At 57.3% G+C, this 68,332-nt stretch overlaps 3 protein-coding genes across 6 annotated transcripts in view; 1 reads left to right on the forward strand and 2 right to left on the reverse strand.

Annotated features, from left to right (window-relative positions):
* Positions 1–1,517: 1,517 nt before the first annotated feature.
* On the reverse strand, positions 1,518–18,341 carry SLC6A7 (solute carrier family 6 member 7). Of its 2 annotated transcripts, XM_045815345.2 has the most exons (14): positions 18,188–18,341; positions 13,306–13,489; positions 11,560–11,691; positions 11,146–11,380; positions 10,561–10,699; positions 9,690–9,824; positions 8,536–8,639; positions 8,282–8,406; positions 7,510–7,622; positions 7,176–7,307; positions 6,617–6,716; positions 6,322–6,422; positions 5,614–5,781; positions 1,518–2,275 (listed from the first exon to the last, which is right to left on the reverse strand). In XM_045815345.2, exons 1-14 carry the CDS (start codon positions 18,218–18,220, stop codon positions 2,066–2,068), a joined length of 1,911 nt encoding a protein of 636 aa, XP_045671301.1. In that variant the 5' UTR covers positions 18,221–18,341; the 3' UTR covers positions 1,518–2,065. The 2 variants fall into 2 exon arrangements, with proteins under 2 accessions (XP_045671301.1, XP_087723985.1); XM_087867859.1 differs by lacking the exon at positions 7,510–7,622 and having other exon boundaries at positions 18,188–18,287.
* Positions 18,342–24,688: 6,347 nt separating this feature from the next.
* Positions 24,689–40,392, reverse strand: CDX1 (caudal type homeobox 1). The gene is made up of 3 exons (XM_045815262.2): positions 39,948–40,392; positions 25,429–25,574; positions 24,689–24,895 (listed from the first exon to the last, which is right to left on the reverse strand). Exons 1-3 carry the CDS (start codon positions 40,390–40,392, stop codon positions 24,689–24,691), a joined length of 798 nt encoding a protein of 265 aa, XP_045671218.1.
* A 9,858-nt stretch (positions 40,393–50,250) lies between these two features.
* PDGFRB (platelet derived growth factor receptor beta) overlaps positions 50,251–68,332 on the forward strand; it is a 39,471-nt gene continuing 21,389 nt past the window's right edge. Inside the window, exons 1-5 of one of the 3 annotated variants that reach the window (XM_087867861.1) lie at positions 50,251–50,704; positions 54,250–54,336; positions 65,908–65,953; positions 67,121–67,444; positions 67,970–68,236. In XM_087867861.1, coding sequence (XP_087723987.1) covers positions 65,914–65,953; positions 67,121–67,444; positions 67,970–68,236 — 631 coding nt within the window. In that variant the 5' untranslated portion in view covers positions 50,251–50,704; positions 54,250–54,336; positions 65,908–65,913. The remainder of the gene's footprint in view (positions 50,705–54,249; positions 54,337–65,907; positions 65,954–67,120; positions 67,445–67,969; positions 68,237–68,332) is intronic. The other 2 variants (XM_045815267.2, XM_087867860.1) reach the window with 2 other exon arrangements.

Raw genomic sequence — 68,332 nt, forward strand, 5'->3', positions numbered from 1 at the left:
TGTTAGGGGAAATTAATAAATATCCGAAATATGCAGCAGCCCCTCCTCTCCACCCCCAATCAAAGCCTTCACAAACACCTGGGCCTCGCATTTGAAAGGCCCTGGGGCTCTTTTATATGGCCAGGTCCTGCCAGGAGGGGGTGGGTAGCACCAGGAAATTCTTCCAGCCTGGGAAACTCAGGGCTCCTCCCAATCCTGGTCTTCCAGCCCCAGCTACACCTGCTGGTGAGGTCGGGGAGCAGCTGGAGCTGGGAAGGGGAATGCCAGCCACCCAGGTGTGTCTCCCGCTCTGCCTGCCTCAGCTGGGTAACCCTGAGCAAGTCTTGCCCTTTGAAGCGCCTCAGTTTGTCCGTACGTATAACAGGGGCTAAGTGGCTTCCTCATCTTCGGGGCCCTTCCTCAACCCCATCCCCCCAGCACTGCCACAGAAAAATGGGACAGCAAGTGTCAGAAGCCAGGAGAGCCAGGAAAGCGAACAACTGAGCCTCAGTTCCCTCATCTGTCCAACAGAAGCTGGAAAGCTCTGTGCTGCCCACCCTTGTTCTCAGCAGTAAGGAGAAGGGGAAAGAAAGATGACCTCAGTGGTGTTTATTAACAATAAACCAACAGAACATGGATGGGTTGGGGAGACGGCAGGAGAGAAAGAGGGCACACAGGCCGGCCCAGTTGCATGAGGGTGCCCTGCCCCCTGGGGCATGTTTTCATGATCCACCCTCCTCTCTCAGGGAAAGAGGGACCCCAGGGCAGCCCCTCCTGTGCCTGGGACTGAAGATGCTGAGGCCTCTGGCCACAGGCCTGAGGTGCTGGCTGCCCTTGGCTCCCTGCCTCCAACCTCATGCCTGGGCCCAGAGTGGGCAGCATCAGGACAGACAGCCATGTGTGCGGACCACCTCCGAGTCTCTCAGTTGCCTTGGTTGTCCACAGCCAGGGCCAACGTCCCAGCAGGGCCAGGAGCTGGAGGAGACATTGAGGGCCACCAGAACAGCGAGAAGAGAACGGAGGGGCTTTGGGTCCTGACTCTGAGCCTCACTCCCACCTCTTCACTGTGTCCTCTGTCCTTATCATGCCCACGGCTGCCACACCGGAGGGCACGGGCTCCAGGGAGGGAAGCCGCGGGCCCTTCTCAGAAATGTGGGGTCAAAAGAAAATACATTAGTTTCTCTGGGGGGGGGAAGAAAAGTGTGGGGACCTCATCCTTTTCCCACCCCACCCCCTCACTTAGGCCAGCAGTCCCTCGCCTGCCCTCCACAGGCCTCCCACCTCCACCCTGGCCCCTCTAATTCACCCTGCACACTGACCCTGAAAGATAGTCTATCTAAAGCACAACCAGATCATGCAAACCCCTGCCCCCCCCTTGTCCCCTGCTCCCCCTCCCCCCAAGTCGTCCTTCCCACCTGGACCCTGCTGTAAGCTGGTAACACCTAGGTCTCTGCCCTGTTCTCTGGGGGGGGCACTGGAGCTACACTGGGGCCTCCACGCCCAGCCCCCTCTTCCTCTCTCCCTCCCACCCTGCCCATCCTCCAGGGCCCTCAGACCCCACCTCCTTCAGGAAACCTGGCCCCGGGCAAAAGAGCCCACAGGGCTTTTCTCCCACTTCACTTGCTAACCCTCAAGGCCTGGGACCTTGTGGGCCTCACTGCACCCGGAGTGTCCCTGCCCAGCTCAAGATTCTGCCTGTTCAAAGTGTGTGGGGGCAGGCTCCCCTAGAAAAGAGAGGAGTCTGGCTCTGAACAGAGGAGAGAATGATGCCGGCTGCCACAGAAGACAGGGAACTGGTTGGCCAGGAGGCCTGGGGTCCGGTGCCCTCCGCCATGTGAGCTTGGGCAAGTCCCTCCTCCCTGGCCTCAGTTCACCCACCTGCACGATGAGGACTGAGCTTGGAGTGGGTGTGTGTGCGTGTGGGGAGAAGGTAGACAGAGGAGAGGCAGAGGCCACGAGACAGGACTTGCCCTGGGGACAAGCATCGCCATGGCGACCGCCCATGGCCTCGGGCCTCTCGGAACCCCGCGGGGCAGGTCTACCCTTCCAGCCTGGCCGGGCCTCCCCTGGCCACCTGGCTCCCGGCTCACATCATAGACTCCTCCTCCTCGGCGATCTCGCGGTCCACCTGGACGGCGGCATTCTCAAAGCTGGTGACGCCCCCGTACTTGCGCATGTGCACCACCAGGGGCTTGGGCGACTGGCTCCCTGCCAGCGTGGCCACGTACATGCCGGTCCTGTTCTCCTCCAGCGACGGGCCCCAGTCCATGGCCGGTCGGCTGGCCTGCTGGAGCCGCTGTGGCAGAGCAAGGACGGCAGTGACAACGGCGGGCGGCCGGGCACCCGCAAAGCCCTCACCAGGTCACCTGTGTCAGCCCTTGCACCAGTCCCAGGGGGTGGGGTGCTGAGGGCAGTGCGCTTCCCCAGGGGAATGAGTCACATGCCCAGACAAGAGTCCTGCTCGGCTACTCACACGCTGGGTGGCCTTTGGGCATGGGATTTAAGCTTTCCACGCTCGGTTTTCCCCTCTGTCACCTGGGGACCGTGACGCCTTCGTAGGGTCATCAGCAGGCGCTGAGCTAGAGCACCGGCAGGGTTGCTGGGAACAGGCTACGATTACCTGCCGGCCAGTCCAGGGCCACTCTGGGTCCCTTCCCCTAAATGCTGAGTCCTAAGCAGCTGGGAGCTTTGGCGAAGAGCCAGGAGCCGGGAGCACTGAGGCAGGATTGTCACTGACCCTCCAAGTGTCTCCTAGTTGGCCTCGTTCTGACGCTGATGTCTGACCTTTCCCTCTCGAGCCCCAGTTTCCATGGAAGGAGGGAGGTGACTAAGATCATGACTAAGTCTGGACGTTCTAGGGTTCCTCCCTTCCCAAACCACATTCCCCAAGCCCTCTGTGCGCCCTGTGGGGAGAAGAGCCCCAGAGCCTTGGAGGAGGAGAGACAACCAACATTAAGTGGAGCCTCCTGGGTACAGATTCAGGGAGGACAACGTGTGCAGGGACCTTAGCCCGGGGCCCAGCACGGCCCCACACGCAGAGCACGGTGACCCTTACTGGACTGTTGTAGAGCGGGTGACCCCCTGCTCAGAAACCTGCCCGCGGCTGGTCATTTCACTTGAAAGAAGAGCCGAAGTGCCCACCACGGCCTCCATGGCCTGGCCCCTGTCTACCTCCCCGACCTCAGCTCCTGACACTCTCCCTCCACCCACACCTGCTCTGATCCAGTCTTGCCGACCTCCTTGAGGCCTTCAGACATGGCAGCCCCTCCTGCCTCGGGGCCTTTGTGCTGATTGTCCTTCTGCCCGGAATGCTCTTCCCTTAGATATCTACCTAGATCACCTTGTCGGTTGGGTCAGCTGTCACCCCCTCACAGAGGTCTCCCCAGCCACCCTGGCCAAAATACTTTCCCATCATTCTCTATTCCTAAACTTTGCTTTTGTTTCATTTTTTTATTATTTTTTAAAATATAGCACTTACTACTACCTTTATGTGTGTGTTTATTGTCTGTCTCCCACATTAAAACCCAAGCCCCCCTAGAGCAAGGACTTAGAGTTCCCAACTGAACAGGGGAGCCTAGACCAATGCTTCTCGACCCGAGTACTCTGGACATTTTGGCTGGAGAGTCCCTGTGTAAGAGCTCCCTGCACACCGACGGGTGCTTACCAGCATCCCTGCTCTCTTCCCCCTGGAAGCCAGTAGCATCCCCTGTGCACACTACCCTCTTATGACAAGCAGAATGCCTCCAGACGCTACCAAATGGCCTCTGAGAGCAAAATCACCCCCACGAGAATCCCTGATGTGGAACAAAACATTCACCGCGTCCCAGCTCTATGCTAAGTTGGGCTTCTTCAACCCTTACAGTATCCCTGTGAGAGGGACATTAGGACTTTCACCCTCCACCCCCACAGATATTATCTGGAAGTAAAGTTCGGCAAGGTTTGTCAACTTGGCCAAGGTCACGCGGGTGACAAGTGGTGATGCTGGGATTTGAACCCACGCAGTCTGACTCCATCCTAAACTTAAAAGACTCTGTTTTTCTGCCCTTCACAGTTCTCACAACATGGATGAGCTTCTTTTCTTCTCACAGCAACCCTTAGGGGAGGGATCACTGTCCTCACTTTCAGGACAGAGAAAAGCAGCATTCAGAGAGGTGCATTAACTCGCTTAGGGTCACACAGCTGGCAAAAGGCAGACCCCGGATTCCACCTAGTGTGTCAGTGCCGGAAGCCCTGGTCTCTGAAGGTGGTACTCGGGAGCTGGACAAGGACTCATCTGCAGTGCCCCCCACCCAACAACACGGCCCTTTGCCTGGCTGTTGGCGGCTGCAGCAGCAGGGCAAGAGGGAAGCGTAGCAAGGCTTGGGAACCACGAACTTCCAGGGGGCTGGAGCCTTCTACCCTGAGCAACACCCCTCTCCTCCTTTCCTTTGCGGACACCTTGGCTCTCAAGCAAGGAGACAAGTTTCCTCAAGCCGTACAGGTGGGGCTCCCGAGGTTGAGAGAAGGCCAGGGCTTTGCCGCAGTCACACAGCGGCTGGAACCAGAGCAGTGGCTGGACTCCAGGACGGCCCTGTGGTCTGGGTGCTGCGGCCACAACCCCTGTCTGCTCTGAGCCTCTCTCCAGGTGCAGGTATGAAGGGGGGTGAGGGACACCTGAGGGCACAGGGGAGCTGTGTGGGGAATGGGAGCAGTAAGGTGCTGGCAAACAGATTGAGGGGTGCAGGAGGCTTGATTTGTAGCCAGTTCCAGTGGTATAAACGTTCCCATCAAGGTCGATTTCAAGTTATCAATGATTTAAGAACCAGCTCACAGCATCCCTGAATATTTAATGATTAGCTCTCATGAGCGAGTAGCAGCTGGCTCCGGCATTATCCCTGATGGGATATATGGGCTATGTGTCGGGGTCCCTAGGTTCTCTCCAGGGTACCTAGCAGTCTCACTCAGCTCTGCTCACTGTGACAGCCTCTTCCCACCAGAGGGACTCCACACCCATGGCCTCAGAAGTACAGAGAGTGCAGTGAGACTCAGAGAGGGGCCGAACATTGCAGTGGTCACACAGCCTCACCACACACCCACTGGCCCACTCCCCTCTTTTGAGACTGCGGCTCCCACGCTCAAACAGCTTGCAGTCTCTGCTTTCTGGATCTCTTCACAAAGCCTGGCGTGGGCAGGGCTCCCACCATCAGCCCATTCCCGGGTCACACATGGGCTGCAGCCCACCCTCTGGGGTCCCTCAATCTTGCCTTCTGACCCTGAGTTCCCACAGGGAAACTTCGGGCTGGTGACCAGAGTTAAGTCCTGACCCCTGCCCGACTCACAGTAGGACCCGGGACCATTCCCTTGTCCTCTCCCCAAGACATGTGGGCACTGGCCGATACCAGGGGTCTTTGGGTTGTGCGCACCCCTCAGAGGCCTCCCATGGTGCTAGGGGCCACAGGGCAGGACCCGAAGCCCCCTGAGCCTGCCTTACCGCAAGCAGGTCTGAGAGGAGTCATAGTCCAGGCTACTGGTTGGAAAAGGCTGTGAGGCCCTGGGTAAGGTGCTGGGGCAGATGTTTTCTGTTCTAGTAAGTGGGCCCAGGGCAGGGCCCGGGGTCAGGAAGGCCGGGGGCAGATGAGGGCGGGCCAGACTTACCTCCCAGAGCGAGCCCTCCTCCCGAAGCACAGCCACCAGCATGCCGGCGGGGATCATGAGGCAGGACAGCAGGCCCATCAGGATGCCCAGCAGCTCGGCCCAGGCCGGGAACCGGTAGCTGCCATACTCTGAGGGCTGGTACTTGACGATGCTGTACACCAGCAGGGCCTGCAGGTGGCGGCCCCAGCATCACAGCGGGCTTTGGGCAGGCCCCAGGGCTTAGGCCGGCCCAGGTCTGAGCTCCCTGGAGGCCTGAGAGAGCTCAGCCCAGAGCCGCCCAGGGTCAGAGATAACCCAGTCCTAAGCCATGTAGAACCGGAGACGGCTCATCCCCGGAGCCTTTGTGAGGCCTGGGACAGCCCAGCTCGGAAGCACCCAGTTCCTGAGACAGCCTGTGCCTGAACTCCAATTCCAAGGCTGAGAAAACACAGCCATGCACCAACATACCAGCCTAAAGCCCCAGCCCTAAGGCCCTGAGGCCTGGAAAAGCCCCACTCATTTTGCTAACCACACTTGGGGCTAGGCCCAGCACAGCTACAGAAGCTGGGGGCATCGGGGCGCAGGGGAGTAGGCCCAGATCCTGGTGCCCGCCCCGCCCTCAGCTCTGACACTGGCCCACTCTGGGCCGGGGCAGCCCTGCCGGCCTGCATGCTCAGAGGGCGACGCTATTCTCAGCCCTGGGTCCCATCCCTCCTTCCCACCGGTTACCAGGAGAGTGGCCGGGGACAGGAACAGCCAGCAGGCCCTGAAGTAGAGGCCCGGCTTGAAGCCCAGCATCATGTGGACGTCCCGGCAGAACCGCTGGATGCCTGCACAGGGGAGGGGAGGAGAGTGGCCCCGCCAGCACCTCCCACAAGCACCAGCAGCACCCCCTCCACCCCCACTGCCCCCACTGGAGACCCTGGCCCTTGGGACCAGGGACCCAGGGCAGGGGGACTCGAGTGTAGACACCCATCCTCCCCCTGTGGGGAACGTCAGCTCCCTCTCCCACGGCCCCTCTCACCATACACCCTGGTGACGGCGAGGCACGTGGTGACCACCACCACCATGAGCCCGAAGCTGGCGCTGTAGTCGTCCAGAAGCACCAGCCAGTACATGCCTCCCTGGAACACAAGTCACAGCGCTGGGATTCCCTCACCACAGTCTTGTTCCCCAGTGCCACCCCTGTCTCCAGGCAGGAGGCGGGCAGGAAGCAGCCAGGATGGTGGTGACAGCAGGATGATGACCATGTGACCGCTGCCTACCTGCCGAGCCCTTTACGCACATCATCCTATTGGAGCCTCACATTTTATTGGTGGGAAAACAGGCTGGGGAAGGCGAAGCCACTTGTCCTGAGGTCAACCCGTAAGTGCAGGAGCCAGGCTTGAAGCCAGGTCTTCTCTACTTTGAAGCCAGGATTCTGGGTCATAGGCCAAGCTGCCCTTGGGTAGAGGGCCTGGGGTGGGCTGGCTTCCTCCCAATGAGGAAGCAGCAGGTAGCCCAGGGAATAGTCAGATATTGGGGCAGGCGCCTGGCCTGGCCTCCGCCCCCTGGCGGCCCTCCGTCCCTGCAGCGGCACTCACGTCGGTGGTGAGGACCAGCCCCATCAGGTACATGGCCACGCAGATGAGCCCCGAGAACACAGCCTTCTTGGGCCGCAGGTAGTATGGGAACTCGTCTGTCACAGCTGTCACAATGGTCTCCAGGAAGGCAAACTGGGGGGAGCGGGGGGGGGGGGTCAGAATTCACAGACACATGTGCACAGACACGCAAACTCACACAGAGATACACCACACACAGACACACAGCTACGCCATACACACAGATGCACGCACAGACACACAGACACACGTCATACATGGACACACACACGCGCACACGCCCCGCAAGGGGCCCACTGGCTCAGACAAAGCTCACCTGGCTATCCAAGCCAAGAGTCAGGAGCATAAAGAAGAAAAGGAAGGACCAGAAAGGCGACAGAGGCAGCATGGTCATGGCCTGTGGGTAGACGACAAAGGCCAGGCCGGGGCCTGGGCCGAGGGCACAAAGGGTCAGCAGCCTGGGGCACGAGGTCGGCCCCCACAGGTACACTCAAACACACACAGCCGCTTCCACCCACGTGGGCACACTAGTTCAGACAAACGCAGAGATGTACCCTGACTGCACACTTCCCACACTTAACTCCTAGGACCCAGGCCGGTACGCTGTCGGTGCTCAAGGAACACAGGGTGACAGAATCGGTGAGTTGATCGCGAGCACAGGAAGAAACATAAGACACTCTAAAACTTCATTTGCATCCACTTACGTATACCATCACTTACACAAACAATCCCACTAACACACGTACTTGGACACGTCCACTGGCACAAGCCCCTGATTCACATCACCATCTGAACCCTCGGTTCACTTGCACAAGACATCCTGACATGGGAAATGACTCACATGGACAAGCAAGGCAAGTCACTAAGATGCGACAGAACAGAAGACAATGTCGTGCATTCACGTGCCTGCAGACACAGGCTAACGCACACTCCTTTGCCCTCCCACCCCCTTTGCCCTTGGACACCCAGAGACCACGCGCACTGGATGAAGCCACCCATGACCTGGCCGGTGCACACTTGCTCCCTCAACCGGCCCCGGCTGTGCCCAACACACACCCTCACGCCCCAGGACTGGCCAGCCTGCCCACCTGCTTTGGCTACTTGGTCCACAGGCACACCCAGCTCCTGAGACATGTAGCCCAGCACAGAGAAGATGGCGAAGCCAGCCAGGATGCTGGTGATGGCATTGCCCAGAGTGACGATAAAGGTGTCCCTGCCGGGGAAGTCCAGGCACACAGGTCCAGGCCAGAGCAAGCTGGCCCCGCCCTCACCCCACAGGGCCTTCCCTGGCTGGCCACTCTCATCCCTGCTCCGGCCCCCGGGTCTGGGAGGCTGCACTGACCTGTAGATGTTCTGGTGAAACGTGTTGTAGGAGGCAAAGGTGAGGAGACCCCCGAAGCCCACACCCAGGGAGTAGAAGATCTGAAGAGCGGCTTCGACCCACACCTGTGGCAGGGAAGGACGCAGGTGGAGAGCAAAGACAAGGGGCTGGCACACCACGGCCCTGTCCAGAGGGCCAAGGAAAGAGGAGGGAGGAGGTGGGGTGGGAGCTAGTCCACAGGTCCAGGGACAGCGTGGTGGAGAGCCTGGCTCAAAGTGACATGGGCTGGGAGCAAACCCTGTTCGAGCACTTACACGGCGGGACTCGGGTAAGTCCCTTTCCCTCTCAGTTTCCCTATCCAGGATCTAGATGATGGCTAAGCTTATCGGATTCTGAAGGAAGTAGTGTCTTATGTAAATTTCCAGTAGATCCTTATTGACAACAAGCCCGTGGAACCCCTTTACTTCCTCCCTGGAGTTGGAGGGACCTGGATTTGATTCCAGCTCCCCCACTTTGTGGCTGTATGGCCTAGGCAAGCCACATCACCTCTCTGATCCTCGGGTCCCTCCTCTGTCATGCAGGGATAGGAACAGTAGCTCCCTCACAGGGTGGTGGTAAGGACTAATGACTACCTACGTGCCAAGTGCTAGGGTTACGCAGTCAGCAGCTTATAAGCTGCTAATAAGAAATTTAGCTGTCGGCACCACTGTTTCTGTCATACTAATGCCCTCCTTGGGGTCTGGAGTCAGACAGATCTGGGTTGGAATTCCAGCTCTGCCGCCCCCTAGCCATGTGATCTTAAGCTTATCACTCTTTCGGGCCTCAGTTTCTTCATCTGTAAAACGGGAGAATAATGTCTACCTTTTTTTAATGTTTATTTTTCTTAGTAAGCTCTACACGCAATGTGGGGCTCAAACTCATGGCCTCGAGATCAGAAGTCGCACACTCCTCTGACTGAGCCAGCCAGGCACCTCAGAATAATGTCTACTTTGTAGGACGGTGAAGAATAAGAAATGAAAAAGACTTAGAGTGTTGAGCACAGGATCTGGTACGGGAGGCCCGCCACAGGGAGGATTCCTACCCATTGCCCTTCTTTTCCCCAGGGAGCCCTCCTCCTTCTATTCCCTGGCTCAGGCCTGACCCCTCCCTCTGCACCTCAGCCCTGAGGGCCTCACCTTGGAAGACAACAGGTGGTGGAACTGGGGGGTGAGATAGAACTGGATGCCCTTCCAGGCCCCCGGGAGGGTGACTCCTCGGACCAGCAGCATGAGCAGGATGAGGTAGGGGAACGTGGCCGTGAAATACACCACCTGTGACGTGGTAAGTGGGGATGGAAGGCAGGGGTGACCTTCCTTCCACCCGGCTCCTCTTCCAGAAGTCCCCATCTTACCTAACTCGCCTCCCCAACCTTTGGGGAGGCCAAGCTGAGAACACCCATCATCCATGATACTTCTCTTGCCCTCCCCGCCTCCCTTCCTCCGCACGTGGATCCCTCATTTAAGTCCCGTCACTGCTTCCCAAGGCGTCCCCAGCCCATCCACCCCCTCCAGCTCCGCTGCGCCCCGCTCCGGGCCACCCTCGGCCCCTGCTTGGAGGCCCTGCCTAGGGTCGATGAGAGTCTCCCCCTCCCTGGGTCCACTCCCCTCGCCCCCAGCCCATGTAACCCACCCTGCGTGGTCACCTGCCACTGAGCATTCCCAGAGCCCCCTCCATCCTGACTCACAGACCCACCTTCCAAGCATTCAACAAACACTCATGGAGCCTCCTCAAAGCGCCAAGCACTGGGCCAGGGTACAAACTTGAGTAACAGAGAGGTCCTGTCCTTGGCCAGTTTCCGGTCTGGTGAACCAGCCTGGCCACCGTCCATCCTTACCTCCACCTCTTTCTCCGGGCGGTGCCTCCGGCCCCCACCCCCACTCCTACCCCCAACCTCCTCCCCACTGACATCTTTTCATCCTCTCAGGCTCAGGCCCTGCCCTGCCGCCTCCTCCAGGAAGCCCTCACCCCTCCCAGCCCCTCAGGCCTCTAGGACCTCGCAGGCCTCACCTTGCCCGAGGACTTCACGCCCTTGAGGATACAGAGGAACACGATGACCCAGGCCAGCAGCAGACAGAGGCACAGGTTCCAGCGGATCCCCCCAGGGCTGCCAATGCCCCGGCTGCCTTGGATGTGGAGGACGTAGCGGCTGTGGGCGATGAAGAGTTGAGTGTCCTCCGGTCCCCCTGCCACACTCCGCGGGCAGGGCGTAAAGCTGTGGCCAGCCAGGTTACGATTACTGGCGGCGTCAGCGTCACGATTACCGGCTGGCATTCACTGAGTTTGATTCTGCAATAGGCTGGTGGCACAATTGACACCTTCCTTCCCTTAATCCCCGCAATGACCCTCCGAATGCTATTACCGTGCCCACTTCGAAGAGAAAGCACCAGAAGCCCAGTGCATTGTGTAAGGTCACACAGCGGGTCAGTGAAGAGCTGGGATTAGAACCCAGGGTCCACCTGACACCAGCCCCTGGACTCAGCCTTCCGGGTGCACGCTGAGCCCCCCCGGGGACGCCGGCCCATTCCTGCCTCCTCCTGTCCCCAGCAGCTCGGGGGCCCTCCCAGACGGCCACTGGGCCGCTGGTGGCCTGACCTCCAGTACTCCTCGCTGGGGCTGACGGTGCTGGTGAGGTTGAGGGGCAGGGCCCCGTTGCCGTCCTTGGAGCCTCTGTGCTCAAGGCAGAGGTCCGTGTTCCACCAGTTGCCACAGTGCTCCCAGGGCAGGCTGCTGGTGAGGGAGGCGAAGAGGTAGAAGAGGACGTAGGCGATGATCGCGTTGTAGTAGATGGCCACCAGGCCCACGATGAGCAGCGTGGCCGCGCCGGCCCCTGGGCGTGGGGAGAGGCGGCGCCCTCAGCTCGAGCCTCCCTGTGGGCCAGGCTGCGCCGCCTCCGGAAGCCAGCCCCTCTCCGGGCTTCACTTCCCCCTCTGCCCAGAGGCTGGGGCATGCGGGCAACCTCCCTGCCTCCCCCGGGCCCAGGCCCCTGCCGGGACTAGGAGGCCTCACCTTTGAAGAGGGGGCTGATTTTCCAGACGGCCAGGGGTCCCAGGCTGGAGAACTGGCCCAGAGAGAGCTCGAGGAAGAAGAGGGGGATGCCACAGATGGCCAGCATGAGGAAGTAGGGCACGAGGAAGGCGCCTGCGCGGAGGAGGAGGGCGGTTGGTGGGGGAAGGTCGCAGGTGGGTCGGCTCCCCTAAAGCCCAGCTCCAGCCCCGCCCCTCTCCTGATGGCAGACACCTGCGACCCCATGGAGCACTTCACCTGTGGATTGGGACGGCCTTTTACACCAGACCACGGAGGGCTACGGGGGCTGGTGGGCTTTACCCTCCTGTGCAGCCCCAGTCCCCAAGCAGGGCTGGGCTCAGAGCAAACGCTGAGTGAATGAAGGAATAGATGAGTGAATTCCCTGCCGGAGAAAGTGTAAACTTCTGGAATGCCCTCGGGATCTGGCCCCAATCTACCTCCCTGTGTGTGGTCTCTGCTACCTTACTCGCTTCTGGCTGCCACCAGCGGTCCCATGTGCCCAATATCCCTCCCCATTTGCTTCCCCTATTGACAGCCAGCTCCTTTAGAAGACTGCCCACCCCTGCAGGGCTCTGGAAGGGCTGTCAGTCACACCAGCCGCCCTACCCCCTTGGGGCACAGCTCCCAAGGCCGGCCAGTTAGAGGCCCTCCCTGCGGTCCTCTACAGCCGCACCCAGAGGGAACAGCTCTGAGGCTCAAGTCACCATAGAGCTGTCTGTGGCCATCCCCCACCCACTGCAAGGAGGGAGCCGGTCACAGGAGAAAATGAGGACAGCACCCTGAGAGAAACACAACTGGGAGCCAGGGAAAGGGAGAGCCGACGAACCGTGGCCATTATGGAGTTCCTAGAGCATCAAAGGCCAGCTCCAGTCCCACGCTTCCCGGCCACGGCAATTCATGTTATCCTCGCCTCATCCCCTCCTGTTTGGATTTCTGCCGCTCTGCCAATAGGTGCCTCTTGCACGAGCTTGGCAGAGACGGGAGGAGGCTTCGAGGGTGGGCGGGGGCCACACCAGCTCTAGAGAAGGTAGTCCTGGAGGTGGAATGTTGGGTCGGCCACCGGGAAACCTTGGACAAGGAACCTGGCCTCTCCGAGCCCTGGCTGTCACGTCAGGACAACCGTGCCCACCCAGGAGGGCTGTCATCAGGGTTAAAGGCCTGGGGCTGGCCGATGGCCAGTGCTCAACCCCAGCTATTGTCAATGAGACTCAGAACAGTCACTTGATGGCGAAGCAGGGACAACAGAGGATTTGTTGAAGATGGGACAGGCTTCGTGTTTGTAGTTTGAATGGAAGGAACCAGGAGAGGAGGACAGATCAAAGATTCACAAGTGGGAAGGACTGGTGGGGCGAGGTCCTGGAGGGGGCGGGGAGGAGGGGGGATGGGAGAACTTGGAGAGCATGGTGGTCACTGCCAGGCAGGTACAGCCTGCTGTCATGAAGCAGAGACAGCTTCTCTGCCCATCACTCAGGGCCCGGGAAGTGCCTAGGCTTCAGCGGACAGGTGAGGAGGTATCCACGCTGGGCACGAGAGAGGAAGGAAGGGTTTGGGTGAGGAAAAAAGACAAGGCAGAGAGAGCTCACTTCTCCTGGCCCCATGTCACTGCTTTCAGTGAATCCTGCTCAAGGCCACATAGGAGATGGTGTCCAAGGCCACTGAAAACCTCAGTCCTCTCCAAGCCTTGGCCTGCTAGCCTACACACCCCTCCAACAGGCCCCCGGCCCCTACCTCCGCCGTTGGTGTAGGCCCGGTAGGGGAAACGCCAGACGTTGCCCAGGCCCACGCAGTAGCCGATGCAGGACAGCAAGAAGTCCAGCTTGCCCGTCCAGTTCCCCCGGTCTGCGGCAAAATCCACGTCCAGGTCGACATCGCCCTGGTCACTGGGGGTCATCAGCAGGTCTGGGGTAATGGGCTGCCAGTAAAAGAGACTAAGAGGTGAGGCCAGGTTGGAACTGTGATACAGCCCACCCCACCCCCAAAATAAGAAGATGAAATCCAACAGGGCTGAATGCAAAGATACTCTATGGGTTGAGAAAAATCAACTGCCCTTACCTGGGCTGACATGTCATATGCAGGAGCTCCTTGGGGTGGCTGGTCACTCCAAACTTAGGAGGCCAGCAGGGTGGCTCAGGCGCTAAGAAAGCCACCTTGATCTCAGTTTGGTTAACACAGAGGTCAAATCAAGGGGTGGTCCTAGGTTGATGACGACGATGACGACGACCTTAATAATAGTTACCATGTCTTGAGCTCTTATTATGTGCTCAGTGCACTAAACGTTTTACCTGATTTCATTCTCAAAACAACCCTATGAGCTAAGTACTTGTCTAAGCGCCGTTTCAATCACGAGGACCACTGAGGCTCAGAGAGGAGCCAAGGTTTTATAAAGTTAGCTGGTGGAGAGCTAGGTCTCACACCCAGAGCTTCCCAGCATGGAAGCCCGAGTCTTCAGCCTCCAGTGCTGGCCTTTTGCTACTCTGTTCCGGGCACCGTATTTTAAGAAAGACACAGATAGCTTGGAGCATGTCTACAGGGCAGATGGCCAGACAGGAGGGTGTCTGGGAGAAGCAGTCACAGGACAGGGGAAGAAGTAGGGGCCCCCAGCACAGAAAGAAGAGGGCTTGGAGGGAACATGGCCTCCCCCGAGGGAGGAATTCGATTTATGCTCTGGTGGCTCAAGGAGGTCTATGGAGGGCTGCGAATGTTTGTTCACGAGCAGGAAGAGGCTACTGAGTTCGGATCTCTCTCACAGAAGTCATAATCTTCTTGTCACTGCAGGAGAGATGCAGGCAGAGAGGGGAACGGAAGCCGGCTGTCCCCAAGATCCCTGCCTGCGATTCAAGGAGGGTGGGGAAGTCCACTGGGTCTTCTCCCTCCAGACCGGGGCTGGGAAATGGAGGCCCAAAGTCTCCAGCTGCTTGAAATGCTGGCTAGGGGATAAGTTAGCACGTCTATGAGCTGCCCAAGCTGAGGGCCTGCAAGGAAGCCCAAAGATACCAGGGTAACCTTCTAAAATTCAGAGAGCAGTTCCCCCAGTGTGTCTCCTGGAATGGGTCAGTAGAAAGGGACAGCCATGCCCTTCCCGTTTGCCTCTGAAATTCACACCAATGGCAGAGAAAGATGGAGCTGCAAAGAGGGCCAACTGTCCGATAACATCAGAGTTCTGAGAGAGGAGAAAGGACCCCCTGCTGAGGAATGGTTGTGAGGTAACAGTGATATCTCTGGACTGGGAGTCAGGAGTCTACAGTTCTAGTCCCAGGTCTGTGCCACTTCACGGTGTGACTTGAAAGAATTTTCTGAGCCTCAGTTTCCCCATCTCGACACTGAGGGGATTGAATAAATCAGTGTTTCCAAAAATACATTCTTTGGGATGTTCATACATGCTCAGTGTAAGAAAAGGATTCTTGAGTAAAAGAAGTTTGGGGAACACTGGGTTAACACAAAGCAAAATAATTTGCTGCAGGACTTGTCAGATCATTTAATGCACCAATACCCACTGCGACTGACTAGAATAGACAGTATTCTGCAATTCTATTTAAGAAAAGGGTTTAAAAAACTAGCATGCTGAGATTTACTCGGAGAAATGTAGGTCTATCTGTTAGTCTTCTGGCTCTGCTGGTCTGTGAGGCAAGCTTCACCAGAGACTCTGTTGGAGACACTTGTGGTGGTTGAAGACCAGATCGGATTCTAGCACGGGGACTCGGTAATCGACTACTGATCAGATATTTTTCCCCCTAAAATTGTCCTTCCTGGCACTAGCCAAGTAGGTGTCTACACACAAATTGGGTGGTGACAGAGGAGGCTTTGCAGGGATTTTGTCCTACGAGCATTGCCGGGATAAAGACGGTGAAAGGAGAAGAGTGCAGGTGTCATAGGATGGAGGTGTCCAGGCGCAGTGACAGGGTCGGGGCAATGGGTTTTGGGGGGGTGGAGTGGGGGTGACAGTCTTGGGTTGGCTCTCAGGGACAGTGGCGACCACGGTAACGATCCTGCCTGAGGCTGGCTATTGGCCAGAGGGGCAGTGGTAACAAGGACAGCCTGGCATAATTATGGGTGACGGCGATGCTGGCGATAATGTGAACAAGCCGCTTTTCCGGTAATTGGGCTCGCGGTGATCTCAGACATGCTGGGCTGAGGGTAGCAGCAGCCCCCAGACCTACCTGAAACCCGCCCCCGCCCTCTGATGCCCCTTTCCACAAGGTTCCTCCCCAGCTGGGTGAGCATCGGCCCTCTGGAATCACTCCCTGCCAGGTGAGCTCCAGGTGAGCTCCAGCTGACACTGGCCCCTGATACGGGGTAATGTGGCAGGCTGGTCACCCTGTGAGCCCCCCAGCCCTGTTCAGGCCAGCCGGCAGGAGGGCCCAGTAATGAGGTTCCTCTGATCCCTCCTGAGAAGCTGCTGCCCTTTCTCTGCTCACAGAGCAGTCCCGGCTCTCTGTTTCCATGGTGACAAGAGTTCCAAGAGCAGGATGCTGCCAGCTCTCCTGTCCCCCACCTCCCCCAATCAGAGGGAAGCCTGCTTCTGCTCCAGGGACAGAGGATTGGGTCCTCCAAAGATGAGCCAATCCCAAGACCACCTGGAGCCCCCAACCCCACCATGGGGTGAATCCCAGGAGGCTGGCACAGAGAGGATGTGACTGGCGGGGAGACAAGTAACCAAATCAATGGGGCAGGGTTGGAAGCTTAATGAGTCGCTTCACACTTCCGCCTGGGTGTGAAGATCCCACCCCCGATTCCCCCACTGCCTATCCCGAGTCACGCAGGAACATAATCCTGAGTTTGTCAGACCTGCACCCCCTCTTTTAGGGACCAAGAGATGTAGGTCACCAGCAGCGGCAGGTGCTGGAAGAGGTTAGCCTGCCCCAGGCCAAGGCTCTCATACCTTCTTCAGGATGCGAGAGACAATAGAAATCTGGAGTCCAACTTCATCATTGTGCTGATGAGGAAACTGAATTTCAGGGAGGGGAAGGGATGAGTCCAAGGTCAAATAGCAAGTTAAGGGCAGAGCAAGACCAGAATCCACACCCCTGACTTTCAGCCCAGTGCTCATCTCCGAACAATGCTGCTCCTTTGCTGATACCTGGCATTTCCTCCCTCCCTGCCCCTTCACCTTGAGACCAAGGGAGAGGACACTGAGGCCAGGTGGCCCCACCCCTGCCCTGGTGGTCCTAGGTCCCTCAGCCTATCTTTAGGAAAGCAGCAAGCTGCATCCCCCATGTCTGTTTTCTTTCTCCTTGTCTATACAGCGGGGGTAACAAGACCTAGCCCCTAGAATTTGTGGAGGATTACATGAGATAAGGGTTTATAGAACACGGCCATTTACACACTTGTGTGGCCCTGTGGCAGCGAGGGGCAGGAGCTCTTGTGGGGAGGGAGAGGAAAGAGGAGAGAGGAGGAGAGTGGAAAAGAACGGCAGGCAGGACCCAAGAGACCCACAAATGGCCTCAAGAAGTCATTCATGTCAGTGGATAAAAAAGACCCACTTATCATCGCGGTTCCACGCCCAGCTGCACGGGGGGCAGAAGGCTTGAATGGGGGGCAGGCGGAGGGGTCAGTAACACCAGCCCCTGGGAGTTCTCGCTCCCATCTGCATCTACCAGCCTCTGTGGGGTCACCACATCCTCCCACCCCACTCAGGGACAGTGGGGCCTGCTTTGGTGCCTTGATACTGGAGCTGGATCGGCAAATGATAGTCCCGGTTAGAGAATGGACTTGCCCAAAGTCACAGGGGAAGTGACATCTGCAGAGATAGTGCCCAGGAGTTCTGACTCCTTGGCTAGGACTCGTACTTTTAAGCCAAAGCAAGAAAACTTGACCCAATACCCTCCCTCCCTGCCCCCCCCCCACAGGGTACTTGGCTGGGAGATCTAACAGGAGAAATGGGGAGGGGCTGCAGTCTCAGCCCAGGGCTCCAGAAGCACAGATATGGCCCCCTCTCTCACGCCAGCTTCCACCCCACCCCCATATCCCTCGGGTCTCCCATTTCCTTCCTCCCTGCCTTTGCCTCCTGTCAGCCCTGCCGGTGGGCAGCCTGGGGTCTTAGCAGGAAAGCTAAAGCTGGTGGGAGGAAGCAGGTGGTGGCCTCCCGCAGGGCAAAAGCCGGGCAGGAAAGACAGCGTCCCCCTGCTGGTTCTCAGAGGCTGCTTCAGTGCAGAGCGCGAGGATGAGGACCAGGGCGGCACCCCACCCCCACCCCCGAAATTAGTCCAGCTCAAGGCTGGCGCTCAGCTATTCTAACACCCCCAGCCCCAATCAGTCCCTGGGGGAAATGGGTGGGGGACTGGGAGGGGGCGGGCGCCTGGCCCCTGCCACCCCTACCCCATGCCTCTTGGGGCTGCAGACACCTGTTCGAAGGACCTGGCCCAATGAACCCCAGCCCCATCACACAACACCCCGACCCCCAGATTTGAAAGGCCTTGTCGCCACCCTCCACCCCCTGAGGGCCGTGACCCCGCCCCTCCTTGCAACCTAGCTCAGCCCGGCCTCCCCCAGAGCTCCGAGCCGGTCCAGGTGCCCTCTCCGACCCTCCCGGGGCTTGGAGGGGGGCGGACCTCTGCACCCCTCCCTCAGGTGTGCCCCCGCCCCCGTGTGCGCCCCCGTCCTCCTGTCCTACCTTGCGCTGGTGAGCTCCCTGGAGCTTCTTCATCTTGGAGGGCGGGTTGCCGGGGCTTGCGGGCTTGGCTTCCCCTGAGAGCAGAGAGCGAGCGAGAGAGCCAGAGATCGCGCCGCCGGCCGGCCGCCGCGACTTTGCCCCGGCGGCTCCCGCGCACCGGCTGGTGGGGGCGCGGGCGCAGGCGCTGCCGTCTGTCGGCTGCGGGCGTGGGGCGTGGGGCGTGGGGCGCGGGCTGGGCGCTGCGAACGCCCTGCTTCTCCCTGCGCAGCCCCCGAGGCTGGGGAGGGGTGCACGGCTGCGCCCGCGGAGACACCCAGACAGACGGGCTGACGGACGGACAGCCGGGGGATGCGCGCGCCCCCGCACGCAGAGCTGCGATTGGAGGGGCCCCGAGCGCGGGAGGAGGGGGGTCCGCGACGGAAACCCTCGGAGGTCTGGAGGCCTCGGCCACCGTCTCCTGAGTGACCTTGGGCAGGTAACCTGCCCTCTCTGGGCCTCCCTTTCCCCAGCTGGGCGATGAGAGAGGCAGGCCACGTGCGTGGACACTAAGGGCCGGGTCCTGGGTTTCAGCGATCCAGGGCCTCCTCTTCTTTGCTGTGTGACCTTGCCCACGTTACTTAAGCTCGCCGCGCTTTTCCAGATGAAAGAGGCCCTTTCATCTGGAAAATGGGGATAAGAATCTTACTCCCCTTACAGTAATGTGAGGAATCTGGGGAGATCGTGCACGGAAAACATGTAGTACAGGGCCTGGCACATAGTAGGGGCTCAGCTGACACTTAGGGACTATGAGTTGCCCACTCCTACCACAAAAGGAGCAGGGGCCATGAATCAGATATGTATTCAGTCGTCCAATCTACCAGTATTTATCATTCCAGATACCGGGCTAGGTCTTATTGTTTCAACACAGTGACCTGGAGAGACAGACGGCATCATCCCTATTTCATGGATGAGAAAACTGAAGCAGAGAGGTTAAGTTCCTCACTCAAGGTCACAGAGCTGGTGGGCGAGACCAGAGACAGAGCCAGTCCTCATGGACCTTCTTGGTGGTCTGGAACATTTCTCCTTTCGCTGGGATGGAAGAGACTCAGGGAGGTTTGGGCAAGAGTAGACGGGGCAAGCGGGACCATGCTGTTGTGACGGCTTGTGACTTAGATCATGAGCACAGGTCCCTCTCCACCAGCAGTGTGACCTCAGGAATGTTATCATTTCATGTCTCTAAAATGAGCCATCAGAGACGCCGTGCCTGTCCCACCTCTCAGGGCGTTGTGAGGGTCCGTGTGAACCTGTGACTAGGATGGGAAATTATTAGCTCGAGTGTTCATACCCATTGGTCTGGTATAGGCTAGTGGACACAGCATATGCTTTGTAACTCGTGCCCCTTTCACTCAAAAGTGAACCAGTTCAGACACTAAGTCATAGGGTTGCCCTACCATCAGCCAACACGGGAAGTCTTTGGGGAGAGTGAGGATAAGGGCCTGCTGTCTCTCATACCCCTGGAGCCTGGAAGGAGGCAAGAAGGGTTTAAATCGAAGCCCAGGCCTGGTAAAGGGCCTGGTTGAGTCCTGGGCCCACCTCTCCTCACCAGGTCCCCCCGGCTGCTCCTTCCTTTAAGCCCGGCCTCAAAGGGCAGGCAAGGGGCTCTCCAGATGCAGGAGAAAGGAGCCCTTTGGGCGTGAATATGAAGGGAAGGAGCATTCATGAAACCCTACTGTGGGGGCGCCTGGGTGGCACAGTCGTTAAGCATCTGCCTTCGGCTCAGGGTGTGATCCCAGGCTCCTCTGCTGGGAGCCTGCTTCTTCCTCTCCCACTCCCCTTGCTGTGTTCCCTCTCTCGCTGGCTGTCTCTGTCAAATAAATAAATAAAATCTTAAAAAAAAAAAAATGAAACGCTACTGTGTTCATTGGATGAAGGCTTATATCCAATATCGAATTCGTAATTCTTTCCAACAGCCTAGGAAGACAGGTTTGTGCATCCCCATTTTGTGCCTGAGGGAACCGTCTCAGAGGAATGAAATACCCAAGGCCATCCAGAGCGGAATCTCTGGGCTTTGGAGAAGGCAAAAGCCCGTGGCTCCTGAATCCAAGAAGGCCCAGGCAGGACCCCCCTGCCCCTCCCCCAGGTCCTGTCACCACTTCTCTCACAGGACAGGCTACAGCTTTGCTGAACAACCCCGTCATTAGACATACGGGTTTCATTAGACCCTATGGAAGGTCCAGAGAACCACAGGAAGAGGGAATAGAGGTGAGGCATTGGCTCAAGAGCCCTGGAAGACTGGCCTCTTTATGGCCCCTTCCCAGTTGTGCCTGCTTCCCCCAGATTCAGCCCTGGGGGGAGCCAGCCTTGGGGTAGTGGGAGGGAATAGGACTGGATGGGGTGACCATGGAACATCAGTGGCAGTCACTGGGGCTGTGAGTGCAAATGGGTCCAGACTCACACTTTTCAGATATGGAAACTGAGGCCCAGAAAAGGCAGGACAAAAAGGAAAGGAAAGGAAAGGAAAGGAAAGGAAAGGAAAGGAAAGGAAAGGAAAGGAAAGGAAAGGAAAGGAAAGGAAAGGAAGGGAAAGGAAAAAGTGAAAGAAAAGGCAGGACTTGCGCGATCACTACATGCGACAGAGGCGGGGTTAGTCCTGGCATCTACGAGTCTGACTGCAGCCCTTGCAGGAAAAGTCTGGTCTTCCTCAAACAAATAAAACCCCAACATCTTCTAGAAGATATTGTCCACATAAGCCCACCTGCCCACTGAAGCCCCAGTCTTATGATCATACAACTGGCCACGAGTTCAGCCACCAAGCACATTTGACATCATTCCTTCTCCCTTATCCCAGAGCAAGTTTGGGTCCTACTGGGCAGAATAACTACTTAGGAATCCTAACCAGTAAATAACCTATCTCCCTTACCCCCTTCCCACCTCTCTCTCTCTCTATTTCTCCTGGTCTCACATCAAACCAGAATGGAGATGTGTGCTGATTTAAGGAAAGTGTTAGATGAAAATGTACTTCCTTTTATTATATAGGGAGATATTTTTAAAAGCATATAAATAAACATTTTTTATTTGCTAAAATGTTCAGACTTTATCGCTGCAGAGCATGTGTTTTGTTACACCAGCGAGTGGCGACTGTGAAAAAGGAGGAATCCGACTGCTAGTCCATCTGGTATGATTCAGAGAAAGTGGCTCCGGAGCAGCCGCACTGGGACGGGCTTGCCCTCCAAAGACGCCCTGTCCTAGGCCTGCTCTGCTCCCTGGCCCTGCCTCCCATCAGCTGGGCACCCCATCCCCCCGGAGCCAGGCTGGTTTCCTCGGAGCTCCGCAGTCCTCCTGCCCCCATCCTAACCCGTTACACACGCATGCACACACACGTACCCTGGGCGGTAGGAGACCTCCCCTATTCCTCACGCTGGGCTGAATCCTCCCCTCGCGCCGAGCCGTGGCCCTCTCTGCTCTGCCCGCACCGATCCCTTGGCAGTCGATAGGATTGGCTCCCCTACGGACTGAGGCTTTCGGCATGACATTAGGGGTCTACGGGGGAAGTTGCATGCAGAACATAGGGCTCATGTGCATGTTTCTGATTTGCTAGAGGCCCTGACCAAGCCATGGGCCTCTGAGGACCAGGCCAAGCCATATCGGACGTTTGTCTGGACCCCTGGTCTCCAGCCCCAGCTCAGGCCCACCACCTGGGGGAGGGCGGCGTAAAATCGCCATACGTAAAACAGAAGCAGCAGCAGCTTTCCTGACAGGGAGGCTGGACTACCTCTTAGCACTGGGTGGGCTGCAGGGTCTGACAGGACATGAGGGGTCCCTTTCCTGAGCCTAACCCCCGGGGCTCCAGGGGAACTCTCTGAGTGATAGGGAACTCACTATTCACAAGGCAGCCCATGATGCAGCTTGCAAGTCGTTTGAGACCAAAGTTTCCTTTTTCCTGGAGCTCGGACACCAATTGACAGGTGAGCACCCGCCCAACTTGTGGGTGCCACCCAGCCCCCTGAGCGCCCATGTGGGCAGCAGCCGCAGCCGACCCAGCCTGCCAGGCCCGGCTGCTGACCTCCCGCCAGACAGAGGTTTTCCTGTGGCTGGGGACAGACTTCCCAGGCCGCCATCTGCCCTCAGTACTGGCCGGGGTGGGGGGGAGTTAGAACAGGAGGCAGACCTGCCAGCGTCTCACTCTTGGGCGGCAACCGCCCCGCGAGCAGGTGGCTGAAACCCAGCACCTACCTGTGCTAAACACAATTCTGTGATGGGTTCAAGGATTTTATTTCCATTTGACAAATGACGAGGCCAAGGCTCAGAGAAGCCAAGTGACTTGCCTGAAGTGTCAGAGCTGGGAGGCCGTCAACTGGAGGCCAGGCCATCTGACCCTGGAGCCTGCTGCCGAATGTTGAGTCCCCCCCGCCCCGCGGCATCCCCACACTCCGGAGCACGTGGTGTTCGCTGGGGCGTTGGCAGGTGCTCATAGGGGGCTCCCGGGTAGCAAAGCATGGAGAATGCTGGATTAAAGAACATTCAAGGGGCTTCTTTGCTGCGGGACTTGTCAGAGCCTTTGATGTGTTAATGTAGCCCTGGGACTCTCAGAGAAGGGTTGAGTCTGCAGGACTTCCCAAACTTACTGGACCTGAGTCACATTTCTTTTCGGTAAACAAACTCCTCAGTTTTACAGATGGGGAAATAGGGCCCAGAGAAGGGAAGCAGTTAACCCGGGGTCATACAGCAAATATTTTTGAAGCTCAGAACGCTGTATGCACTCACTGCCAGCCCGCCTCCCGCCAACGCTCTTCCTCTGCTCTTGGAACCATAGTCCTTTCCCTGGCGCCACCTTGCTCCCCCCCCCCCTCGGCCGTAGATGCCCACCATTGTCAGGGAAGCTACGGGGTCTCCCTGGCCACCAGCAGGAGGAGAGAGAGAAGAGCCGGCTGCTCTTCAGGGGCTCGTGTGGGGACCGGATCCACCTTGTGTGTAGTTGTCATGAGTCCCAGGAGCAAAGGGCAGGCAGGCAGGCTACGCACACTTTTTTATGGCTGGGCCACATCCCAGAACAGTAAACAGAGGGGCAGGCAGCTGGCACCAGAGCCTTCTCGGGAGCAAAGGCCCCAGGTGGCAGACTCGTGCCCACCTCTGGAAGGGACTTGCGAACAGTAGCTTTCCTCAGGAGTTTTAAAACATCACATTTTAGGTTCTATTGTTCATATTCTTTTTTACCATTCCTCCTTTGTTGGCCTGACAGCACCTACCTTCAAACATCACCTCCTCCAGGAAGCCTTCCAGACCTACTGCCATAACCTGGGAGCCCACTCTGGGCTCCCCGGATGCTCTGTTCCTTTGCTGCCCAGAGCAGAGCTCCAACTGGGAACTTCTGTGGGGCAAGGACTATGCATTCCCTGGGTTCGGCCATGCCTGGCACATGGGGGTGCCCAATGAATCTCAGCTGTTGAGTAAAAAATGTGAGCTGAAAGTGCTTGAAAATTTTTTAAAAAATGATATATCGGGTCGATGATTCTGCTTACAAAATGGCTTCACAATTTTACATCGTCTCATAGACCTATTCTAACGATGTCCTGGTTTGATCTTTCAAACGCCTTTTAAAGGTGATCTTGTTAGAGACCTACAGAGGCTGGAGGGGAACGTGCAACTAGGGAACGTGGGGGTGGTTTATACTGCTTTAGCAGCTTCCTTTCATGCTGGGTATGAATGATTTTTATACTTGTTTTTTAAAAGAGAAAAAAAAATTTATTCTTGAGGCTGCATCCAAGAGATTCCGCTCTCTGTACACACTCGCCCAGCTGTGAGCTCCGCTTGGTCCAGAGCAAGTCCCCCGGGGACTCCCTGGGGCCTGGGCCCTATGGGACACCTTAGTGGGGTACAGAAACTAGGCAGGTGGACCCCTCCCTCTGGCCCTCCTGCCTGTCCCCGTTTGGAGGCCCCACTGAGAATGCTAGTGGGGGCATATGGCTCTGCAGACCGGAGGGGACGGTCATTAGAACTTCTTGCTCTGGTCCAGTCTTGTGGGCTTTGTGCTTTGCATCGGGCCTGGAGAGGGGTCAGGGTAATTTGTGATGGGGACAGCTGGAGGTGAGGCTGCAGGAAGAGGCAGGGGGGAGCTGAACTCATCCCTTCCCCTCGGGTCATTGGCTGCAAGCATTCTGTCTTCTCTCAGCTCTAGCTCCTTTCTCCTGAGTCAGTCCAGTCCCTCCAGCGGCCTCCCACCCTTGAACCCATGGAGGAGGAGGTGAGGCCTGGGGACTTATCATGGCCCCTAACCTAGCCCTCTAGGGCTCGAGACCTCCCCCCCTGAGACCTAGAACACAGGAGCTAGAAAGGTCCTTACCCCACAGGCTCAAGGTGTAGATGGGCCAAGGGGAGGCAGAGACTGAGCGGGCAAATTGTCCAAGGCTACCCAGAAGGTCAGTGGCAAGGCTGGGACTCAGACCAGGCCTCCTAGGCCTCCACAGGAGCCACATGCCCGGCACCTGAGTCCCCGTACCCCAGCCCACAAGCCTGGCCAGGGGGCTATGGCAGAAACTCCTCCTTAACAAGCACTGGGGAGGGGGCTCCCAGGAGGCTGGCAGAGCTGGGGCACAGGCCCCCCAGGGGCGGCCCGGCTGCGGTGGGGGTGACTTCGTGAGCTGGTGGTGGGGGTAGCGGGGGCTGCTGCTGCTGCTTCTTCTTGTTCACTTTGCGCTCCTTGGCCCGCCGGTTCTGGAACCAGATCTTCACCTGTGGTTTGGGAGAGCAGAGATGGGCTGGGTGGTGGGGAGACCAAATGGCAGAGCAGGAGGAAGAGAGGAAGGACAGCTGGGCTCTTATTTCCCCGGGTGAGGTTTATGGCCTCCCTCCTGCGCCACCATGTCTGCTGAACACATCCTCCCCCTCTAGAGCCTGCTCCCCGACCCTAAAGACAACTTTTTCTGTAACCTTCTCTGTCTCCATTTTAGAAGACCCCTCCTCCAGGAAGGCTTCCCTGTGCTCCCCGTAACTGCTCCCTCCTTGGGATTTAAACAGCAGTCACCCTGGCTGCTGCAGCCCATAGCTAATCAGATCCCCTCTCCCCCTACTGGGGGTCAGGGGTATTGGCTGTTGCTGCAGGTGGGCAGGATTTGGCAGCAGCTCAGTTTCTGCTGTGCTGTGTGACCATGGTCAGGAAACTCAACCTCTCTGTTCTCCTCCCTGACTGAGTCTATAATCTGCCTGACACCCTGGAGGCCAGACTCCCAGTACCGCTCCTGTGGGGAACGTGGGGGGACACACACCTGCCGTTCAGTGAGCCCCAGATTGGCAGCGAGCTCTGACTTCCGCCGGATGGTGATATAACGGCTGTAGTGGAACTCCTTTTCCAGCTCCAGGCGCTGGTGGTCGGTGTAGACCACACGGTACTTGTCCTTGGTCCGGGTCTTCCCTGAGAAGCAGAGGGACCAGAAGGGGAGGTGAGTGGATGGGGGGGTGGGGGGGGCTGCCAATCGCAAGCAGGGCCCCAGGGAGGAAGCAATCCAGATCCCCAAAAGGAGCACCCTGAGGTGGAGGGGGAGGATGCACACTCAGTCCTGGGGGTAACAATCATCCCCTGGGGTTGGGCTTGGAGACCCCCAAGCTGAGAGGCAAGCCCTGCTCTCACGCCCACTTGGGGAGGCACGAGGCTCGGAGAGGAGAAGCCGTGTGCTCAGGGTTCCACAGCCAGCTGCTGGTGGGGTTGGGGTTTCAGTCCAGCTCCCCTGACCCAGAGCCCTCCCCTGATCCGCCCGCCCCACCAGCCTTCACCGAGCGGTTCCCAGACGCAGTTGTGCAACAGACACTTGGGGCGCTTGTGAAAATCCCAGCTTTCGGGGCATCCCTGAGCCTGTGAGCCAGAAAGCCTGGGCGGTAGAATCGGCATTTTATTTTTATTTTTTAGATTTTATTTATTTATTTATTTATTTATTTATTTGTTTGTTTATTTATTTATTTATTTTTGAAGCAATCTCCACACCCAACGTGGGGCTCGAACTCATGACCCCGAGATCAAGAGTCACACGCTCCATGGACTGAGCCAGCCAGGCGCCCCTAGAATCTGCATTTTTAACAAGCTCCCCAGGCAGTTCTGATTCAGGATCCTGAGACCACGGGTCCTCACACGAGGGACACAGAGGACCACCTGGCAGCCCAGGGCAGGTCGCGACTAACGACAAGTCAGCGGGTCCTCTCTCGAGCACAGGAAAGTGGGGAAAAGTCACCACAGGCAGAGGCGGAAGCTTGCCGCTCTGTCCTGGGGGTGGGGAGGGGGTGCCCTTCACTTCCCGTCAAATGCCTGGTGCCCACTGGCCCCAAAACCAAACAGAAAAGACAGAGACTTCTCATGGCCCCGAGGACCTGTCAGGCACCTCAGAAGGCCCTAGCCCTGGACACGAAGCCCCAGGCTGGGGTTAAAGCCATTTGCCCAGAGCCGTCCACACCACCGCCTCTTCTGCGGACACAGAACAGTGACTCAGGCTCAGGCAACAAATATTTACTGAGCTCCTGCTGTGGGCCAACCACGGGGGTACACCAGTGAGCAAAACCAAAAAAAGTCCCTACTCTCAGTGAAATTAGGTTCTAGTGGAACCTCATCAAAATAGTCAGAGATCAAAGTAACTTGATATGTTAATGCTAAGTATTTGATATGTTAATTGATAAGTTTTCCTGAGAAGAAGAAGGCAGGAAGAGAGGACTGGGAATTTGGAGAGAAAGTATGCAATTTTAAATAGAGTAGTCCCTGAAGGTCTTATGGAGAAGGGGAATTTAAGCAAAGATCTAAAGGGGGTGAGGGAAAGAGTAGTGCAGGTATCTGGGGAAGAGGGCTCCGGATGCAGGGAACCGCAAGTGCAAAGGCCCTGGGGTGGGAGCACGCCTGACATCTGGTGTGTGAGGAACAGTGAGGAGGCTGGTGGAGCCAGAGTGCACTGAGCATGGACAGAGGGGCTAGTTGTCCAGGGCCCTACTGGTCACGGAAAGGACTCTGGGTTTTACTCTGTCTGGGATGGGAGCCATTGCAGGCTTCTGAGCCCAGGAGACAGGAGATCTGATGTAGGTTGTAATAGGACTCTGGCTGCTGCATGGAGGACAGACTGGCAAGAAGGGAGAAGCACAGATAAGCTTGCAATAACCCAGGACAGAGAAGGCTGTGGCTTGGCTTCTCTACAGGGCTCAGCCTGGGGCCAGGAGCGGGATTGGAGGACTGACCGGGGTTAAAGTCAGGACTCTCTTTGGGGCTGGGATCAGAGGTCTGTCTGGAGAGAATATTAAGAGTCATGCTTGGCCCGGGCTGGTGCGGGGGCCTGACTAAACACCAGTTTCCTTCGTAAGAAGCTGCGTACTCGGCCAAAAATAGGAGGCACACGCAAGCACTTTCAGACCTACCCGTGTCCCACCAGGGCATGGCGGGTCTCAGAATAACCGTGGACCCTGTTCCACCTCCCCCAGGTGCCCCCACACAGCCGGGCCTTTACCTCCCAGCGTCACGGCTCTGGCTTTGCCTGTCCCTCGGCACCCCGGTGCTAACCACCCACGCCTCTTCCAGCTCCCGCCCCACTACCAAGCCCACACAGCTTGGCAGGACAGCCACTGGGCTCCCCAAGAGCCAAATGGCTTTGCAGAAAATGGAAGACAACAGATGTTTCTGGGCTTTTTTCCTTGGGTTTCCTGCCAGAGCAGCAGAACTGCACTGGACGCTTCCACACCCACTGACCTCAGCCCACCACCCGACATAGCACGGGACAGCGTCGGCCCTCTGCCAGGCCTGGCCCAGGAAAGGGACAAGGGAGTGGCTGCTGAGGCCTTGGCTCCAGATAGGCCCTTCCTTGGCCTAGAAAATTCAACGCCGACTCAAAAACAGTTCTGCCTAATTCGCCACCCCCAGAGCCCAGCAGAGCTCTGAATCTTCACGGGCTAACGCCGGAAGGGCTCAGTTTAGTCTCTTCCCATTTTATAGATGAAGAGACTGAGGTTCAGGCAGGTAATTCAGCTGCTGGAGGTCCAAGGAAGAGAGGCCTTGTAAATCCTTCCAGTCTGACCTCCCTGCACAGTCAGGGTCACTGAAGCCCTGGACAAGCATGGCCTTGCCCAAGGTCATGTCACCTGGTCTAGAGTTCCCACTCCCTACTCTTGGCACAACTCCTCACCCCATCAGGCTTAGGGTCCATAGAGCCCCAAAGACGCCCCCTAGGCCTTGGCAACAGAAGCTCAAACAGTAGACCACATGTCTACTCGTACTTCTGGGAAGAAAAGGGCCGGGTCAGGGTGAGGGCAGGCCCTGGAGAGCTCTGGCCTGGGGCTAGATGGTCCGCTGGCTGGGTGGGCCCTTGCAAATTCCAGAATACGCACAGCCTATAGTGGGGGGACGAGTCTCCCTTCCCACCCAAACAGCCTGAGAGATCATAAGGAGCGCTTCTGAAGAGACCCCTCTCCTCAGGCACCTAGCACTCCCATCTTTTCTGATGAGCAAGTGGGGACCCATCACACCCGTTTCCATAGATGGGGGAAACAGGGGCTCAGAAAGGGGCCCATCTGTCCTGAGGGCCTTCTTGTTTCATAGTGTTATCAACCCTGGGCTCAGGTGACCCAAACTGTAGCCTGACTCCGCCCAGATTTGAGGCGCAGGGAACTAGACAGGGGGATAGGGAAGACCCAGCCCACAGGCCCTGACACCTCCTCTCTGGGCCCAGGAGATGGGCTGGTGGGCTCAGGAAACACTGGTCAACTTCTACCTGGCCGAGCTCTCAAATCACACCATTTTATTGCTAAGAAAATGGTTCTGCCAAAGAACAAAACATGTGGTATCACGGTGTGGTCCAGGAACCAAGGAAGCCCATATGCTGTCCAGGCGGTAATAACTACAGCAGCCTCCTGGGAACCCAGTGTGGTAACATCTAGCCTCATGTAATATGACACACCCTCTGACCCATGAACCCCACGTCCAGGAATGAATCTCACAGCAAAATGCCAAAGCCACAGCTGTTTCAAAAGGGACAAGACTAAAAGCACTGTACATGTCTACGAGTAGGGTACTTGTTAGGGGCGCCTGGGGGGCTCAGTCGGTTAAGCATCTGCCTGCGGCTCAGGCCATGATCCCGGGGTCCTGGGATGGAGCCCCGCATCCAGCGCTCTGCTCAGGGGGGAGGCTGCTTCTCCCTCTCCCTCTGCCCCTCCCCCCAGTGTGGGCTCTCTCTCACTTGTTCTCTCTCTCTCAAAAAAATAAATAAAATCTTAAAAAAAAAAAAAGAGTAGGGTACTTGTTAAATAAGAGATGGTACATCCATGGACAGCAACATTATACAGTCATTAAAAAGAAATTATAAATTTCCCATGGACTAACATGCAGCAATTTCTAAGATACACTGTGTTAAAAAAAAAGCAAGACATAGAATGTTGTGCATTTTATGTTACTGTTTTTGTATAACGGGGGACACACACACACACTCATACGTGTGTGTGTGTGTGTGTGTGTGTGTGTGTAGAGATCTTTCTGAAAGAATATACGAATCAGTGACAAGCCTCTGGAGAGGGAACTGGAAGCTGTGAGGCCGCAGGTAAGTGAGGGTCTTTGGGGTCACCCAACCTTCCTTCTTTCCTTCCTTCCTTCCTTCCTTCCTTCCTTCCTTCCTTCCTTCCTTCCCTTTTTCTTTCTGTTTCTCTCTCTCTTTTTTCTTTTTTACCGAGGACGATGTGAATTTGTATCTTTTATGATTTTTTTTTTAAGAGAGAGAGTAGGCTCCATGCCCACCACAGAACCTGGAGTGGGGGCTCGATCTCACGACCCTGAAGTCATGACCGGAGCCGAAATCAAGAGTTGGACGCTTAACCGACTGAACCACCCAGGCGCCCCTGAATTTGTATTTTTAATGACAGTCAGGAGCCCTGGGCTCTAGTCTCTGAGCCAGAACTCTCAACTGTCCCAAGCCACCCTCCCTTCCCCCTCCTGTGAGCACCTGTGCCACCCTAGCAGCCTAGGAGGGAGGGGACAGGGAGGTGCGTGAGAGCAGTAGGCAGGGAGAGGGCCCCAGGATGAATGATTTACAGGCCCCTGGGACGCTGGGTCCGAGAGGGAAGTCCGGGCTCCTGCAACAGGTGTCCGATGGGGGCCAGCTGCTCCCAGCCACCTAATGAATAACCCTCTGGGCCAGATGCCAGGGCAAGTGGGTAGGAGGGTGGGAGGGGAGCCCCCTCCAGCCCTTCAGTGGTGAGTGCAGCCGGGAAGACTTGGATAGCTTACCCAAAGGAGAGGCTTTCTCTTTGCTCTGGCTTTGGGATGCCAGTAATGGCCCATCCACATGCATTAGGGCTGCTGTGAAGACAGCACATTTCCCATCTCCTAAAGCACGCACAGTGGAGGTCCCGGGAAGCTTTTCAAAAGCACAGATTCCAGACCAGAAATTCAGATTCAGCGGGGCTAAAATGGGACTCAGAGATTTGCTACTTGAGTAGTTGTCAGGGGACCCTGACATGTGGTTGTTCGAGCAAACAGACCTCTGGGAATGGGCAGGACATTCTAGGCGATCTAGGCTGGGCGATCTAGGACTGGCCCCCTCATCTTTCCGAGCTTCGCTCTCTGTATCTATAAAATGAGGATCACTCTTATTCTACTAATGGCCAACACGTCCACGTGGGGGGTGCTTGTATTCCTCTCTCAACAATCTATGACGATGTGCAACTGTTATCCCATTTGCAGATGAGCAGACTGAGGCTCAGCGAGGTCCGCATATCCAGCAGGTGGGACTTAAACTCAAGTCTGTCCAGCCTCAGAAACAGCAGTAGAACCCATCACATACTGTGAGGTCTCCCGTAATGACTGCCAACCAGCAGGTGCACGGGGGAGCACTTCAGAAAAATGGAGGCAACCGAGCACAGCCCCCGGCACTTAGTAGGTGCACGCGGACGGGTAGGTCTTACTCATCGCCAACAGCGGCGGGGCAGCCGTGTGGCAGAAAGGCTGGGAGATGGATCTGGGCGATGGGTGATGTGCTGGATGAGACTGTTTATTTATAAGGTCCCTTCCAACTTGGAAACGCGAAGCTCCCAATGTTTGTTGATTCTCTGGTTGTGTTTGTTATTTTTGCTGAAAGAATCCGAAGGCTGATTTCCCTGTCTGAGAGCCTAGATACCGGGCCTGCCCAGCTGGAGGATAGGGCGCAGGAGCCACTGCAGTGGCCTGCGGTGGGGCCTCCCCAGCCAGCCTGGGCCAGGCGAGGACAGGGTTCAGCCTCTGCCCCCAGGGCGGGGTGGGTGGCTCCAAGAAGATCACATGGCCTCTGGGTCAGCACTTCCTCTGCCCTCTTCCTGCTGGGTCTGTGGCCCTGCGGGATGACACTGCCAGCTCTGGCCCCCAGGCCTGGAACACGAATCTGGCCTCAACCCTCCGTGCCCCCTCTCTGTGTGGTCCGGCCCCATCCTGACTGCGCATCACGATCCCCGGCAACACACAAACACACACGCAGTAGGCACACACGCACGCGTGCACGCTTGTTAACAAACACTCCAGCCCCGATCCCCCGCATCCTGCCCTCCTGCTTTCCGTCACAGCTTGTAGGGGTTTCTGAACCACTAGCTGAAGTCAGTAGGTCTTGGGCCCAGTTCTGTGCCATCTGTGTGGTCTTGAATAAGCCCCTTCTCCTTTCTGGGCCTCAGTTTCTCCCATGCATCAGAAGAGGGCCAGCTTCAAGAGCCTGTAGATTTTGAAGTTCTGTGCAGCCCTGAGCCCTCCTCTCAGGGCTTCGGCCCAGGTCTGACCAATCCTTAGTTGAAGGAATGACAAGCTACTGAACTTCTTTAGGCTTTGGACGTAAAAGCAGTTTGTAAAGGGCAAAGAGCGAAGGGGATGTCAAGGAGAGCTGAGCTATTTGCAGAAGCGGATGTTGGAGGGGTCCCTTGGGAGAGGGAGGAATGCCGCCTGATAGGGAGCCGCAGGGCAAGGAACACGCTGGCCTGGGAGTGGGGAGATCTGGCCCAGCCACCAGCTGGACAGGCAGTGTTCAGTTTGGGCTGGATTCCCCATCCCACCAGCAGGGGTTGGGACCTCTGCTGCACGGGGCAGCCCAGAACCGGCCAGTTAGATGGTGAACGGATGTCCCTTCCTGGACCATGAGGCTGTCTACCGGGTCCTGACTGGGTCCTTGTTGTGGCCAAGTTGCCAGTCCCAGGCGGCTCCATCACGGTTCCTCATTCAAGCCCTGGAGCAGGAGTGAGGCTGGTGTGGGGGCGGAGGTCCTACAGCCTTAAGCAAGCTTCTCCTTCCCCCTGCCGCCCTCCTTTCCAGTCCCAGCGCTCAGCGGGCACGCGCCCTCTCCTCCCGGGCCACCTGGACATTGTCCCCTGCCCCGTCTTCTCGGCGGAGGCCCACTGTCTGGCCTGGCTGTGGGAGGCAGCCAAGAGGACAGAAACTGCAGGGGCAGGTAGACCTGTCTGTCCCACCCCAGCCTGGCCACACGCCAGCGGTGTGAACCCAGGCAAGTCACGGCCCCTCTTTGGGACGTGGTGTATTCCCCTGTAAACTGAGGACAGGAATTCCTCGTCGTTACATTGTAGTTGTAGAGATGAGGTGTGGGAACCTACCGAACAAGCTAATTATTAATAAAAGCTAGTCAGTGACGAAGATGAAAATGACAGGGGAGGCCAGAGAGGCTCCTGGGTGGAGAATAAGGAGCCCATAGGGAATGGATTACCATTCGAGGAACTCTCCAGAGGGACTGTCCTGCGTCATCCCATATGACAGCTACTGGCCACATGTGGCTACTTAAATTTAAATGAACTGAATAGAATTAAGAATTCAGCTCTTGAGTCACGCGAGCCATCTTTCAAGTGCTTGAGAGACACATGCTACTGGTGGTTAGCAGACTGGACAGAACAGATAAAGAGCATTTCCACCATCACAGAAAGTTCTACTGGACAATCCTGCTAGACCAAACTCCTGTCCTGGGCCCGATGCCCACAGCTGCATAGCACTCTAGCCAGACTGCTCGTACTCTCTGCAAAGCGGCCTGGTCTTGCATCTACCACCCACTTGTGTTTTTCCACAGAGGCACCAAAAACTATATATATATAAAATAATAAATAAGGGGCACAAAAACTATATATATATAAAATAATGAATAAGGGGCACAAAAACTATATATATATAAAATAATAAATAAGGGGCACCCTTGGCCCAGAACAGCCCTTTTATGACTAGCAAATGGCAACTGTGTCCCTTCAAGTCTCCCCCTGGCCTGAACAGCTTGAGGCCCCTCTGAGCTGTTCCCTAGGGTGCGTTCCAGTCTTGCCCTACCCAGCCAGTCATCCTCCTCTCGTCTGGAAGTCAAGTTTCCTCGGCCCTGGTCCCGAGGTCTCGCATTCTGGGTGGGGTGCAGGGAGAGGCTCTGGACTCCAGCCCTCTCCCAGCTCACTGGGCGACCTTTGCGAATCTCCTCCCTTCAGTGCCTGGCTCCCGGTCTGCTCCGTGATGCCACCTTGCTCACCCAGTCCCACAGTGGAGCCTGACACACAGGGAGCACTTGATGGATCCTTGTAGAACACAGAGCACAGGTCTACTGCTTCCTGGTGGGGCCTCATCTTGGTAAATGGCACTTCCGGCACTTCCGGCTCCCAGAGCCAATCCACCAGCTGGTCAGCTCAACCTCCAGAGGACATCCTCCCAGAGCCTTAGTCAAGGCCACTAACCTAATGCAGAGATGTGCAGTGCTGGGGTCAGAAATACCTGCATTTGAGAAAATGCTGAGCACGTGCTGAGTACTCAGAAAATCTAGTTCATCTCCTTATTACTATGGTCGGGGCTCAGGACCTGTTAAATAGTTCATTCCCCTCTTTTGTTGGGGGGAGGGCGCAGATTAAAAACAAACTAACAAAATAATTACAAACTGGCATTAGTATGAAGGAAAGTAAGCCTAGAGCTGAGAGCTGGATTAAGTGGCAGGGGCGGGGGATGGAGGGACCTACTCTAATTAGCTTGGAGGAGATCTCCTGGAAGAGGCAACCTCTAAGTCGAGATCTGAAGGTTGAGGAGGTTTCTGGGTCACCAACGAGAGGGACGTTCCAGAAAGAGAGAATGGCCTGTGCAAAGGCCCTGCGGCAGAGAGTAGCAGAGGAAGGGACAGCAGTGCCAGCTCCCTGAGAGGACCCTGCCTGCCTTGTTCTGGCCAGGATCCCCAGCATGCCCAAATGAATGAATGAGAGAGGCACGTGGTCAGCCTGGAGAGACCAGCAGAACTCTGAGCCCTGGGGTGAGGGGTTGGAATTTGATTTCAAGAGCAATGGGAAGTCACTGGAAGTTGTTGAGCTTGGAGCATCGACGTTGGCTTTCACTAATGTCCGCTCACTCTCCGTGTTGATGCAGAGGGATCTATGCACCCCTACAGGCTTGGGGGTTAGCGTGGCATGGGGAGGGTTCAACATATTAACCCATGTTGACTCCAGACACAAACGTTGTTTCCAAATCCCAGGAGCTCCAGGACTGAAACTAGAGGGCCAGCCGGTTAAGATAACTTCCTACTGACGAGCCAGACCCTGCTGCTAACAAAGCCGTTTTGGACCTTCACAGTGATTCCCTGAACTCTCAGCCGCAGTAACTGCCAAAGCAGGGGGAAAAAAACACCCAACCAAAAAAAACCTTCTGCCACCTTCTAACTGGGTCATTCCCCTTCCCAGCTGCATCTGAGAGACGAGGTGTCAAAAGCAGCTTCTGCCTAGAGAACCAGTTTTAAACAGCCTGGCCCCTGCTGTGCCCACCCTCCCCCAGCAGCTTCTCCCAGCTCTTCCCCAGCCGGCCTCCTTTCCCCACCTGGGCTGGGCCGCACACGGGGAGGGGTCTGGGGCTGCTGCGTGTGTTGCTTTATTTGACAGACGCTCCTTAGGCTGTAGAATCTGGGTTTGAACCCCCTGCTGCTGCATCCTAGCTGTGTGAATTTGGGCAGGCACCTTACCCTCTCTGAGCCTCATTAACTTTATCTGTAAAATGAGGCTAATAATAGATCCTCACACCTCTTAGCGTTGTTCCGAAGCTTGAGGGAGAAAACCCATGTGAAGTTCTTGGCACACCGCCTGGCATGCGGTAAGGACTCAACCAATACCACAGTTACCGGCTTTATCGTGAGCTCCTACTTGGCGCAAGGCCTGATGAGAAGGATGGGGCTGACCACAGCTAGTCCTGGAGGTAGACAGAAGCGATAAACAAGATAGTGGTGAGTGTTGTTAAAACAAGGGCCTGATATAGTGCTTGGAGGGGAGGGAACCAAGGAGGGCTTTCTAGAGGAGGTGGCCTTGGAGACGATACAGCATTTGAACTGGTGAAGCCGTAGGAGGGCCGGAAGCGTAACCGAGGTTGAGGGACCCAAACTGGAGAGGCAGGGAGTGTGAGGTGTGTGTTTCTGTGCACCTGCCGCGGACTGGCAGAGACGGTCACAGGCAGCGCTGCACTTCATACCTACTGTGTACCAAGCACAGGGGCTGGGCTCGATGGCACTGTCACTTCAAGGTACAATCCTATTATTATCCTAATGTTATAGGGGAAGAAACTAAGGCTCAGAGAAATGATCCAAGTTAACTTGCCCGAGGTTGTGCAGCTTCTAACAGAAATGCAGTCCCAGGGCTCCCAAGCTCAGCCCTTAGCCATCTCCAGTAAGCACTTCTGTATCTAGACAAACTAGTGAGAGAGTGGCTTCAAAAGTGGGTTGGAGCCATTCTCTGAATGCCACAGAAATGGGGCTGGATTTGAGGGCAATGAAATGGCATATAACAAAATGGGAATTCCATAGCAGTGGGGAGCCATGGAATGCTCCTGAGCGGGAGATGTGCCTTGAAAAGGTAAATCTGGTAATGGTTGTGAAGATGGCCGGGGCATCAGAGAGAGGCTGAAGGTGAGAGGCCAGGCTGGTGGCTGCAGCAAGGGGCCAAGGGCGAGGGTCTGGAATGTGTGTGGGAGGGTTCATCCCTTCCCTGGGCCTCAGTTTCTCCATCTGAAAGCTGAAGGGGCTGGACCAAGACCTGAACCCTGTTGCAACAGTCTCATCATCTCAGCAACCATCTCCCTCGTTGTGTGGGACCTCAGCCTCCCCCCAGACCACCGACCTGGGAAGTACTGTTTATTCCTGAGGAACGGATGCTGAGCCTTTGACAGGATAATGTCTAACCCCCTTAAAGAAAATGCTGCTATTTGTACACGCAAACAGGGAAGACCACAAAATCGAACCCCTGTAGTCCTTTCCTATCCTGGCCTCAGCCAAGTGAGTCATCACTCAGACTCGTTGCTATTTCGATGACAGAATGAAGCCCAACAGCCTCTCCCTCATCTTTCCGGTTCTCATTGTCCCTGCTTAGGATAAAACCCGGGTCATAGGGGACGCCTAGGTGGCTCAGTCAGATAAGCACCTGCCTTCAGCTCAGGTCATGATCCCGGGGTCCTGGGATCGAGTCCCACATCCCACATCCAGCTCCCTGTTCCTTGAGGAACCTGCTTTTCCCTCTTCCTCTGCCTGCCGCTCCCCCTGCTTGTGCTCACTCTCTCTGTCAAAGAAATACATACATACATAAAATCTTTAAAGATTTTATTTGACAGAGAGAGAGAGTATAAGCAGGGGTAGCATTAGTGGGAGAGGGAGAAGCAGGCTTCCTGCTGAGCAGGGAGCCCGATGTGGGACTTGATCCCTGGACCCTGGGATCATGACCTGAGCCACCCAGGTGCCCCAATAAATAAAATCTTAAGACAGTAACAACAACAAACCCAGGTCGTAGTCCCAGTCCCAGCCTCGGCGACGCCGAGTCCTCAGCTGAGGATGGAGGACCGTCCCAGGAGGGAGACGGGAGCAACCAGGCTTCCGAAACCCCTGGGATGACTTTGCTCAGCTCAGCAGTCGTGGGTCCCATCCCTAGTCTGGGGCTGCAGAAACATGTCAAGGCCAAGATCTCATCTCTTCCCTCTTCTCTCAGTTGTCTTACTGTTCCTCACACTTGTCCTGTTCATTCATTCAACAAAAAGTATTGAGCCCCTACTAAACGTTACGCACTACGATGGTACCTGGAAGGTAGTGACCGGTCACATGGATGTGGCTCTGGCCCTCATGGGTGTCCCTTTGGTGGGTGGGTGGGGAAATAGACAACATATAAACACACAGAGAAGCGAGTAAATTGAAATCAGGGTTAGAGCTCTGAAGGAAACATGGTGAAGATTATCGATGTGTGTGGGGGAGCCTTCCTTGGGAAATCATGGAGTACCTCTCTGAGGAGATGACCATTAAGCTAAGCCCTGAAGGATGAGAAGGAGCTAGGCCCGCAAAGTGTTAGGGCACAAGAGTTTCCAGGGAGAGGGAACAGTGGCTGGTAAGAAGACCTGGTACCACGAGACCAGGTGGCCAGAGACATTTGCTGTGGGGGAGGGGGGCACGGGGTGGGCGTTGGCATGTATCAACCTTCCCTTTGCCATCCTAGACAACAGCATTACACAGGCACCATTCTAGAGACCCTGGATCTTCATTGCCCAGAAGGAGAAACTGAGGCTAAAGTGGGGGTGAGGGGCATGGCCTGGTGAGAGAGATCTCAGGGAAGGTCTGTAACTCCATCCTGATTCTGCCAATTCTGCCCCATCTCGGGAGCACTGGTCAGAGTCAGATGCCCCTGGGCAGACAGGCGGCAGTTTCTAGCTTCTAGAAAGCTGATGATCCTGAGTCCTCAGTGGAATGGGTCTAACCTGGTTTCTGGGGCAGTCACTTTCCTTGGGGGCCTGCAAACTTCCCTTGGCTCTCTCTTTCTACTTTCTGGGAATAAAGGGGGAAAGGTGTTTTTCGCCTTTGGGCAGACTTCCTGCTAGGCCCCATCTGCCTGGGGACAACAGTTTCCAAATGACTTTTGAGACCAGAGGCTGAGCAGAGTTCGCACATAGTTCCTGTGCCCAGAAAGAAAAAGTGATTTGCCAGACATCACACAGCCCGAAAGCTCCCCCACGCCTCCCACCAGTCCTCTGACCCCCACTGGCACACTCTCTCCAAGGTCCTTGCTCCTGAGGCACTCCTCCATCTGGGAAACCGCCCCCCCCAAGGTTGCCTGATCAGCAGGCACAACTGGACTACAGAGGCAGGAAAGGCAGGCTTCCCTCTCCAGGGAACAGACACAAAACTGGGGGGGGGGGGCGGTCAGTGGCCCCAGACACCTTCTCTCATTTAATCTCATGCAGGGTTCTCAACCAGGGTTAATGGAGAAGTCTTTCAGGAGTTTCTAGAACCCCTCAAATTGTCTGCAGAATTAGGCAACACCTTTTATTTAGAGAGATTTGTGTTTTCCACCAGATTTTTCAAAAGCATCCTTTTATAACTTAAACAAAGGTACAAGACCCTTCCCTATCATTCACAGACGGTAAAACTGAGACCCAAAAAAGATGACTAATTTAAGAGAAGCTATTGTTGAGAGAATGAAAACATAGGCTTGGTGGTCAATCTGCCAGGGTTCAAGTCCCAGCCCCCTCCCCCTCCCGGGCCATTTACTGGTCATATGGCCTCCTATAAGGGTTTAACCTCGCTAGGCCATAGATTCTTCATGTTAAAAATGGGTATGATAATAGCACCTACAATAACGTCGTGAGAATTAACAGCAGTGCCTGGTCCATTAGTAAGTGGTCCAGAAACATTAGCTGTTTTTATTTAGCCAAGGTCACACAAATGAGCGGCCTCCGGAGGCTGATAGGAGCTTCGGTGTCCCTGGGACTCCCGAGAAGGTGCCACGATTATAGCCAGACCTCCCCAGCATCTGCCCCAGGAGTGAGGAGTGTGTGGGGGGGACACGGGGGTGAAGAGGGAGAGGAGGTGGGGGAAGTCCCAGGCTCCCTCCCAGCTGGGGGAAGAGGGGGAGGGGACGGACATCAAAGGGTGGGCAGGCCGAATTCCCGCCCCTAAAGCCAGGTGGCCTTTGTCAGGACAGGCCGGACACACTCGGGACAATGGGGTATCGTGTTCACTTTCCGGCCAACAGGAGTCACTACCGAGCTAAGTCGCAGTCTGTTACATGACAAAGGGGGGACCTATAAAGGAGGCCAGGCCGCCCCTCATTAAAGCTGGCCCTTTGTCCTGCCCCCTCCTCTGCCTTTGAAGAGGGCGGATCAGAGAGGCCTGCCTGGGGGCAGGGGGTTCACAGTCTCAGGAGCCAAACAGCAGCCACCTTCCCAACTGCTCCTGCTTTCCCCTCCCCCAGGGTCAAGAGTTCAGGGAGGGCCCTGAGATGGTAAGGTACGGACCCCCCACACCAATGTAACCACAGAGGGCTCTTTTTGAGTCCAAAGGATAGGAGCCACCAGTCTCCTCACTGTACCGATGGGATGGGGGTGCGGAGACCTGGAAAGGAAAGTGGCCCGCCTGTGTGCCCGCAATCAGTGCATCTCCCCTTCTGGGGACAGTTTGCAGCTTCCCCTTGGGGCTGGAATAGGGGTGGGAGAAACGGAGGAAGACCCAGGTCAGTGTTGCTACAGAGCCCTGGGATAGGTCTGCGGAGCTGCGTTCTAGTTCCGGCCTGGCCAGGAGACCAGGGGCGCGTTTCTTCACGTCTCGGGGTCTCCATTCCCCTATCTATACGGAAGGACAGGCTGTGCTTACCAAGGCTCGGCAGTCTGGGATTCAGAAGGGAGAGGCTGGGAGAACAGCACCCCAGGACCAGAGTGGTCAGGGAGGCCCAAGCGGGGAACCCTCGCGGAGCGGGGTCAGGGGTCAGACAGGGGGCGACTGGGCCTCGCCCTAGCACCTGCCGGTGCCGAGGGGAACCGTCCGGAGGCGCAGGGCGAGGGAGGGGTCCTTACCGCTGCCTCCGCCGCCTCCAGCCGCCACGCTGCGCCGCATCCACTCGTAGGGCGTCCGCCTTTGCGCTCCGGGCGAGGACGGTGCGCCCGGGCCGCCGAGGGGCTGCGCCAGCAGGCCTGGGCCAGGCCCAGGGGGCGCGGGCACCGGGCTAAAGTCCGGAGGGGGCCCAAATGCCAGCGGGGCTGGGCTGGCGGCGGGGGCCGCGGGGCCTGGGCCATAGGCGGCGGCCCAGTCGTCCTTGGGCGCAGAGAAGGGCGCGCTCCAGGCCGCAGAGGGTGCGGGGGCAGGCTCCACGTGAGAGTAGCCGGTGAAGTCGGGGTACTGCGGGGGCCCTGGGGGCGCGGGCGGGGGGCCGTAGGCTTGCGGGCCCAGGCCGAGACTCGCGGGCCTGGCGGGGCCGGGGTAGACGGGAGAATCCTTGTCCAGCACATAGCCCACGTACATGGTGGCCGCGGGGGCCCGCGCGCATGCTGGGCCCCGGAGCCGCCGCCGCCGGCCGCCCCGACGAGCACACTGCTCACCTGAACTCGCGGGCCGGGCCGCCGCGCGCGCCCCACCCAGGCCTTTTATAGCTCCGGGCGCCCGCGGCCCCAGCCCGGGCGGGTTTGCATTTCAAAGCGGGGGGAGCCTCAGGGCCGCGAATCAAAGGGGGAAACCCGTCGGGGGCGGGGGGTTCAAAAGGAGACAAATTGCCGCCCCAAGCGGGAGGCGGACGGGCCGGGGCCTGGAGGGGGTGGGGGCGCCGAGGGCTCGTCCCGGGCGAGCGTCCGAGGCCTCGCTAGGTGTGGGAGTCTCCTGCGGGGCCGACGGCCTAGCGGCACGAACACTCCGTTCTGCCCGGGCCGGCCGCGTGGACCTCCCGCGACCCCATTTTACAGGTGGAGGAAAGGGATCCGAGGGGCGGCGGGCGGACCCCAGGCCAGCGTCACACAGCCACACCGGCCCCCTGTTGTACTCCGCAGTGATCCGCTTGAGGTGAGGGGGTCACCTGACTTCAAACAGGGTTCCCTCTGCAAGGTAGCGGGTCCTTAATCTTTGGGGGGGGGCGGGGTCACGACCCCTCTGAGCCTCCAAGGAAAGCTGTGGATGTTTTTCCTGGGAAAACGCACAGAGGCACATACAAGGGTCTGCCTATACAAGGGTCTGCCTACACCTGGGGCGTTTCCCTGAGTCACCTCTCCAGAGAAAGCTCTTAAAGAGGTAGGCTAGGGGCATCTCGGCAGGACAGTCTAAGGAATTTTTCACAATTCTTCTGACGAACCCTTTTAGCTCCCCCCACCCGCCCTTTACTTTAATGAGCAGTTTCAAACACACACAAAAGCCGAGGCTTGTAGCGAACAGCTAGATCCCCGTCACCCAGCTCCAACCACTAGCAAGATTTTGTAAGGCATTTCATCCACTCCCGTCCCTTCTTTTGCTAAAGTAAAAAACAAATCGCCAACATCATGTCATTTTACCCCCACGTACTTCAGCCCGCATCTCTAAAACACACGGACGCCTTCTTACACAAGATGCCGTTAACACATCTACCAAAATTAACACAGATTCTTGAGTATTATCTAACACTCAGTTCGAAGGCAAAATACTCCAGTCGATTCAAACGTGTCCTTTTAGCAGTTGGTTTGTGTGAATCGGGATCTAAAAGCCCTGATTCGGAGCGCCTGGGTGGCTCAGGGGCGCCTGGGTGGCTCAGTCGTTAAGCATCTGCCTTTGGCTGAGGGTGTGATCCCAGCGTTATGGGATCGAGCCCCACATCAGGCTCCTCCGCTGGGAGCCTGCTTCTTCCTCTCCCACTCCCCCTGCTTGTGTTCCCTCCCTCCCTGGCTGTCTCTCTCTCTGTCGAATAAATAAATAAAATCTTTAAAAAAAATAAAAGCCCTGATTCACTGGGACCCACTGGTATTTTAAATGTATCCTGCATCCCCTTCCCCTGTTAAAGACTGGTAAACGTTTTGAAACTACCCAAGGGGGAGTGCCTAAAACAGGGGAGGAGCTGGGAGTGGGTAGCAAGGTTGAGAGATCTGAGGAAGGATTCATGAAGGATAAGGATTGGGGCAATAGGATTCCTCTCCTCGGTGGGGGTTCAGTGCCCACAAGCTGCAAAGAGGCCCACCACGGTGTTTGATCTCCAACATTTTCTGGGGACACCCTACATGTGCAGGGACATGTGGCCCCCCAAAGGTGGACAGAATCAGGGTCTTATCTATTCGACCTGTCCCTCCCTTGGGTCACCACATGAGCCAGGGCAGGTCAGCATCATTTCAAGGCTAGACAGATGTGTCAGGATCTGGATACAATTTACAGGGTCCACTGCACAGTGACAGTGTGAGGTCCCTTGTTCAAAAATTATTAAGAATTTCAAGATGGCGACAGGAGAGAATTCAACCATACAGGGGGCCCTTCTAAGTACTGGGCCCTGTGTGACTGTACAGGTGACCCCACCGAGGAAGCTGGCCCTAGTCAGAATCTGGCACTTTTGGGGTTCTGATGGTATGGTACTATAACAGAATAGGGGGCAGTAAAGACAGGGATCCCCTTCCTGCTCAGAGGAACGCTTCCCATTGTACAGGTGGAAGCACTGAGGCCCAGAACAGAAATGGACCATGATAAAGTGCTCTCTGAAAGGCCATCCATCACGAAATGGGCTGTCAGGAAATAGAGAGTGAGCTCACTGTCACAGGAGGTATGCAAGTGACTGCTGGAGAGCTCTGGTCAGGGTTGCTGCAGGAAGCATGCCTATTCTGACGGCAGTGTTGGCGGGGGAGGTTGCTGCTTTGTAGCTGCCTTCTAAAAGCACAGAGGTTGGGAATAGGTATAGGAATTCATTTGTTCGTGTGTTCATTCATTTGACACATGCACTCCTCCTTTTTGTTGACCTTGTGTTTGGGAGTGGCCCTGCCCTTGGGGTTTTCAGTCTGGTGGGGGAAAGAGGCATGCATGAATCAAATAATCATTAAAAAAGGTGAAATGACATCTTGGTAAGGGTCCCAGGAATTGGGACATTTGACCCAAAGGGAGAGAGGAGATATGGAAGTCTTGCAAGAGGAAGTGACATAGGAGTCAAGGTCCTGGGGAACAGGGAAGGGCATTACGGGCAGAGGGACCGTGCGAGCAGAGGTGTTGAGGCCCAACGGGACACATGGTCTATGGAACCAGACCTGGAGCTCAGTGATGGGAGGCAGGAGATGAGTCTGATGAGGGCAGTGCAAGGCCAGGGGTGACAGGCCTGATGAGAGGGGTGTGAAAGCTTTCTTGAGGGCTTTGAGTGGTGGAGATGGGAGTGGAAAGATGGCTGTGGCTGGCATGTGGAGAAAGAGCCAGGGGACAGGCGGGGAGCTTGAGAGCAGCAGGGAAGCTGCGCAGGGGTCCAGGAATGATGGAACAAGGTGCCCAGGATGGGGTGGTGGCTGGGAGATGGGGGCCTTTCAGGCAAAGTGGGGACTATTTCCCTGATCAGGGAGACAGCAGAGCCAGGGAGCCCTGAGGCCTGGGGGAGCCGTGCCAGCTGTTCCCTGATCCCCTCAGTGCTGTCCTCCTGCAGGGTAGAGGCTGGGGTAGGCCTCCCACTCCACAGACACATGCTGGGGTAAGCCTCTATTTCCACCCTGCCCGGGGCCTGCTCTTTCCTGAGCCCTGCTGTTGGGAAGGGTGGGGCAAACTGGCCTGTTGGCTGGATGAGGAAGCACAGAGAGGTCCAGGTATCTGGGCAAGGTCACAGAGGCACAGCGCTGGGCACAGAAGCTGGGTCTCCTGACCCCAATGGCCTTTCTCGCTGCCTCACTAGAGTGCCCGGGGGGGTCCCCAATGCAGCCCTGCCAAGCCTCCAAACCCACCCCTGGTCCACCTAGGGTGGGAGAGCAGGGACAACAGACTTCATAGCATCCTGGTCACGGAAGACCCTTGGAGAGCCGACCTAGTCATTTTACAGATAGGATACCTGAGGCCTAGAAGCCTAAAGAGAGAAGGGATTTTTGCCAAGTTCCCACAGCAGGACAGTGGTGTAGTGGAAATAGACCCAGGTCTTCTGACTGCCAGCTCACTGCCCCTTCATCCCATCTCTCTGAGCGTGCAAGGGTTGGGCCTCCGCCTCGTGTCGGAGCGACAATAATGACAATAGTACCACTGTCTAGTGAGAGTTCACGAAGTGCCAGACATGGTGCCGAGTTATTTTCGTGTATTATTTCCCCTACGGTGAGGTAGGGTCCTGCTATCTCCACCTTGCAGACGAAGTATCTGGAGCTCAGAGAAGTGAAGTCACCCACCTGAGGCCGCACAGCAGGTGAGGGGCCCATCTGGAAGTTGTTCTTTCGTCTCCAGCCAAGGCAGCCTGGGAAGATAGTGCACCCGTGTGTGTCTCACTCCTAAACCTGGGGTTTTGCTTATACAAATATCCGCTTCCTCTTCCTCCCCTGGCTCATGCAAAGGAGCCTCAGCTCTCCCCTTACCCTCACCTTTAGCTGGACACCCCTCTGCCGACCAGAGACCTGAGACGGTCCTGATACGACACCCCGACTCCCCCCTCCCGACGACACTGTAACTTTGTTCAGCAGTCCCAGGTTGGGCATCTGGAATGGCAGGTCCTGCCCCACCTTAGCCTCGGACTTGCCATGGGACCTTGAGCACTTGCCCCCCTGGGTCTTTGTCCCCATATGCCCCCTGGAGACTGGTTGCCACAGACAGTGGTCCAGCATGGTACTGTGAGTGCGTGTGTGGAGAAGCCCCCGTCCACGTCACCGCCTCTTCCTCTGACAGCCCCTTATCTCTGGGAGTGGCTGTTTATTGGACCCCCTCCTTCCCTCTGGCTTCCCCGGTGGCCCCTCTTCCCTCTGGGCTGCTCTCACATACCCGACCACGGCCCTCCTGGGGTGGGGTGCAGAGACATGGCCTCATAAAGATCTTGGCAATAACTTGGTTTTTAAACAGGTTTATGACCCTGGAAGAGGAAAGGTTCTGGGCCGAGCTTTCTGTTGGAAATGGTTGGCTTAAGAGAAGCCGGTGGGCTAACTTTCGGCCTCCCCAGACTGCAGCCCAAGGGCTTTGACTCACTCTGTGACCTTGGGCCAGAAACTCTCACTGGCGGAGCTGTTTCTGAGGTGGTGGAGGCAGGGATGGTAATTCCTGCCCTGCCCACCTCCAGGGGGCAGATGTGAGGCTCACTGGTGGGTGCTGGGGCTCCTGCGAGGTGTCTTTTCCTTCTGGACCCCTCCAGCACCTTTCCTCTCATGCTCCAGAGGCTGGGGCGTCACCTGCTGGCACTACGGGGTACTGCTGGGAGGCTCATGGCTGCCATCAGTCGTGACCCCTGGACAGAACCTTTGACTCTCCTCCTGCTCCCTGTGGGGGAGGCAGGCAGTCCCCCAGGACACAGCCACTTAGGGTGCAGAAGGGATGCTAGAAGCAAAGGCCTGGGGGCAGAGTGGCCTCACCTGAAGGAGCACTGCGTGGGACCCATCGTTCAGAGGAGATACAGCAGAGCCAGGGAAGGAAAGGAAGGTCACTGCATGAGTCAGTGGTCTAGCATGGACTGGGGCCCAGAAGCCCCAGCTCCCTGTCCAGTGCATTCCTGCAGCCTGGTGCAGAGGGACATGGTGTTGTGGGGAGGGCAGTCAGTCCAAGGTCGACTACGATAGCCTCCATACTGGTCCCCCGCCCCACCTTTGTTAGCCCATCCTCCGCAGTGCACCACAGAGACCTGATCTTATCAGTTACTGTTTAAGATCAGCACGGGCCTTTCTGACCTTCAGGATAAAACCAGGCTCCTCTTGGGCCCACAAGGCCCTGAGGCTTGGCTCCTGGCTTCCCATCCCCTCTCTGCGCCTCACCATTCTTTTCTTTCTGCTCAAACACACCAAGATCTTTTTGGACTCCAAGTTTTTGCATATGCTGTTTCCTCTGCTTAGAACACTGTTCCCACTTTCATGTTGTGTATGGCCTCTTAACCTCAGGTCTCAGTTGAAATATTTATTCCACAGAGAAGCCCTAATCTGCCTGAATCATTATTCTGCTTCACCATTATTCTTCATCCTTTCACACTAATCACAATTTGATATTATGAATTTGTGCTTTCCCTGGTGTCCGCTTGTGAACTCTATGAGGGTGGGGCACATAGTAGGTGCTCAATTAATTTCCATTGCATGGATAGATGGTAACAGGGACGGCACGGCCTGCGAGTCAGAGGCCCCATTCCAGACTTGCTGTGCGCCCTCATGCAGGTTTGGGCCTTCTCTGGGACCCAGCATGTCCAGTGAAGGGGGGATATGTGGCCTCTGAGGGCCCTGCTGTTCTGAGGATCCTTGAGCCATCTGTGTACCAGGGCACACCCTGGATTTCTGGGGCACTGAGATGGAGGTCAGTGGGAGGCTGGGAGAGGCCAAGGCAGGCAGGGTCTCAAAGCCCTATCTCCTGGAACCCTGGCAGGCTTTGGTGGCTATAGTTTGGCCTAGTAAGAGTAGGCCTCGGAATCTAGGGTGGGAATGTGGCCCGAAGTCCCCCCTTGGTTCGTTTGCCCAACAGGACAACCACCATGCTGAGTGTCCAGGAGAGGAAGGCAATTCCCACCGTGAACCTGTTTGGGCTCCCTAGCATCAGGTACAAGGATCCACCCTCTTGGGGTATGCAGGTGGAAGGACACTGCGCTAGAGGTCTGGAGCCTTGCATCCCAGGACCTTTCTCACTCTGCTAACTTTGGGCAAGTCTTCTCCACTCTCTGGGCCTCAGGTTCCATGCCTGTCCTATGGGTGCACTCCTCGGACTCTTCGGGCCCTGACATCCAAGATGACTGTGCTGATGCCTGGGACATGTGTGCTGCTTCCTGGCCCCAGGCCTGGGGAGCCTGGGAGGGGGGCGGCACTGGGAGCGTGGGAGAGCCAGATGTGGTGGCTGCTGGCCCTGCCTGAGTGAGTGCTGAGCTGGCCTACTGGGAATTCTCCCACTCAGGCGCCCTTTCCGGGCCCCCCTCCCCCTGCCCCACTGAGAGCTGCGGCTTCCGGCTCTGACAAGCGTGGGTGGGGGTCTGGGGGGTGGTTCATTCAGCCTGATTCCCTCTGTCAGGGAAGAGCTTAGGCCTGAGTCTAGACAGAAAGCCTCCGTTCTGTCCTGGCCTTACACATTACGAAGCCTTGCGCGGTCACTTTCCAGCCCCGACTTCAGTCATCTGGGCTGTAAAACAAGCATTTGGATGGGCTTCCCTGCAGCCCTGATGGGGGACTTCTGTGACAGCAGCTCCTGGAGACACCTGAGACTTGTTACCTTTGGTGGGGCTTTCTCGCTCTGCTCTAGTCCTTGCACAGAACGCCTGGCGCACCCCCTATGTGGGCCTCAACAACTCTGTGAGGTAGGCACATGGATCCCCAGTTAACAGCTGAAAACACTGAGGCTCAGAGAGCTCAGATAGTACAATTTGTCCAGGCCACACAGCTAGGAAGTGGTAGAGCTGGAACTTCCAATGTCAGAGCTCAGGCTCTTAATCCTGGAGTGTGCCCCCGTGCAGTGGGGGGGAACCCCACTGAACCCCAAGACCCAGATCTCCCTTCTCCCTCTGTACCCCACACACGCCACCTGAGGGAGGGTGCTCTGTCCACCCACCGTCAGCCCAGCTTTTCCAAGTCAGCGTTGTCCCAGGCTGGACCGGGCTCCCAGCATCTGGGCAGCCGGAAGACTTGTCATGGCCTGCCCTGTCCATGGTGGGGCTGGGGGCTGTGTTGATGCCCCCCAGCTTGACGGTACTGTACTGCTCATGGGCACTGCAGTCTGCACACGGGGGAAACTGAGGCCCAGAGAAGGAAGAGCTCAGCTCAGGGGCACACAGTGATGGGCTGCAGCTGGAATGCAGGAAACTCCATATTTCAATAATACTTCCAGACACCGTACTGGGTCCTTCAAGTGCATTACAAATTGCAGTAATCTTTCAAATCATTCCTCAAATTAGCTCCATTTGCCAGAGGAAGAAACTGAGGCTCAGGAGTTTCAGTGACTTGCCCAAGAGCATGCAGCTTGGCATTGCAGAAGCTGGGATTTGAACCCAGCTCTGTCCCCGGCTCTGGAATCTCCCCTGTCCATCATGACTCCTCTGCCTCGTCTGTCCAGCTCTTGGTGCGTGCCCTGTGGTGTTCCATGTGCTCTGCGTCCCCCCCGCCGCATCTCAGCTGAGAGGAGGCAGAGCAGCCCTGGTGCCTGCCAAGGGTTAATGGTGGTAGGGGCTAAGTGATTCCAGATGGGCCAGCCGGACGGCTGGGCTGGCCGGAAACCGGCCGCCGCCAACTTCCCGGGGGAGCCACCACCAGCCACCCCCTCCCCTCTGTGCTGCAACTCTGGCCCCCAGCTGTCCCCTTGCCCTGGGGCCCACCAGCTTTCTCTCCCTAGCTAGAGCCCAACTCTAAGACACTTGTAAACAGAGCATCCCAAGGGCCTCCCAGTACAGTGAGTTCAACCCTGTTATGTACAGGTGGGAAACTGAGGCTCAGAGAGGAGAAGGTATCTATCCAAGGCCACACAGCAACTCCACAGCTGCATCACCTCACTCCCAGACTTGTTTGGGGGTGGGGGAGCTGGGCGGGATTAGGGGTTGAAATGCCTCCTTGATCACCCCCACCCCTGGAGCTGTTCTGATCCTAGCAGTAGGGTCAAGGCTTTGGAGATGAATGGCCAAGGCAAATGCTAGGAGTTGCAAAGACTCGTAGAGTCTTCAGGCATAAGAAATTCCCGTGTAGGCCTGACCCTGTGGTCTTTGGAGATCCCCTATAATCCCCTATGACCCCACTGCTACCACGCTGGGCTGGGACCCCTCTCTGATAAGTGACTGATAATCAGTCCCATAGCTTAGGACCAGTCTGAGGACCCTTTCCCCTCTGTGTGACCCAGCCCAGATGCTCTGCTGAGCAGTCCCCACTCAGATCAGACTAAGAAATGACCTCAAGATACGCTATTGGGGTTGGCATAAGATCCCACCTCAGGCAAACACTCCTGCCCTGTGAACAGGGGCCCAAGGTGAGGCCCAGGAGAAGAAGGGGGTAGACAGAGGGGCAGCGGGTGAGACAGAAGGAGCCCTGGGCAAAGTCAGGCTCTACCTGCGTGACCTGGGACTCTTTTCTTTCCCTCTCTGGGACTCAGTTTCCCTGTGTATGCGGTGTCAGGGCAGAGGTGACTCACCTCACCTCTCTAAACCCTTTTAAAATGATCATTCAGGCATCTAAGGGCCAGGAGTCTGTGACTAGAGACGTCTTCTGATCTGAGGAAATGAGGGTGGACTAAGTGGGGGGGACGAGAGGTCCAACTAAGTTTTGGAGGAGCCTTGGCAGACCTTAGTAGGGAAGGGAGGGCAAGAGGCTGGCAATGGAACAGTAGCAGGTCCTCGAACATACCTGTTGGGTGAGTGAATGAGAGGCAGGGAAAGGGTCCCTAGGAAGAAGGTAGGCCCCAGTCTGCTCTGCAGTGTGGGGCTCCCACAAGGGTCAGATCACCCGTGTCTGTTCCATCATCTAACTAGGAGACCCAATTCTGCCCTTGCTGCGTAAGCTCGGGAAGCTCAGCTCACTCCTCTGGGCTTCCATTTCATTGTCTATAAAATGGGGAAATAATTCTTTCCTGCGACTCGTGGGGCTGTGAGATGATGATAGGAAGGGATATGTTTGAATCTGAAGTACGCTGGGTGACATCGGGCAGGGCTCCCTCCCTCTCTGTGCCCATTCATGCCAGCGCCTTGGGTTTCTTCTTCTGAAAAGTGACTGATAACCAGAAAGTGTCAGTTAAAGGCACTCTCAGCCCCCCTGCCCTTCTTTGGGGACCTGCCTGTGCATCGTTGTCTCTCCCGCCAGCCTGGGCAGCCCTGGAGTCGGACTGCGTCTTACTACCGCATTCCCAACACCCAGCAGTGTCCGGCACATAGTAGGTGCTCAATGTGCTTGTTCGATAAATGGATGTCACCTGAATCAGTCATATAGGTGATCAGAGCTGCCTTTATAGATGGGGAAACTGAGGCACGGAGAAGGGTGTCCGCCCCAGGTGCCACGGGAGGTGGGGCCAGGCCACTTTTTAATAAAAGTGACTCAGCGGTTGGCGTGGGCTGCGGAATTTCTAAACATCCCCTCACATCCTGAGAGAGCCGGCGACGGAGGGAGCAAGCAGAGGGGAAAAAAGGAAGAAAAACAAGAAACTTGGGGGAAAAGAAAGAGAGGGGGGAAGAAACTGAAATTGAAAACAGACACACGCGTCCACCTTCCCCGCCCCCTCACCCCCCTTCTCGCAGCTGAGCCAATCAGAGGCTGCCCTGCAGCCTTTCCCCCAAAGTGGGGGGGGGGGGCAGGGAAGCCCACAGTGGTGTGAGCTCGTGGGGCTGCCAGCGCCCGCAGTCCCTGCCCATCCCGTCTGGGACCCAGGATCCCTCTGTGAACAAGTTGGAGGCAGAGAGGAGGACAGAAAGGAGAGAACCCGGCCCCTCTGGCCAGCGGTGCCGGGAAGCAGCCCGAGCCGGCAGCACAGCCGGCCAGACCCAGGGCGGCCCCTCCTGGCAGCCCTGCTCCTCCAGAAGGATGCTTTGGGAGTGAGGCCACTCCTCACCCCTGCAGCCCCCCACTCCCTCCATTCTCCTGAGGCTCCTGGAGACTGCAGCTGTCCTCCCTGCTCTTCTGCCCAGCCTCTGCCCCATTTGGGGTCCGACAAAGTCTTTCTGTTAATGAGAGGTCAGTGAGGAGGACTTCCTGGAGGGGGTGACAGCCCAGAGCTCAGGACTGTGCCCACACCAGAAGGCATCAGCAGCAAGGTAAGTGCTGGGGGAAGGCGGATCCCCAGCCCCTTGTCCTGTCCCCTTGCTCCAGTCTGTGCCTTCTTGGGTAGGTCAAAAAATGGAAAATATTTTTAACAAAACCAGATGGGAGGAGGCCGGGAGGCTATGGGCGACGTCAGGCCTGGAGGAGCCAGTTCTCTCCTCTCCTGCTCAGGCTGCTTCTGGAGTGGGTGGCCTTGGTCTCCACAGCCCTGCTGCCCCCTGCTTTCATCAAATGAACCCCAGAAGTTTCTGGGTGCAGACTGAGGGCTTCCAAAACAAAGCACTGCCTGAGGGAGTCGGAGAGAGCTGGAAGAAGCTTGAGGGGGGAGTTGGGAGGCAGCAAGCAGGGTCCACGGAAAGGGGAATCTCGCAGGGGATAGGGGACCTCAGAACCATGGCCCCTGTCTCTGGGTGCAAGCCTTGTCCTTAAGAATTTGTCTGGCTCTTGGCCAGTCAGCCGCCAGGCAACCTCTGGGGATTTAAATGGATTTGCAAATTTTCCAGATTCCTAAGATGTCCTTCCAAACCCCCAGTGGCTGGGAAAGCGCGAAGGCAAGGGAGCTGTGGCAGGCCTAGCCGAGTGGTCACGGTCACGCAGCTGGGGCTGTAGGGCTGGGGGCCTGGGACCGGCCATCAGATGTGGGGGGCCCCTCTGTGAAGAAGGGGGAGTCGGTTGCTGGGCTCTTCACTCTGGACCCAGGCCGCTCCTCAGGCTGCCTTGCTGCCTCCCTCCTTCCGGACGCTGCTTTTACTTCATCCTAAAACATGAATCTGATTGCGATTCCTTCGTTGATTCCCCCCTATAGAAAGCCCCAGCTCCTAATAGCAGCTGCCGCTGATTGACACCTACTGCATGCCAGGGGTGCGCGGTGTGCTTTATGGGCACGATCTCATGTAACTCACCAGCAGCTCCGAGGCAGGCATGTCGGTTTTACGCGTGAGGTTCACAGCGGCTACCGAACTGTATCACAGGGCTAGTAAGTGGCAGAGCTGGGGGGGAGAATAAGCTCCCTGCCCCATTTCTCCAAGCTTGGGCCTTGTGTTCCTGCCATTCAGATCCCAGGGTTCCCAGGAGGAGAACACACAATCCTGCCTGTGAGAACGCCCTTCCTCATCACCTCCATTTTCCTTCAAGGACCTTCCCTACTTCACCTCCTCCAGGCAGCCTTCCGGGGTTCTTCCAGTCTTCCAAGCACTTGCCATGCCCTTTGCCTGGTTGCTTGGCCTTCTCTTCCTTTTTGTGCTCTGTGTGCACATCAGAGCTCATTCGGGCCCCAGGTTTCCCCATCTTGTGTTCTGTCCCCAGCATGCCTGCTTGGGCAGTGAAACTGAGCAAATATGCCAGTGAAAGGTAGGAGGGGCTCACTGAAGACTTTCTGTTCCCGAATGTGAGACCAGAACCAGGCCCTCCCTTCCCTCAGGTGCCCTTTCAGAACATTACACTTCCCTCCAGACTGTATTTCTCTATGTCAAATGGGGAAGAGTGTCCCGGCCTGTCTGCCACCCCAGAGTGCACAGAAGCCTCTAGCAATATATCTGAAGTCACGCAGTCCTCCCCTGCCCCCGTGCCAGAGGCTCTCGACGCACAGAACTCGGGGATGGAGGGCCATGTTGGTCACTGCCGTGGAGCGCTTGCCCTGTGCCAGGCGCAGAGCCTGCGACCCCACACACCTTGGAACCCCCACAGCAGCTCTCGGGAATCCCCATTGTCGTTACCCCTATTTTGTAGACAAGGAAAAGCCAAGGCTCAGAGAGGATATGTGACTTTCCCAGTGTCACACAGTCAGAGCAGTCAGAGTTGGTACTTAGGCCGAGGTCTGCTTGAAACCAAAGACTTAACCCCTTGCTACCCAGGAGAGCCCAGGTCAGAAGGGAGAGCGTCTCCATCCTCCCACAGAGGCTGCTTCTGGCTCCAGCACCTTCCACCGCAGTAAGTTCAGCATCAGGTCCCAGCTGCTCCCAGGTCCACCCGGAGCCTGGCCTGGTCCCGAGTGAGGAAGGAGACCATCTGGCCAGCACCTTCCCTCTAGTGGCGATCAGGTGGCCCTCCCTCCTGTGTGGGAAGAAGAGCTGAGGCTGGTAATTGCCCACAGATATGGGGCCGTGGAAAGCACCGTGGATTCAGAGTCAGGAGACCTGGCGTTTGCCCTGGCTCGACTCAAGTTCCCTGTATGGCCAACCTCGGTCCCCACGTCCTTTTTCTGGGTGGCATCCACATCTGCAGGGCAGTGGGCACCATGGGTAAACCACGTCAGGTTTGGGCATCAGAAGACTGCATTAATCCCTAGTTGGCTCCTGGATGACTGTATGCCCCTGGGCCAGCGCTTTGTCGCTCTTGGCATCAGTCCCCTCCTCTACAAGCCGCAGGGAGGCATGTAGGCTCTGTGAGTGTAACATAGGTAAGGCGCTTAGTGGTTCTTGCACTTGGCAGGGCTGGACCTAATGATCATTGGCTAAGAGAGGGCCACTGCTCTCCCTTCCTCCTGCACAGGACTTGGCAGTGAAATTAGTCTGGGATCCAAAAAAGGGTTATGCCAACAGAAGGGACCTGGACACCATGGGTATTCTAAAAGTCCACTTCCACCTTCCAGGCGCAGTCTGGCTCTGAGACCAGCTGCCTTCGGGACCGGAGGAGGGGACTTGGTGTTTGCTCAGGATGGACTGCTGAGTGTGGTGGGGAGGGAGGAAGGTAGGAGAGGGTCTCTAGACTGCCCTGAAATGCCTTCTGTGCCCATCTTACTCCTTTGCACATGTTTCAGAACCCTGGGGCAGTGGGCCCTCGGAATGTGGGGAGATCTCCCTCCATTGTTTTCCATTGGCCTTCCCGGGGGGCCTCCCCGAGGCAGAGTTCATAGCTCCTCAGCCGGGGAGCAGTGTGGGCAGGGCGAGAACACAGGGACCAGCAATCCCTGAGTGCTTTCCTTGTGCCTCCCATCCCATTACTGTGAAGTTCACTGCTGTGCTCCTTGGGGCTTTGAACAGGCCCAGCATTCAGAAAGTGCTTAATAAATATTTGCCAAACTAATATAATCATCACAGCAACCTCCAGGAGCAGATATAAACTCTCTCTGTTTTACAGATGAGGAGAAGCTCAGAGAGGTTAAGTCAGTTGCCCAAGGTCCCACAGCTAGGAGGTGGTAGAGCTGGGGTTCGCATCCCGGTGTTTGTGACTCTGGAGCCCTAGAGGAGAGGCTGAGTGGGTCACGGGCCATCCTTGGGGACCCAGCATAAACTCTGAGAATGTGCCTCAGCTGTGGGGGCCCCTTGGAGTTTCAGAGGTGGTCGTCAGACCCTGGAACCCATCCTGTGTGACTGTGGCTGAGTCAGGCCCTCTCTGGGCCTCAGTTTTCCCATCAGTAAGACCAGGAGGTTGAACAAGATGATCTCTGAGCTCCTTCCAGGCCTAAAACAATTCCAGGATTCCAAGCCACGCCAGCCCGGACTGGCAGCCACACAAGCCCTGTTGTGTATTCAGGCATCATGCATATTTAACTTCACAATGAAAGGATTTTTTCTTACCCCTTCTTCACCCGTTACAGAAAGAGGTCAGGATCGATGACCACTAATGGAGAACTGTAACCTGCAATAAAGAGGAGAGACTTCCTACAGTTAGAGCGGCCCATTCGGTAATGCACTCAGTTTCTTGGGGAGCTCCAGGGCATGTTCCTGCAGAGCCCACTGTCCATTTTCCCGGGGTACAGAGGAAGGAGGGTCGGAAGATGTGCCTGTCGGGGTGTGTATGCGTGGATGCTGTGAGCCTTTAGGCCCCTACCAATGCCGATTTTTTGAATCTCATATGCTCTGATTTTAAGAAGAAGGCCTTTGGCCCAGTGGTGGATGGACAAACGGTGGGGTCCAGAAGTGAGAACCGATGCGGGGTCCGGGTGGGAGCAGGTGTGGAATTTATACACGTGTCGCTTCTAGTGTAGGGGCCACCTTAAGACCCTCCCGAGACGTCAGACCTGGAGCCGCAGTCCAAAGGGCTTCCTGAACCCCCAGACCCTCATCCCGGGGACCCCCCCTTCCCAGATGCTTTCTGGGGCACCCTGCCCCCAGCTTAGTGCAGGAGGCTGAAAGTCAAAGTGAATCGCATTACCGCCCTCTCTCCTCGCTTCGGATCGGGGCTGTTTGATGTCTCAGGTGCCCGAAACCTTTCATCTGCCCGCGGTACCAGCTTCTCCGCCCTGTGATGGGAATGATCGTCCCTTGGGAAGTGGGGGCAGTGGGGGCAGCAGGGCCAGGGAGTCAGTTCTTGAAGGTCAGAGATGAAAATGACTCTGGGGGGGTCACCTGGTTCCACTGCCGCCTTGTACGGGTGGGAAACTGAGGTCCAGAGAAGGGCTGGTCCAGAAGAGAGGTCCAGTCGTACAGAGGGTCAGTGGTAGCACTGAGCCCGGGACCCCGCCAAGCACGTGCCGTGTCCTCCCCATCCACCTCTGTGATCCGAGGCTCCCTCAGCCCCAGTTCTCCCTGGGCTGAGGTCACAGGGCAGAGTCTGGGCTGAAGAGGAAATGCCATTTCCATGAGGGGTGGAAACCCCCCAGGATAGTTTTGTGGACCCAGAGCTCTCCCCACGTCACTTCTCCATTGTGGCCATGATTTCCTTTTATATAAGTGAGGGGGAGGCCAGGGGGGCAGCTCAGTGACCCCAGATGTTCCATCCCGCTTTGCGCTTAGCCCCTGCCAGGTTTCTGTGGCTGTTTCAAACCCTCCTTGCCGCCCTAGTAGCCTTCCTTCTTGGGAAGTAGAACCAGCTGGCGGGTCAGTCTCCACCCCTGAAGCTGAGCCTCAGTTGGGCATGGGGGGTTCCAGGGTGAGTCCATAGGGCAGGGCTCAGTTTTACAAGCCTGTCGCAGCTGTAGCTTGGGGCACGGGGCTTGAAGGGAAAAGCTCACGTCTGATGCAGTAGACTGTGGGCTACCCCCTCCCACCTGTATTCATACCTTTATCGGATCCTGGGCCGTGGCCTGTCTGCTGAATGGGTAGGTGCCGTAGTGATAAATAATGCATGGGAGAGACGGAGAAACACGCTGCTGGCTGGCCGGCTGGCCAGTTGGCCTCCCTTTTAGTCCAGGGCGCAGGGATGGTGCTCCACGCTTGCAATTCTTAATAATTTTGGAACCAGGGGCCCTGCATGTCCATTTTGCATTTGGCCCCACAAATTATATAGCTGGTTCTGCCAGGGACTTGAGGTAGGGTTTGAGACGGTCTCATACCCGAAACTGGCCTCGCTGCCGCCACCGTCCCCGTTCTAACCCACGCCCTTCCACAGATGCTAACCTGTGCCTGTCACTCCTGTTTGAGGGCAGGGGCTCCCTCCTCCCACAGTGCTTGGAGTTGGAGTCAGACTGTTATTGCCACCCGACCAGCAGCCGGTAGCCCCCTACCCCACTATCAATACCCAGAAAAGTTGGCTTCCTGGTGCCTCCGGGGCAAAGCCTAAGTCCTCACCCAGGACCCCAAGCCTTTCCCAAAGTGACCTCTGCATTCCTTCGTTGGGTCAGGCGTGAGCCCTTCCCTACCTCTGTGCTACAGAGCCCTGATTTCTGACATCAGAGTTCTCCCCTGCTATTTTCCCAGATGCCCTGAGATCTCTCACTCCCCACACAGAGCCGCTGTGGAATACCCTTCCCTGGCATCACCCACCAAAGAACCCAACTGAACTCTGGAGGCCGAGCTGGAGGCCGCCCCTTCCCCACTGAAAGAATCCCATACTCATGACACGTGCCATTACTGAGCACCTGTTATGTGACAGGTGCGTTTCATCATCATTGCCACTCCTCACAGCAATGGACAAGGAAGTCTCTTGTGCCATTTTCCTGGAAACTGGGACTCAGGGAAGTTAAAGTCAGAGAGGTCATGCAGTTACAAGGTAGGAGAACTGGGACTTAACTTGGACCTGGATTAAGTGGCTTCAGAGCGGGACTGCTGTACTTGGCCTGGCTGGGCCCCCATGTGCTTTTGGTGCCCTGGGTGGCATCAGGCACAGTTTGCTGGCATCGGGGCCCCCTTTTGCCCTCTAATCTAGCCCATCCCATCGCCACCCTGGAGGGCAAGAGTCCCCATTGGCTGCCCATGCCAGCTTCCCAGCCTAGCGAACCCCAAGGTATTAGGGGACAGCTGAGGCCCCAGGCCTGAAGACCAGAAGGGCTGACCCTACAAGGCTATTGGATCCCTTATGGTGTGTAAGCATCTATTAAGCATCTACCATAAGCCTAATTCTGTATTAGGAATTTGGAGGCGTCTGAAAAAATTGTTAGGTGTGTTTGCTCATTTGTGGGGAATCAACTGAAGGGACTAAAGCAAAGGTACAGGAAGGAAGTGGTTGGCAGACAGGGGACTGGGAGTCATTGAACTTGGGTTCTGGTCCTGGGTGGGCCTTTAAATCCCTGACTGTGCTAGGAGTCACCCCCTGCCCCCTGCCCGCTGAGCCTGCGGGTGGTACCATCTATAGCATGCAGCCGCCCCCTCCTAAGGGGTCCTTCTGGTGGGTGCTTTCCCACCATCTCATTTATCACAGGCGTCCCTTTGCTGACAAGCCTGGCCCGGGGGGCCTGGGCTGTGCGCTCACTGGCCAGACGAGTGAGTGAGTGACTTACTCTCCCGTGAGCGAAGAAAGAAGAACGAGGCCACTGACTTGGCACAGGGCTGTCTGCCAGGCCCTGTTCTAAGCATTTTACTTGTATGAACTCATTCAGTGGTCTCCCCAGCTCAGTGACGAGCCCCGACTTCCAGATGGGAACTCTGAGGCCCAGAGAAGCGGAGCGACCGTCTGTGGGAGAATCGGGGCGCAGGACTGGAGACAGTGGTGAGAGACAGACGCTGAGAAAGGGAGAGGGAAGCGGAATGTGGGAGTTTTCTCCCCTCTGGCTCTGCTGCCCCAAGGGCTCTGAGGGGAATCTCAATGCTCCGTATTGGCCCCAGTTAATGGCAGGGCTTCTCGTTAGCCAGCTCGCTCTGCCCGCCTGCGGGCTGGGGCTCGGGGCTGGTGGGGGCAGGCCACGTGCTGGTGGGTCAGGACAAACGGCCTGAGGCCTGCCTGCCCCCTGCCCACTTGGCTCTGAGAACCCATTCTATTTGCGGCCCCCACCCCGGCCCAGGGCTGATCCTGGGCTGGCAGCAGCCCGGGGAACAGAAGGTTTACTTGTCTGCGTCCGCCGCACCCCCCTCCCCAGCCTCAGCCCGGGACCCCTCTCAGGGGCTCCTTCGGCTGCCAGGACCTGGGCTCTCCGTTGCCATGGCACCGGCCGGAGATGAGGCTCTGGGGGGCAGGGGAGGCGGTGCAGGGAGGGCAGCGAGGGTTGGTGGAGGCCCAGAACTCTGCAGCAGCCGAGGTGCGGGGGCCCCGGCAGGGGCAGGCCTGGACCCCGAGCACAGCGGGCCTGTGGCAGAGCCGGCCACACACCTAGCCTGACGGCCTGGATGCTCCTTCTCGGAGGCCGTCGGGACAGGCCTCAGGGCAGGCCAGCTACTGCTCGGGCACGGCTCCTGCCAGGCCCAGGCTGTCCTCTGCGAGGACTCCTCTCCTCAACCACGCGCTGACCCTCAGGCTCTGCAGTGAAGTTGCAGGAAGGATCTGAGCTAGCCCTGGCCTGACTTTCAAATGACTGGGTGAGCTGGGGCAGGCCCCTCGCTCACTCTGCAGCTCAGCAGGGGAAGGCTAGGACTCTGACCTCAGGATCCTTCAGTCCTTGAGAGCCTGGATTCTGTATGGACCCCATGAGGATAAACTCATTTCGTCTTGTTTCCCTGAGGACAGACCTGTTTCTGGGCGGGAGACAGGCAGTCTGTCGTGACAGTCAGGAAGACAGGTTTGGAGTCAGACAAGCCCGAGTTTGTATCCCATCTTCACGGCTTCCTGGCTGTGTCACTTTGGGCAAGCTACCAGACCTCTCTGAGACTCAGTTTCCTCCTCATGAAAGGGAAATAATGACTGTCACAGGACTGTTGTGGGGACAAAACAAAATCCCCCATGTAATGAACATGTTTGAACAGCCTGACCTCTGAGGGTCCTGAGCCGTCCAAGGACGGACTGGGTTATGGATGGGGTGATGAGACCCTGGCCATGGGAGGTGTGCCATTGTGGACTGGGCAACCCCTTGGTTTGCAGAGAGGGAGGGGGAGACGTGAGTATTTGGGGCCCCTTCCGGCCCCAAGGTCGCGGGCTCTGTGAAAGGTGGTGTGACTCCGGCCTTGTTCTTCAGCTTCAGGCTCAGCCCGCTACAAGGAGAGCCTGGGCCCCCAGGAGAGGTCAGGAAGCAGAGGGGAAAGAACAAGGCGGGTGTGGCTCACGGACTGAGCCTGTGCTGTGCGCCAGGCCTGGCTTTGTCATCTTTACCTCCCGCCTTAGGGAGGCTGTTACGTGCGCGTGGAGCCAGCCTGCTCTGGGGTCAGTCTGCCCAGGACTGAGCGCTGGCTCCACCTGTGGCAAGCTCCGTGACCATGGGCAAGTGATTTCACCGCTCTGCGCCTTGCTTTCCTCATCCGTGAAAGGGAGCAGCGACCCGGAGGTCATGGGCTGTTCTGAGGTCATTCACATAAACAGCTTAGCCCAGGTATCGGGTGGCACAAACTAAGAGAGAGCTATTCTTCCTGTTGTTTTCAAGCCTGCTAGCTCCTTGTTCCCTTTGGCAGGGGCTCCGGGGGGTCCAGATGGGCTCCAGAGCACTCGGGTCCAGGGATCCACGGGGCCTGCGCAGAGGCCTGGGGGTGGAGGTGGGCAGCCCTGGGGGACGAGCAGGGAGGCCAGCGAGGCGCCGGAGGAGGCAGGAAGTGTTTGCTCAGCAGGCGGGTGAACGGGAGCACGCGGGCCTCCCTCCCTCACTGACCTCCTTCTCAGGACGGTTCTCAGCCTGTGGGGGGACCCAGGCCCCCTCCCCTGGGCCCCCAGTGGCCGTGAAGCACACACTGAGAGCTTTCCCACGAGCTGTTCCAAGTACCCGGGCCTGCGTTATCCCCCACCCGCAAGCACACACTCTGGCGGGTGAGGGGGTGTGTGGCAGGAGGGGGGGTGCTCAGGCTGGGGGGACTCAGTCCGTTCTTTATCAGCCTGGCTCGGATCCAGACAGATGTTTCGTTTTATTTTGAACTTCCAGAAAATAGGTCATTTCTTTCCATTGTGTCCCTGGGGAGGCCTCCTGGGGAGAGGAACACAGAGTGAGTGACGAGTGTGGGGGCCTCCCTTGGGCCCTGGGGAGCTGGGAGGGCAGCGACCTCCCTTCCTCAGTCATGATGAGCTGCTGGCAGGCCCAGGGCACCTTGTTTCTCAAAGGCTGAGCTAAGAAGTCAGCCCATTCCTAGGGGCACTGGGGAGCCACGGAGGTGCCAGGGGAGCACGTGATCAGATAGGTATTTCAGAAGGTTCCCCTGGTTGCGGTGTGAGAACAGGCCGGAGGGGACAGACTGGAGGTGGGGAGACAGAGGGGGACGGTGCAACGGGACAGCCAGAGGCGACCAAGCTGGTGCTGGAGGGGCCTGGGGAGGGGATCAGAATGCCAGCCCATGGAGCTGGCACTGTTAGTCTATGCACTTGGACTCCCAGAATGGCTAGAGCCCATGCCAGGCGCCAACTTAGATTTCTGCTGCTTTGTTTGGGGGACCGCGTAGGTACCAGGGAACCTGAAGGTCCTCTGGGTCTAGAGCAGCGTGGCAGAGTAAGGCCCGGGTGACCGAGCTGCGTCGCTGAGCGAGTTGGGCCAGGTTGCTCTCTCTCTGGCCTGGATGTGGTCCTCAGGCTTGGGGAGGGACTCACTGCGTAGAGGTGGAATGGTGAGCATTTATCGACACACAGGAGTGGGGCTTAGGATTGAGGGTGGCAGGTGGGAGCCCCACAGCCTCAGCCCCTTCCCAGGCTTCTACCCCCACCGTCTCCCTACCCAGTGGCCCCTACGGTCCTCCCTGGCTCCCGGGATGAAGGTCCTCTGCCCGGGCTGCAAGAGCGCACCTACGTCTCAGCCCACTTGGAGGAAGGCCACACGGGCCACCCTCTGCCAGGTCCAGCTGGTGCGGCCCTCGCTCATGTGCTCTCCCAGCTGCTGGAGGGAGGACTCGGTCCCTGCCTCCAGACGCCTCTTGCCCCCACACACTCCCAGGCCTAAGGCTGGCTGTCTTCTCTGAGCTGAGTCATGACATCCAGGCCAGGGCCCCTCCCCGGCACCCCACCCCCACCCCAGCATTCCAACATTGCATAGCCGCCTTCCCCAAGGAGGGTCCTGCGAGCCACAGCCTGTCAGCCCTGGAAGAGCATCCAGGACGGCCCTGCCCACCCTGTGTACAGATGGGAAGACCAAGGCTCAGCAAGGGGCACGGCGGCACGATAGGTGGGTGACAGAGCTGGGGCTAGAACCGCATCCCCTTGTTCCCAGTCAGGGATCCGCCCCGGTTGGCCCCGGGGACGCAGAGTGGCGAGGGGAGCACAGAAGAGAGGACGAGGCTGCCGGCAGCATCCCACTTCTGCCTGCACCTAAGGGAGCCCCCTCCTCTGAGGTTCCGTCCCCATTCCCTGCCTGGGAGGGACAGCACAGGGAAAGTGACTGACATAGAGGTCCATGTGTGGACAGGGGGCAGGGGGCGTTCTGTGGGAACAGGGTGGGCAGTGGATGTAGTCCGAACCCTGGGTCTTGAGCCACCAGCCTCACATCCGAGCTGGGACTGGAGCCAGGGCTGCCCGGTCAGGTTCAGCGCCCCATTGGCCACCTACCTGAGTCTGGCTTGCCTAGGTCAAAACACTGGCACCCGTCTCTGTTTTTCTCTAAGCCTCAGTTTCCCCCCCTGTACAATGGGCACAGGAAGAGGGTTGGATTGGATAGATGATCCCTGAGGGCTGTGGAGCTCTGATATTCCATGACTCCAACCCCGTGACTCCGTAGCTAGGCCTCCTCCTCCCTCTGGCATCTTGCTTATTCAGAGCACCCTTGGCCCGAGACTGCCTGCCCCAACACCGCCCTCCTCCCTGCAGCAGGGCTTCCTGCCATCCCCACCTCGCTGCTCTTCTGCCCAGACTGTTCCCTGCCTCCAGATGGAGGGTCCCTCTGTCCACTCAGGTGCCCACAGCCCCTCCAAACCCTAAAGCAGCTCTCATTCCTGCCCCTTTGCCTCATTCTCGTCTCAGAAAATGACATTGTGTCCCCACACACACACACACACACACACACACACACACACACACACACACGCCTGCCCCCCTCCCCGTATTCCAGTATTCCAAGTCATAATCAGGAGTGGGGGCTCCTGCAAGCTACCTCTCACTTCAGCCCCCCAGCATCTTTCACCAAGTCCCGTCGCCTCTCTGCTAAACCAGCCTTAACGCCGTCTGTCTCCGTCAGCCCCCGCCGCCTTGTCCCCAGCCCAAACACAGAAGGCGGTGGCACAGGCTGGCACAGAGCACTCTGCCGAGGTTCACTCTCTGCTCTGCATTCCTAGGTAAGTTCCCTAAGTGCTCGCTGCCTCAGTTTCCCCACCTAAAACAGGAATACCCTTGCATCTATCTCACAGAGTTGGCTGAGGAACACTGGCTTGTGTTGGGTGTTGTGGCTGTGTTCGGGTGTGTTGGTGCCTGTGTGCACACAGGCCTCCTGCACGTGCGCAGCTTGGCCGGGGCTGGGTACACATGTGACTTGTGGCACGCGTGCGCCCCGCCCATGGGCGTGTGAGAGAGTGCGCGGGCAGCAGTCTGAGCCGTGTGCGCGTGTGCAGCCACGTGTGCCGGCGCCGCAGGAGCTCTGTGCACGTGGGTTTTGTGTGGGCACACACATGTGCCGTGCCTGCGGGAGGGCTGGGCACACACATGGCCCGGCGCACAAGGGTGTGTTTCTGAGCAGCGTGTGAGTGAGTGCGTAGGCGGGGCTCTGTGGCGTGTGTGCACATGCTGGCCGTGTGCAGGCCTCCCTCGCCGGCAGCCACGGAGGCCCTCCTCCCTGGCCTCCCTGTGTCGTGGGAGTCTCAGGACCCCGAGGGAGGAAAGCTGCTGCTGGCGGATGTGGCCAAGAGGGACTGGATTTATTTAGATTAAGGTGGTGGGAAAGAAGTGGAGACTCATAGGAGCTGGAAAGACAGAAGGCTGGGCTCAAAATGATTCCCCAAGCATGCCGGCTCCCCGGACTTGGGGTCCACATTCTGCTCCCCCAAGCAGATCCTTCTGATTCACTGTGAGGAGTGGGGCAATGACGCCATCTTTGGACCTCTGTTCCCAACCTCCCCCCACCTGGCCAAAATAAGAGGAACCATGAGGTCTTCCTGGTACTCAGCGCTCTCCTCATGGGCAAAGGGGGGATCCTTGAGAGTCCCCTCCCTCTCTCTGCTTCAGGGGCTCCCCAGGCAGGAGAGTACGGCAGGTAGGAGGGTGCCGGCATCCTGACTGTGCCGTCTGCCTTGCACCAGGTGACTTCTCCCCGGAGTGCAGGCCTCCCCATGAAGAAGGGGAAGTTGTCACAAGCCCACAACCTCCAAATTAGCTGCTTGGGCCTCTCTGGGGTTGGCTGGCACCACAACAGCCTCTGAGAAGCACAGAGGTCCATAAGACATTGGGTAAATAATTGGGGGTATCAGGGAGTCATCTGAGATGGCCCCGGGAGGTTAGGCTGGGTGCCCCCAAACCCTACTCTCGTTCTCCCCGTCCTCCTGTTGTCCACGCCACCCTTCCTCTTGCGGCCTCCTGGGTTTCCATATTACCCGTTTATTTGTCTCAAAGTCCCCTTGAAAGACCGGCTGACTCCTAATTGTAGAGATGGGAAAAGTGAGGCCCAGAGAGGGAAGCGATTTGTCAAAGTCCACACAGCATGTCTGTGACCAAATGGTTAGGAAATTCAACCTGTGGCATGAGATGGGTTGTGGATTCTCAAATGACTCCAGGCTCAGTAATGTAGCCCCCTCCTTCTCATTGGCCCTCACCTCCCTAAACCACCCTAGCAGGAATAACAGTGACCAGAACCTTCTCTCTGGCCAGTCAAAAACACAGTCTTAGAACAGGGGTAGCTCTTAGAGTTGTCCCATCCAAACCTCTTCCTATATTCATGGGGGGAAACTTGAGTCCCAGAGGAGGCGGGAGATTTGCTGAGTCTCAAGTGAGTCTGAGGTCCCTTGTGACTGGAGCCAAAATGGTCATTTCCTAGAGGGAGAAGTCATTCCAATATCCCTGGGGCATCTACACTCGACCTGAGCTCTTCTGCCCACCCTATCCTCTCCCTAGTCTGATTCTGCCTTTTCACTGTGTGACTAGGCCATAATTCTGTCCCTCTCTGGGCCGCTGCCTGTTCAAGAAGTCCCCTCCTTGCTCAGAGTCTCAGAGACTCTGAGCTGCCCCCAGCCCCAGGCCCAGTAGGGAGGAGCCAGGGTCAGGGGAGCTGGGGGCCCAGCCTACAAGGCCCAGCCTTCCAGAGCCAGGCCAGCCCTGGTTGCAGTGACCTCCCATCTCCAGGCCAGCCGACCAAATTCCTCCTTTAGAATAATAAACAGTGTGGCCAGCCAGGGAGGCTGGGAGGGGAGGGGCGGGGAGGCTGAAATGACCCCCTCCCCCAGCCTGGGCTGCTAATGATTTTCTTTGGCTGAGATTTCAGGCAGGAAGGGGGAGCAGGAGGGGCACCCACCGAGGGGCAGATGGGCCTCTGTGGGGGCTGCTGGCTCTGCCTCGGCACGGCTCACTCCTGCTGGCAGAAGACTGGCATCCAGCTGGAGGAGCTGGGGCAGGAGGGATGGGAGTGGGGGTGCTGTGGAAGGGCTGGGCTTCGGGTCTGGAACAGCTGAGAGAGAGGAAAGGGGTGGAATGAGGAGACCCTCAGGCAGGCCGGTCCGAAGGGACGAAGGGACGGGGAGAAGGAGGAAAGGCAGAGCAGAGCTAACCAGAGAGCTTCTTGGGGTGCTGGGCAGAGCTGAGCCTGCGGCCCCGCATCAGTGGTGGCACACTCCCCATCATCCCATTTTCACAGCTGGAGACTGAGGACACAGAGAGAGTGATGGCGCAGGAGGCAGCCCCAAGGGGGGCTCAGACCCGGAGCCCAGCCCTGGACTGGAAAGTAAAGGGCTGTGATGGGGAGTGGAGTGGGGGCAACCTGGGTGTGGCCTGAGGAGCCGGGCCTGGCTGGGCTGCCGCTCAGGGAAGTCAGCAGACCCGCGGCACGGGAGGCTCCCTGTGTCTGGTCATGTGGTCACGTCCCATGTTTCTTGCTCCATGACCCCTGTCCACGTCTGGTCTCCTTCCTATTGATGCTGCCGGCAGACCCTCGCAAGCTTGGCTACTGGTGGTTATCTGGGATCCTCAGATGGGGCTGCCAAGGGCAGGGATGGAGCAGAGACCCACCTAATGCTGTGTCCCTGCTTCTGTCTCCTGCTGCCTCCTGCACTGCGTGTTTTCTCCCGTCAGTCTCTGCGCCTGTCTCTCTCTGCCTCCATCATTCCAGGTCTCTTTGTCCCCCTCCACGACGAGCTCTGCTGTGTCACCCTGCGCAAATGTCTTTCCCACCCAGAGCCTTGGTTTCCCGGTCTGGACGCTGAGGGTGGGGAGCCTGGATTCAATAGTCTCCAAAGACCTTTGAAGTCTTGCCGTGCAGTGGGGCCTCCCCAGGCTCAGCCCCTGGCCCCTCTCTGCTAGGCCTCCCTGTGCAGCTTGGGGCTGAGTAAAGGGGGCCCAGGCATGGGGGTGCCCCCCCACATTCCGCAGCCCTGACTCCCCCGCTTCCCTTCCCACAGCCGCCTCCACTTCCTGTTGTGTTTTTGGAGCCTGTGGGAGTTCTCTGGGCTCTGGCTTTCCCCCTCCTGCTCCCCCAGGCCTTTCATCACGCTTTCCCAAATATTTGTCCTGGCAGATAAGAGCCTGGTATTGCAACTGTCACCCGAGGACTGGCTGTTAGAGCTGGCGGGCCCCTAGACACCATCCAGCCTGAGTCCCCCACTCCCACTGTACATATAGAGTAACTAAGGCCCAGAGAGGCCCGGGTTCAATCAAGGCCACTGGAGAGAGAGAGGCAGAGGCAGAGCCAAAGTAGGGTCCACGCACCCTGAGGCCTAGCCCCGTGCCGGGGAAAGGGGACTCTTGGGCATGAGTGACCTCTTGATCATGGGACATGGGTGGCTTTTGACTTCAGCCCCACGGACATGGAGGCTGGGTGGTCTGGGCTGGGGTTTACTCTGTAGGACCCAGGTGCTAAGTCCGATTTCGCAGTGACTCTGCCCACTCTGAGCCCTGACCCTATTTAACTCTGCAGGACACCATGCAGCTTCCGAGCGCAGTGCCAGCTCCTGTCCTCAAAGGTAGGTACGCTGTGGCTTCCAAGTGTCATGCCAGCTCCTGTCGTCAAAGGGGTCAGGGGCCCCCGGGGAGCCATGAAGCAGAACCCTGGAGCGGGCAGGGGTGGTGCATGCTAGCACCGGGGCCCGGGAGCCCAGGGGCGCTGCTGTGTTCCTGAGCCTCAGTTCCCTGCCCTTCCAGGGGTGCTCAGTGGAGGCCTTCTTCTACGGTCTACTCAGCTCAGAAACCTCGGTGGACCCCTGCTTGTCCAGAGCCATCAGCCCAAATCCTTTGCTCAGCCCTCCATACCCCATGCCCCCTCACCAAATGTCCCCACCCCACTTGCTAACAGTCACCCCGGTGTTCCGCCTCTTCTTGGCACTCTTTGGTATCAGCCTGGCTGGTCTGCTTCCGGTCTGGGGCTCCCCTCCCCTGCCTGGATCTCTCACTGGCTATGAGCTCCCAAGTCCTGGCTGGGCTTCTGCTAGCACACCCTTCCCTCACTAGTGCCTGTTCCACGCAGTCGGTGCTCCAGGGGCTGGGCAGTCGACCAGGCGGTCAACGGTCACTGGCCATCAGGGACCAGCCGATAGCCTACCGAGGCTGGCTGGCTGGCTGAGCACCCGTGGGTCTGGAGGACGTGGCTTACAGAATCCTTCCCAGAGGACATCAGCAGGGGGAGAGGAACCAATCACCTGACACCCCCACCCCACCCCAGTTCCCTCCAGCCCCTGGCAGGGTGGGGGGGGCTGCTGAGTCTCTCCTTTCCTGTCTGCCCTACACTGAGCTACCTTGCCCCACCCTCCCCAATCACGGCCACCTCTGGGCTTGGGTGGAACCTGGGTAGCTCGGGCAGCTGCAGGGAGGGGGCTCAGAAAGTGACCTGGGAAATAATGCAGGAACTGGAGGCCTGGGAATTGCTTCCCGAGGATTTCCTGATGCCTTCGGGAGAACATGCCCACAGCCTGAACACGGCATAGCTGGAGGACTCTGAGGCTGGGATCTGGAGGCACTAAGATCAGGAGGCCAGGAGGCTGGGCAAGCAGGCTTCAGAGCCATGGGTTCCAGTCTATGTCTGATCAGGGAGGTGTGTTCTTCAAGGGCGTGCAGATACGGCCTCCCTGGGGTCAGTGGTGAGGAGACGTGCTGATACTCCCGTGCCCTGATATCTGATGCCTTTTCTCCCGAAGGCCAGGTGCTACTGCTGCCCCTGCTGTTGCTGCTGGGCCCACAGGCCTCCTGGGGCCTGGTCATCTCACCCCCGGGGCCAGAGCTTATCCTCAATGTCTCCAGCAACTTCGTGCTGACCTGCTCAGGTCCAGCTCCGGTGGTGTGGGAACGGATGTCCCAGGAGCCCCTGCAGAAAATGGCCAAGACCCAGGATGGCACCTTCTCCAGCACACTGACACTGACCAATGTCTCTGGGATAGACACGGGAGAATACTTTTGCACCTACAAAGGCTCCCATGGGCTGGAGCCTGGGGAGCGGAAACGGCTCTACATCTTTGTGCCAGGTAAGCGCCCCCGCCTGCGCGCTCACTCCCTGACTTCTCCTCTCAGCTGCGCATGTCTGGGGGGAGCTGCGAGTGCTTAGTGACATTGTGAGACACGGCCAGCTTAGACATGCAGACAGATCATGGAATCCAGCCTGGCTCAGTCCAGGAGTATGTTCACTCCCACCCGTGGGTCTGGAGATCTGACTGCTCCCTGCCAGCCCACCCCATTCGTGGCTCCCCAGAACTCGGCCTTCTCACCATGTTCCAGTATGCTCTCTTTGGAGCCTCCACATCCCATCTTTCCCATTCTCCAAGCTCTGGGTACCAGCTGCCCTTCGACTTGCGGCTTATCTTCTTTCTCACCCTGGTGCTGACCATATCAAATGTTAAAACTTGAAGGGACCTCTGAGAGCATCCTTATTCTGTAAGGGAAAGACTCAAGGCCAGAGAGGGGATGACACCTGCTCACAGTCACACAGAAATTCAGGGCCTAGCCAGAAAACCAGCTCCCCTGATCCTCATTCTTGGCCCCACTCCTGGCAGATCCCTTGATGGGCTTTCTCCCGGTCGACCCCGAGGAACTATTCATCTTCCTCACGGAAATAACTGAGATCACAATTCCATGCCGAGTGACGGATCCGAGACTGGTGGTGACACTGCACGAGAAGAAAGTGGATATCCCGCTGCCCATTCCCTATGACCACCAACGTGGCTTCTCTGGTACCTTTGAGGACAAGACCTATGTCTGCAAAACCACCATCGGGGACAAGGAAGTGGATTCTGAAGCCTACTATGTCTACAGCCTCCAGGGTGAGCCCCCTTTCTGCCTGATGCTCAGCAGACGCAAGTATGGTCCTCCACAGAGGAAGAGCCCTTTCCAGCTTACAAAGTGGGCAATTCTGTTTT

This window comes from Ursus americanus, chromosome 15 (assembly GCF_024610735.1).
Source record: "Ursus americanus isolate L20-20 chromosome 15, mUrsAme1.1.p, whole genome shotgun sequence".
NCBI classification, from domain to species: Eukaryota; Metazoa; Chordata; class Mammalia; order Carnivora; family Ursidae; genus Ursus; species Ursus americanus.

Excerpts from the sequence above, each read along its gene's own strand:
- SLC6A7 (XM_045815345.2), bottom strand. The coding sequence starts at position 18,220 with ATGAAGAAGCTCCAGGGAGCTCACCAGCGCAAG. Across the intron at positions 11,381-11,559 it reads AATCAGCCCCCTCTTCAAAG|GGGCCGGCGCGGCCACGCTG; the intron begins GTGAGGCCTCCT and ends CCCCACGCCCAG. Across the intron at positions 5,782-6,321 it reads TGTCCCCGGCCACTCTCCTG|GCCCTGCTGGTGTACAGCAT; the intron begins GTAACCGGTGGG and ends CGCCACCTGCAG.
- CDX1 (XM_045815262.2), bottom strand. The coding sequence starts at position 40,392 with ATGTACGTGGGCTATGTGCTGGACAAGGATTCTCCCGTCTACCCCGGC. Across the intron at positions 25,575-39,947 it reads TGGAGGCGGCGGAGGCAGCG|GGAAGACCCGGACCAAGGAC; the intron begins GTAAGGACCCCT and ends TCTGCTTCTCAG. Across the intron at positions 24,896-25,428 it reads TGGGGCTCACTGAACGGCAG|GTGAAGATCTGGTTCCAGAA; the intron begins GTGTGTGTCCCC and ends CCCAAACCACAG.